Raw genomic sequence first — 72,089 nt, 5'->3', positions numbered from 1 at the left:
CCAGCCCCTGATATTTATGGGAACTTTAGATGGAGATAACCATGTGTTCCTGATGGCTCTGATAAGCCAGTCCCCCTGGGAATGATTCCCTGACACTAAGTTGTGCAGCCTTCAACTTCAGGAGGATGGGAAGTTAAATCACTCACTTTTCCTGTCTCTACAGAAGTCAGACTGATCCTATCCACTCCCATGACCCACACCCTCACAAGCTATGACAGGCTCTTCCGTTGCTTGTTTAAAAGTCTCCAACTCCAGCAGTTCAGAGATGAGTATTTTCTAATAAAGAAAAAAATAAAAAACCCTAGCTTCTTGTATTAGATCATCGGTGAAGCCCCAACTGTACCCTGAACCACAGATTTTCCCTTTCTCTGTTAATGGTCGAGTGTGAGTGGAATCTTCTACAGCTTTTTACCAACTCTGCCTTATCCTCTTGTTTATCCAATCCACTTTCTGCCCTAGGCAGAGTTTCTATTGCTGTGAAGAGACGCCACGGCCACGGCAACTCTTATAAAGGAAAACATTTCATTGAGGTGGTAGCTTCCAGTTCCAAGGTTTAGTTCGTTATCCTCAGGGCAGGGAGTATGGTGGCTTGCAGGCAGACAGGGTGCTAGAGAATTCTACATCTTGACCCAAAGGCAACAGGAAGTAAACTGATTCACTGAGCAAAGCTTGAGCATAGGAGACCTCAAAGCCCGCCCCCCACAGTGACACACTTCTTCCAACAAGGCCATGCCTACCCCAACAAGGCCACACCTCCCAATAGCGCCACTTTCAAGTCACAGAAGGTGTTTGCTTCCTTTCTTGTTTCAACTGTACCTTTACATTACACAAGTTCCCGCTTGGCTGCCAGTGTTTGTTTATCAAACACCGATGACTATTAATGAATCTAAAAAAAAAATTCAGCCATACTACTAATAACATCATCTACCAATCTAGGTGCTTTGTAATTGTTTGCCACACTACTAATTACCACAACTTACTGATGTGTGCCGGGTTTACCCACTGCACCAAGCTGCTCCTCCACCTCACTCTATTTAACCTTATGATACGGGTGCTAACATCAGCCTTCAAATTGTGCAGATATTCCCGGAAATGGCAAAGCATTAAGGCGTTGGTGCCTTTTGTCTTCTGAGATCAGCTTCTCATTGAGAGTAGTGACATGTTGGCATGAATATGAGGAATGAAGATTAAGGGCAGATTCTACTGGATAGCAGTTTTGCTGGAGCAAATGCCCGAGCGTCGTTCCCTATTCTCAAGTTGCTTTTTTGCAGACCATACCCTGGCTTTCATTTGTAGTTCCCAGTTCGTCACGAGGCCCTAGCTATGTTCTAGGAAAAGCAGAAGACACATCTGTAGAAAGCAATCAGACACACACACACACACACACACACACACACACACACACACTTCATCTTCTTGGACAGGTTCCACATTGAAAGGTGAATCGTGTGCCCTGCTGAGCCAGCCTGATCTTTGAAAGTTTCTCTTATTACCCCAATAGGGCAATGTGGGGTAGAAGGGAGCCTGTCTCAGGGCAAAAGTTAAGGAGAGCAAAGGAACTCAGTAATTAAAAAAAGGCATCGTGAGGAAGGATTTTGAATTTGTATTTATTCTTGAGAGTTTGTTTGAACGCGCCTGCTCATACGTATGGGAATCGTGTTCATGCCCGATACCTGCTGAGGCCAAAAGGCAGAATCCGATTCCTTGGAACTGGAGTTACAGACAGCTGTGAGCCGCCTAGTGCAGGCGTTGAACAACAGATGTTGAGCCATCTCTCCGTCCCTATTCCATGTTTCCACAGCAAGGGAATTATGGACATTGTTCCCTTTTAAAGGCTGGGAGAGCCTTCGCCAACACTTCTCGCTCAGGAGAGGTGCTCAGGATTTCAATACAGGCACCTTGGCTCCAAAGACCGTGTCTACGACACCAAGACAAGTCTCCGAGAAAAGAACTCAAAAAACATCACTCCTAAATTATAAATAATAAGAGGGGGCGGGCAAGTCTGGGGAAAGGTGGGGGACAATGAACACCTTCACCCCCCGGCAGCCGAGACTAAGCACCGTCCAGAATGCCGTCCTGGACCATGGCGGTTAGCTCTCTCCGAGCCCTGCTTCCTGTCAAGTGGAAAGGTTGATTCAGCCAGCCGAGTCTGCGGCTTCTTTAAGCTCCACGTCGTCGCAATGCTTTATTCTGTGAGTCCTGGTCACTGCGCCTTTCTCTGGCGCTTTGGTAGGCTTCCGGAGTGTTCCTCTTCCTTCTGCCCTCAGCCCCTCTGTGTTTGTCCTCTGCGCTCCCACCCCAAGCCAGCTCCTGGGTGATCTCATCCATTCTCTGGGCTTCTACGTTCACCTCCCCGTGGCTGCCGCCCAAGTCTTTATTTAAGCCTTGTCCTCCCTCTCCAGGTGCAGACCTGCATTCCCAGCTGTCTGCCCCCCCCCTGCTCTGGAAGCTGGATGTCCACACTCAACTCCATCACCTCCCACCATCGTTCCTCACCCAGGGCCCATCCTGCCTACCCCCGATTTCTCTCTCGTCCCACTCATGCGGGCAACTGCAGAGACCTGAGGCCCATCAGCCCCTTGTCTCTTTCTGCCTGGCTTCCTCGCGTCTGCCACAGGCCGGTTACCGGGATGGACTGTCTGGCACAGACCTAGCTTCCCCACCCAAGAATCCCTGCTGGCTTCCGGATGCCTGTGTGGCGTTTCCACGTTTCCAGTCATCTCTTCCGTCTCCCAGCTCCACCCATCCCATACGCCCTGTTTTCTGAATACAGAGTTTTCTTGCCGTTCGGACACTGTCCCCTTGGCTTACTGTCCTCCCCTTCTGCCTGCGCCCGTCTTTAAAGATCCAATTCAGACACCCCTTTCCTTACCCACTCTCCTCAAACTTCCAAGGCAGAGGTCTCCTTCCCCTCTGGCAAACATGTGTAGAACGTCGTATGCGTCTGCAGGACTTAGGCCACCCCTCAGCGTCGTGTATGATACACATTCACTTTTTAACCCTCCCATGTTAGGGCCTCATCTTCCAAAGGGATCGCAGATTTCATCCCTGCAATCCTGTCTCTACCTCCCCAAGGAAAGCCAAGCACTTACACGAATCTATTTTAATCTTAATTCCTGCAAAAATAAAGTAATTGACCTGTACTTCTGAATGAATGCGTTCCTGAAGTTGAGGATCCTTCCTCTCTCAGAGGTGGCTTTCTTTCAGGGACAGCGTGCCCACTCAGCCCAGAGCCCATACCAGCGGCCTCAGAGCATCTCACTTCCCGCTCCTGAGGAATCCAAAGCCCTCCTTCCTTCCAAGAACCTGTTGGCGCTCCTGGGTAACAACTTTCCGTCTTCCCTTTCCCCTAGGCACGATTCAGGTGTCTCTTACAAGGGAGTATTACTCAGATTAAGCAACCATTTCAGACCCTCAGCTCATAAGGAAAGGGATTCTTTTTTAAAAGAAGCGTAACATTTCTATTAACATACAACATATTTTCATCATATTTGCCTCTTATCTCCTCCCAGATCCACCCCATTTTCCTTACCTCCCCCCCCCCCACAAACTTCATGTCTTATTCTCCTTATGACCCATAGAGTCCAATTTCTGCTACCCATATACTCCTGGATAGGGGCATAGCCTATCTACCAGACACCACACATTTAAAGAAAACCGACTCTCCCTTCCCTCAGGGGCCACCGACTACCCATAGCTGCTCACTTAGGGTTAGGGGCTCCTGCAGCCCTGTCCCCTCCATACCAGAACATTGACCGACTTGATCTCGTTCAGCCTTGTGAATAACACAGGACCCTTGAGGCTGAGTGCAGCCACCCTGTCACATCTCTATCCTACTCGGGGTCTCTACCCCTCGAGGCAGAGTATGCTGTGAAAGCAATCCTAGCTGCTCTTAAGATGACTAGCTAAGAACGGTAGTGGTACTTAGAAATGATTAAGCTAACTTCCCATGCTGCACGCATAACTGGGCAAAGTCAAACGCCAGCAATGTGTTACACAGCTGAGCTAGAGGGTCTACTCGGGAAAGGTCATTTCTTCCTGTTCTAATAGCTGAGAGTCAGCTTTTAAAAAATGTACTTCCTGCTCGACTTTGTCCTTGGACAAACAACTGATTACGGGATTTTAATTTAATATTACAGCATATGTTGCCTCTCTGAATTTAAAAATCTATGACCTGCCTCTGAAATCTGTTCTGCAGAAGAACAGTCCCCCAAAAATAAGGTCATCGGCAGCAGTATTTATAACAGACTTGTAATGTCTGAAAAAAAAAAAAAAGAGAGAGAAACCGGAATCGATATACACAATTAATACTGCAGACAATTGTCAGAATGACAAACTTCCGCCATATATAAACGAACCTTGTTTCACACATAAATGTGCTTTGTGGCAAAGGCTCAAAAAAAAAATCTCTTTTCTTCAACGGTGAGCAGATTGAATGAAATAAAAAATGACTTGCCAGGACTCCAAGGTACAAATGGTACAGACTTCTAATTATTGATTGCTGACTGTGCTTACAGACATCAAACAATGCTTTTTTTTTTTTTTTTTTTTTTTTGCATCTGTATTAGTTCACTTCAAACTTCAATAGAGCCGAGATACATCTCAGGGAAATTGAAAATGTGTGGGCTCTTTGACTGGCCGTCATTCTTTTAGATTATTAGGGTCTGGGGTCCTTTATCTTAATGCTATCTACATAAAACAACACAAAGAAAACGAAATCTCATTAACTATTAACTTCAGTTTTTTCTTTCCCAGAACCTTGATTGTAGCTTGAAATGTACCCAGATGTTTAGTCAGAATGCAAGCTCATTTCTAAACTTATGTTGAAGTGCCTGCTTGGGTGGCATCCATAGGGCATGACATTCTTTGATGGAAATCCCAGAAGGGCACGGTCATCAGTCCTGAGGGACTCAGGATGCATTTATGTGTGCCGAGGCTTAGCTTCAGATTTAAGAGTGAGCCATTGGCTTTAATGGAGTCTGAGCACTTACAAGCAGGCTCACCCCTTCCAAATTACTGTTCAGCAGCATCTTCCCACAACTGAGGGCCACCACCAGCTTCAAAACTACATCCGTGGTCTTACACCCGAAATATTTTTCACTCTGACTTGGAAATGGAAAGCACATCCCTGTGTTAGAGAGATCTGTTAGTTGGATTCCTTTCAGTGGTTAGTGACATAAACCAAACTCAAACCAGAGCGAGCCAAAAAGATAATTTATTGTCTTAGATTATTGGAAAGTTCAAGTCAGGCTGGGAACAGGAGTTCAGGTGATGTCACTGGGAATCTGTCTGTTTCTCTCCATCTCTCGGCTGTACATCTTCTGTGATGGATCTGTTCCCAAGCTGTCTGAAAACACATGGATGGCCCCTGATGGCGAAGATGCAGGTCTGGGACCGCCCCCCCTTCTGCCCCCGCCAGGTGTATTCCCACAAAAGATTAACTGGTTAAAACATCCTTGCAACTGTTCGGTTTTTTTGTTTTTACTGATGCCTATGCTCAGACCCAAAGCAGTCTTTGTGACCCTGTCGTGCCCACAGGATGGTCACAGGTGCTACCTACCTGCTTTGGTGTCCTCTAGACTTATTCTCAATTTTGTTCCTCCATTAGCCAGGCTCATGAACCTTCATGGCTCTGCATTTAGGATGTCTTAAGGTAGCAGTCCATCTCTCTCTGTTTCTCGGGCTTGTCTCTCTCCACCCGCTACCCCCAACCAATCAAATTCAAAACTGAAGACTCATCGATCCAGGCTTGGCCCATCATAGTACCCAGTGAGATGGAATTTTCTGATGTGCCCGGGGCACGTCCAGTATCATGGGAACTGGGTCGCCTCTTGCTTAGCAGTGTGAGCACAATAGGGTTAAGGAAGCGTAGCCCAAAGTAGATGTTCTGCTACACACAAACAAGAAACAGGCATCACACAACCACAGAAACTCCATGGGAGATCGGGATTGGTCGATTCCTGCCATTTTCTGGGAGACCGAGCTAAGAGGCACAAAGCCAACCGAGGTCCATAGAATCTGAAACTCTTGCTGGGAACTAACAGGAAGGAAAAGCGGGTTTGTTTTCTTTTCATCCAGTGACACGAAGTTCCCCTTCGCCAAGGACTCATTACCACCATGGGGTTCGCTTGCTGGGGATGGAGAGCCACAGCCTGGGCAGTATTCTGGAAAGTGATCGGTTGGGGGCAGAGGTCATCAGTACGGGTTTCTCCTGGGATGGAATCTGACCTGAAATGGGGTGGGGAAGAAGTACCAGAAGAATAGCACTTCAGGCAGAGGAGACTGTGAAGAGGAGGGTTAGGAGGAGGAGGGAGAGGAGGAGTCAACACAACTGTCTAAGGCTCGCCAGCCAAGCTTCCAAGGCCAGCACAAGAGGGAGGATTGAAGCAATTATTGAGAGAATTATCTCAAACTTTCCTCTTCTCCTGGCTGTGGAAATTTGGCCTTCACTACATTTTTGTGAGAGAAGAGGATCTTGATTCCAGAGACCACACAAGGTTAAGTGATGGAAACTTTATTATTTATTTAGTTTTTGAGACAGGACAGAGAAAAACCACAGCACCTGAATTCAACTGGGAGAAAGCAGATTTTTATAAGAAAGGAAATAGAAAATGTTGTTTCTTCTCTTGACTTCTGTCCTTGCCTCACACGCAGAACACTTCCCTGTGCTGGCTCTCCCTGTTTCTTGAAATTTTATTTGAGCCGATCTATTGACCACGGACTGTAAGTGCAGATGCATTCAGTGCTTTGTGAGGGCTTCGTAAAAGCTTCTAGTAAGGCATGGGGATTATTCAAATTTTTATTTTTGGGGAATTTACTAATACCACATCGGAATCAAGCACAGTTCCAGGAATCGACTGTCTTGCCCTTTTTCCATTAAAGCCATCTCCCCAAATGTGTGCATAGATCCTTAGCATTCGACACTTCGTTTTCAGATCGACTAGCATCAAAAACTTTGCCTTGCAAGGGACGGAATCGTGAGCTTAAGTGAAAATAAGATTGCAGAAATCTGAAGCCCATCAAACTGTGCCACAAATGAACAGAAATTAGATGGGCCTCAGTTTGCGTTTCAGCACCATCGTTTACAAACGGTTCACTTCTGGGAATGTTCCTTCGTGTCCTTAACTCTCGGTTTTAAAATCAAGGGAGAGTCAGTGTAGGTTGTGGGCGTACGGGTGTGTTTGGTGTGCGTGCGTGCGTGTGTGTGTGTGTGAAAGGATTAACTAAAAACAGTGATGGACAGTGCCCAGCACATCATTATTACGTTGAATCCAAAAGGAAAACCCTCAGTGGTGGCGCCGGGCACACGAAGCAGACACTTTTCACAACCTGTCCGAGCTGCTGTAACTGCTCCTCTCTGCCACTGTGATAAACAGTTTGACCAGGGACAAGCTTCTATTCCAGCTTACGGTTTCACAGCCACAAAATCCACCGTGGTGCAGGGCTCACAGCAGGGCAGAAGGGGTAGGAGGCTGAGAGAGCGAGGGAAAGTATAGCGTGAAATCACCGTGGAGCCCAGGGCAGGGGCCACCATTGCCTGTTCAGGGTAGACTCCGCGGTCTCCCCTCCCCCTTTCCAGGCATTGGAGCCCAGGGCTCACATCTGATCTACAAGATGGAGGCCGGCTACACTGGACCTGCCAAGGGCTTTTGAAAGGCGGCCCTCCCAACAACGCCGCCCCTCTTAATCCCTCCTAAACAATCTACCCACTAGGAACCAAGCATTCAAGTAGCTGAGCCTGTGGGAGCCATTCTCAGTCAAACTACATCATTCCACTCCCAGGTGTCTCCCCATCCCACCCCCAACCCCCATCCTCTCCCCCCACCCCCATCCCCTTCCCCCACCCCCATCCCCTTCCCTCACCCCCCACTGCAAGAGCTGGACAAAATACAGGCCTTCCATTTATTGCGTTCTGAACAACAGGTACAGAAAAAGAGCAGTATTGAGCCAGAATAACAGACCATACCATAATTTCTACCGTCATGAAAATCGAGAGAATAGTATAAAACAAACAACCCCAAAACAACAACAACCAGAGATCCGTACTAGATATTAGAATCTGTTAGATCAAGCAAACAGGCCTAAACACAGTAAGCAAAAATCCATTCCTCTTACACACTTATTCCATAATTAAATGCTGATTTCTTGAGTCAAATGTGCCTATCTTTGTCTCTTCATACCCTGAGTTTTCATATAACTTTTTTCCCAATGATCAAAGAAACTGTATGCTTCTTAGATTAAGTGTGTGTGTGTGTGTGTGTGTGTGTGTGTGTGTGTGTATCAAAAGCAGGGACTTTTGAGCCTAAGACCAGCTTTGTTACTCTAAGACCAGCTTTGTCACTCTGTGCAACAAGGACTCAGTTTCTTGATCTATAAACAGGACACCCATACCCTGTCCCCCAGAGTGACCCTCGGTTTAGCAGAATGCTAACCTAGACCAGAATCACGCCTCCTTCAGTGCTCTTGGCTAGAGGACCAAGATCTCCTTAGCTGCCTAAACAGAAGCTAAAGTTAAAGCCACAAATTGTATTTTGCTGAACATTGGTGACACTAACATAGTTAAATACACTTCATAAGTGGAAAGGGCTTCTTGGCCTAATAAACTGGGGAACATCACATTAAATTAAAAGAGCCAGATGTCATTGCTGCTCCAACATTTCAGAACTTTTCACAAACCAGTGCACATCGCTCGTCTCCCAGAGTTGCTGAGATGATGGGATTCTCCTACCTGATTTCTGCATAACATTATCTTTGTGTTTTTCACAGAACGTACCGGGAAACCTTGAAGATGAATGAGGGTTCCTTAGGCCACAACCAGAAAAACACTTCTTTAAAGACATAATCCCTTAGGCTGACACACTCCCTCATGCCTTGTCTCGGGGAGGCTTCCTGGAATTCTGCATCCTCTACAGGAAGGTCTTGGGTTGTCTTCATTGTAATGAGTTAATTGTAGCTTGTCAGTGATTTCTAAGAGCACATTTCCTAAGCTCCGGAGACTTGAGGTAGGACATACACCAAACATGCAATGTTAAAACTAGACAAGAGTGTGAACTTTTTGGAGCCCTTCTTGCATAATTTAGAGATGATGAGAACTTTTTTTTCTGTATGGAATAAAAGGAAATTGTTAAGTGCAGAGCAAAAGTCGGGTCAGGCAGATCTATGGCTCTGGAGGGCGTGCTGATTGTGATTTGTGTTTTATGCTAGCTGAAGAGTTTGAGCTGCTTGCTAATGAGACCAAGCGCCGTTACATACATTACTGACATCTTTAGAAACTGCACATTCATTTGGAAATATCTTTATGCTACATTTGTTCAAAGTATTGTCTCTCTGTTGAAGGAATTCACCTGCACATTACATTTCCCTCGTAATATACTGCTGATCGCGGATTGCGTGAAGAACTATTTCTAGGTGTCTCTTTGTCTGAATTTGGAAGCCGTGCATTCTGAGTTCCATTTTCTCCTGAAAACGAGTTGTTGACAAATAAGACTGTCACAGTGATCACAGGACTGAATGGCTCTCCTGATTTCCTAATCCGTTGCTTGAATTGTAATGTCTCAAAATAAGTGCAGTCTCTCTAAAATATTTTGTCATCTCACACTGTTTGAAAGATAAACGGTCTTTAGCGCAATGGTTGCTGAAATTCGGTTGGAATGGAAGTCTTAACATCAGGTTCTATGCCTAAAAGGATACAGGGACGTCTGTGTTACAGGGGAGGCTTTTCTAACACAAAGTAGAATTCTGGAGTTGAGTCCTAAGTGAAAGAGAGAGATGGAAGAGGGGTTTCCAAGTTAAAGAGCAGGATCGTGCGTCTAGAAGAGTACAAGGGGAAAGGCGGTCTGTTAACGGGAACGCTTCCCTTTGGGTATTCTAGAAGTGGCTGAACACCCGCACCCACATTTTTAATTTCTTGAGGAATGGCCACACTGCTTCCCACAGTGGCTACATCAGTCTTCAATGTGCTCATTGAAACATTATTCACAGTAATTAACATAGGGACATGGGGCCCAAGGGAGCTATCTCTGCTGATAAGGTCCTTGCCAAGCAAGCGTGAGAATCCAGGTTCAACCGCCAGAACCACGTGGTAACGTTGGGCACGGTGGCACACTTTAAATCTTAGAACGGAGGAGATGCAGAGGCAGGAGGGCCACTGGGGCCCAGGGGCCAGCCAGCCCAGCCTTATCTGTGAGCCCCGGTTCACAGTGAGAGGGAAATGAATTACCACCGTGTCAATATACGGGAGCCTGGAGATATGGATGAAATAAGGCTGGCACAGAAAGACAAACACACTTACACGCAGACTCCAAAACACTCAGAAAACACAGAGCAGAATGTGGGTGGAGGGTGGGCGAGTGTGAAAACCAGAGATGCTTTATCCAGGACATACACGTCCTCGGCATCTGACTGTAGATGATACGGTTACTCCTTACACTTCCACGCTGAGCGGGTAGTTTCAAGTCTTCTTAGCACGTGAGAAGGGAAAAGAAAATTGGCACAATAGCTGTATTCTGTGGTATTCGTTCCATAGCGTGTGTACACATACGCCATTGTGTTGGTCCCATTACACATGCACTGTTTTTATTTGTCAAATACACATTAGGAAGGCTAGGGTTATGGACTATGGGATTTGGATTCACGTCTGTGGAGAAGCCTTTGATAAGTCAGTTGTTAATAGTAAGAGGCCCCAATAACTCATAAGAAAACCTGTTTTCATTATTAATTGGATATGAAAGAAGAGGAGAGACATGGAGCTCCGCCGCTAGCTGTTGGAGTCTTCCCACATATGTGTGTCCGTTGTTGCATGTTCGTGTATGATGTGTGACTTCAGCGTGTGTTTCTCAGGTGCTGCACACTTTTTTTTTTTTTTTGACACATTTCTCTTACTGTCCTGGAACTCATCAAGTAGACCAGGCTAGCCAGTGAACCCCAGGAACCTACCTGTGTCTGCTTCTTTAGGGCAGGGTTTGCAGGCACAAGCCGTTATTCCCCGGGGCGCTTTTTAGAACACCAGTTCTAGGGACTCGACTGGGATCATTATGTCTGCAAGGCATGCACTTGGCCAACAGAGCCACCTTCCCCGGAGCCGCTCTCTGCATTTTTAAGCGCAGAGAAGTCATACTGTTTATAATCAAGTTTTTTTTTCTTTTCCTTCTGCATTCTTTGGCTACTGCCCCATGTGTAGATTAGCAATGGTTACTGCTTCGTGGAAAAGCAGAATCTGCAGATGAATTTAATTTTGTGCCTAGAATTTTGTATTTTATTGTTGTGTGCTTACATTTTTCCCCCCCTTTTGGTTACTTCTCATTTGAAAGGCTTTCACTCACTGTGTCTACAAGGGATGCTATCAAGGCTCGATGCTGGTAAAGTTTCAGGGAAAAAGTGAGAAAATTATTTAAAGGACTGCTTTTTGATAATGGCAGTGTTTTGACAGTTTTTGACAGGCAATTTGGAATAATGCAACCTCCTGGATTACCGCCAACCTCTGAAATGGGCTGTAATTTAGAATGATGGCAGCTTCTATGACCTCTATATTGAAGAGTCACTGGAATTAAAACAGAAAAAAATAAAAAAATAAAAAAGACCTCCAAACAATTTAGGTCTATATCTGAAAACCTAGTTAAAATGTTCTGGTATGGAACCATTTTATTTATTGGAAAGGTTTTCTCATTCAGTGCATAATAACAAATACTTATCCTAAACTGGGGGAGATTTTTCCCTGCATTTTTGTGTGTGGTAAAAGTCAGATTCTACTCCCAACCAGATTCTGGTATTCTTATGAGCTTGCTCTGTGGGCGTGTCTGTCCCTGTTGTGGGCGTGTCTGCCCTGCTGTGGGCGTGTCTGTCCCTACTGTGGGCGTGTCTGTCCCTGCAGTGGGCGTGTCTGCCCTGCTGTGGGCGTGTCTGCCCTGCTGTGGGCATATCTGTCCCTGCAGTGGGCGTGTCTGTCCCTGCAGTGGGCGTGTCTGCCTCTGCTGTGGGCGTGTCTGCCCTGCTGTGGGCGTGTCTGCCCTGCTGTGGGCATATCTGTCCCTGCTGTGGGCATGTCTGCCTCTGCTGTGGGCGTGTCTGCCTCTGCTGTGGGCGTGTCTGCCCTGCTGTGGGCGTGTCTGCCCTGCTGTGGGCGTGTCTGCCCTGCTGTGGGCGTATCTGTCCCTGCAGTGGGCGTGTCTTCCCTGCTGTGGGCGTGTCTGCCATGTGAGTGTTGCTAACTATATCATGCTGTCATCCTTCTGAAGATCTGTGCTGTTACAGCCTCCTAAACTTTCTCTTCACACACAAATGTGCTGTCTCAGGCCTTGAATTTGGTCCTCAAGGCCATTTTGAAAAAGTAGATTCAATTACTCCCTTAATTCTGAGAGTTAAATGCCTTTTAAAGACTTGTGTAACTTAAATATGAGCTGGGTGTACAGGGTAGGGTTTTTAGCCGAACCACAATTCTCCAAACAAACCAATATATTCCAAAATTGCCAGTTGCAGGCCATAAAATATTTACATTACACGGTTAATAATGTATGTTTAGTAAGAAACGATGAAATATTTACAATTTTTCTAAAGATACAGTATGGGTTTTTCCCCTCTGCCACAGCCATTTTTCCAGAGCTGCGGGGAAGTATCTGCAGACAGTGCCTGCGGGATGGACACAGAAGCAGACGCCTGGGGAGGGATTAGCTTTATCATTAACCAGAGGCACCAACAGCCTCTGTCGCTGTGTTTTGGCAAAGGTCTTCTGGTGGCATCGTTGGCGTGATCTGGCCGTGGTGCAACCCTCCGTGCGTGCTTCTGGACAAATACTTTAAGGACCTCCCACTCCCATGTAAACCTTGACCTTGACCACGCCACCAGATCTTTACTATACAAGCTTAGGGGTTTTCAATAGATTCACAAACAGGGAACCTCAGGACTGGTAAGTTAAATCCCGTGCAATGCTTGGTCACCCTCATTTTTGCAAAGAGTTACATACAGATCGTTAAGAATCCAGGGTTTGGAAGTAGCGCAGGATTAAAAATGACTTCCAGTAACACCCTGGAATCCGTGGGCAGCCCACCGCCTTATACAGCAAAAAGGAAGCTATAGGTGTGATTAAGGATTCTGGTTATTGCGAGCTGTTTGTTTACACTGGGTGAAAATGTGCCCTTGTGAATGGTTTAATAAAAAGCTGAACGGCCAATAGGTATGCAGGAGAGGTTAGGCGGGACTTCTGGACAGAGATGGGAACTCAGAGGATGAACTTAGGGTTTGGATTTTGCCAGCAAGTCATGGGAACAAGTCGGATAAACGGTTCCGAGGTGAGGTAAAGAGCCGTGTGGCGAAAAGTAGATGGATAGAAACAGGATAATTTAAGTTATAAGAGCAGTTGGAAACAAGCCTAAGCGAAGGCCAAGATTTCATAAGTAATAATAAGTCTCCATGTCATTATTTGGAGGCTGGCAGTTCAAAGAAAGTCCTGCTGCATTCTGGGATGGCTATATTGTTCTGAAACACTGTAGAGGACCCTAAATGTGAGCAAAGTGTCCTCATAAGAAGGAGATGGGGAAGAAAACATAAAGTAAGAGTGAAAGCAAACATACCATCCTATTGACTGGAAATGTGGCGCCAGGGAACATAGACGGAGCTGTGAAGTGGGAAAGACAGATTCTGTTCCACAAGGAGCAAGCAGACCTGAATGCCTGCCCTCCCTCCCTCCCTCCTCCCTCCCTCCCTCCTCCTCTTCCTCCCCATCTCTCTCTCTCTCTCTCTCTCTCTCTCTCTCTGTGTCCCCTGCATTCTCTTTCTCTCTCCCTTTCTCCATCTCCCTTTATTTCTTCCTGTACTGGAGATTAAATCCAGGACCTCACACTTGCCAAGCAAGCACTTTACCCAAGGGCTGCACCCTCAGCCCCTAGGCTGTCTGACCAACCCAGTGACACTGACCTTGGATTTCTGACCTCTTCAGCTACAAGAGGGTTTGGGTATGTTGCTAGAAGTCAAAATGCATTGTAGAGGCAGGAACCGCTGCCCCCAACGCTTCGCCTCTGAGACCCCTTCATTGCTGAACACAACTATTTAAGCCATGTCGTCAAGGCATGGAGACCTATACGAATCCCAGTGGTTTATAGATACCATGGCCGCCTCTTTCCATCTGCCTTGAGGACCTCTGCAGTCATACTCCCCTGAGGATCCCATAGCTGCCACAAGAAGCAAGGGCTTTTGGCCAACGCATCCTTCAAACCTGGACCTCGAGTCACCTTCCTCCCGATTGCTCAGCATTCTGCTACTCCCGAGGGGACCTGAGGGGCGGAGGGGGGGGTGACTCCCCACTCTTCAGAGAGGCAGAGTCACTGCAGTGATTACATACTGTTACTTTGCACTTACAGGAACCTCAAAGCTGAGGCTGGCCTGCAACAATGGATTGTCTGACTCAGGGACAGGACAGATGCATCATTGCCGTTTAAGGGAAGAGATGATGTTGAAGCACGGGCTCGCTACTCATGCTCTGATTAGTGGGGCTGGAAATCAACTCATCTCCCCATTGCTTTTGGAACCTGGGAGTACTGGGTGTATTCCAGGGTCGGTGTGTGAGGGTGAGTGTGTATTGGGGGTGGCGGAGAATCTGTGTGCTTTATCAGGACTTGTTTCTACCAGAGCACCTCAGTGAAAGGACAGGGGAGAAGAAAAAAGAAAAAAAGAAAAAAAAGATGGCAGCTGCATGGAGCTCGGATAGCATCTCATTTCTATGGCAACGGGTCTGCTTTGTTCCCAAGCACCATCTGGTATTTTTGGGCCCACCAGGCAGGTAGCATGTAAATGCCTGTTGGAGGGGGGTGGAGACATCAGGCACAAATGAACCTAGAGCAACGCCATGCATCTTCTAAGTCTGTGAGTCAGGTAGCAGGGAAATGACACCCTTGTGGACTTCACTGACTGTCCCCTATTGATGCCAGCTGGTTTTGGCTCCACAGAGAGCATAAGGACACACACACACTGCACTCTTCTCTGTGGGCCCTGGGACCCAGAAAGAAAACTGTCCTTGATGAAGCCTGTACAACACCGCTGCTCTATACCGTTCCCTGGCTACACTGAGAGCTTATTTATCTCTTGTTTTCCTAAGTAACTCCATCTATAAGGACAGGGTACCTTTACAAAGTCGTGATTTTCCTAAAGTGCATTGCGACTTTAAAGATTTATTGCCATGCTGTATTTGGAAGACATGCGGAGAAATTATTTGTTGTTTGTCAGACATTCGAGCTTAATGGAACATGGTATATTTTTATTTTACATATCTTGAAATTCTATTTATAGATCCGGATACGGGCCTTTAAAGTCATTCTGTTACTTAGGCTCTGATGGGGGTGTATCAAGATGCCAGTATACTGGAGAGTATTGATTTCCAGCCTTTTCTTGTGGTTAAAAACAAATATTCAAATGTTTGTTGCTTTCAGTAAAAGTTGTCGTCTCTACAAATGTGTACATACATCCGTTTCTCCCTACTTGTGCAACACCAAATTGTTGACGTTGAACCCCTGCTGCTCGCCTTGACCCTTCTAAGATCCACGGGTCCAGCCTAACACTGGACTGCAGACCCTGGCTATATTTCAGGACATTGACTCCCGCTGTGTACAAGTCACCACCGTCTGAGATACAAAGATCTGGTAGATATGGCCCCTGCCTCCCAGGAGAAGATAACGCACCAGATTAGCTATCCCTTACATATCTAACATTTCCCAATCACCTTCAGCTGGCCCCATGGGCACTGAATTGCTGCATGCATTTGGCCCGCCTTTGTCTCCTGAAGCCCATCTCCTTACTCTAGTTCTTCAGTAAGTTATGCCAGAAGAAGAGGCTCTTCTTTTCCTCGTGGGGGTCTTCCAATCTCCTCCATCCTGTTCCTCTTCTGAGCCCTAGCAAGAGATTAGTGAGATAGACAATCTTCCCCTGTTTTCCCTCTGCTCTTTCCCGCCCCCCTTATTGTTTTGAATTGGTATCAACCAACTAAGAGGAGATAATGCAAGTCTTCAGTGCTCCAGAAAGCTCTTGGGGGTCTACTTTTAGGCTTCTCTATGTAGCTCATAGTCTTTTATTTCATCTTTCCCCTTGTGACATGTTTTCGTGAGTACCCCGAGTACCTGGCTGCATAAAGTGTGCTGGTTAAATATATAACCACCATGGGAAGAGAGCGATGGCCCCAAAGATCTGTAACTCAACCCCCAAACAGTAGGTCTGCCACTCTGCGTGGCCAACAGGATTTTGAGGATGTGGAGATTGTGCTGAGTTATAGGAGGCATGCAAGGGAGCCATGAGGTGTGGGATAAAAGAGAACTTTAAGGACATTATGTCCCCAAAGAAACCAACGTGTATGGGTAGCTTTTAACAAACTGGACACAGCAAGAAAACACTGCGTGTCCCAAAGTCCCTAGAAGCACTGTAACCAATTTTGCTCACGAGGACAGACCTCCTGTCAGACTTTGGGGACTGTAGCGTCACGCAGCACAGTTGTCTTGGTAAGGACACTTAAGTCTGGGATGATTTGTTATAACCCCTATCAAATGTCAACGCCTCGAAGCAGGTGCTGAGCCCTTAGAAGCGACACAGCGAAGGGTCTCGGTGGGTTTTGCTAAGCGTGGTGTTAATTGGTTACAGGATCAGATGTGGGTAGATCTGCATGTCTCTGGAGGTGGGATGGTAAAAGTGGTAGTGTGGATATTTCAACAGGTTTGCAGTCAGAACAAGCATACCAACGGGTTTCTATGATATACAGGCTTGAATACAACTAAATTTAAGGGATATAAAGAGAACTCTGGCTTGGCTCTTGTATTCCCCCCCCCCCCCGCCAATGAGGTCTTGACATTAACCTTTAACTAAGGTGGTCAAGGCAATGGTTTTCCTAAGTTATACAGTTCCCGTCTCTCTCTGTCCATCACAATCTGAATTTTTCCAGTTATAAAGTACTGAGTTTCTATTTCTTTTTCCTCTCACCTTTCATTTACTCTGCATCTCTGATTCCCATCTGAAAACAGGTGACTGGAGTGGAGTTTCTTCAGTGCCCATCATCTTCTCTCGAGTAGATTGGTGGGGCCAGGAGCAGATGTGTCTCACTGTCATAAAAAAAAAAAAAAGACCTGTATGTCATTAAAACATCTTGATTGCCACATTATGTAGATCTCTGAAGGGTTTGAAGACTACCTGCCTTTCTAAGATACATCGTTGTTTGACCTCAAAAACAGTCAGTGGCTGTCCGCTCTGCTTCTCTGATCCTTCAGCTTTCACGCCCTGATGGCTGACTCAGAGTTTTTATTACCATCACCAAAGACAATTCAAGCTACAGGCTAGAAAGAGTCAATGACTTTCTCAGGGCGACACAGCTGGCTTTCAGCCAAAGAGAACCCCGGACCTAGGTCAATGTGTGTCAACCATGGCAAACTGTGACTCCACCTAGGAATCAGAAGGTTTTTGTTATTTTTTTTCATCCTAAAATGCAACAGTTTCTCCATATAAGCCCTTAGAATCTGCCACCAAAATTTAAATAACATCCAAAACCCTTGCATTCCCTTTTGAGGCCCTGTATAATTGTAGTACGTATTTACCGCTTAATGTTGCTCTTGCTGGTAGTAGGTCTTAATTTGTGTGTGTTTTAAACCTCCCTTCTCCAGGACTAATCTTGATATTTGTTGTCATTGAACATAGTTTCTGTATCAGCCTTAAAATCCTCTTACTTAGACAAAAGGGGAATTGTAGTGGCATCTTTGCTAGCCAGTGAACATATGGTGGTGGCCACACCCTTTGGGTACAGTCTCAGGTTCAGACGCGACCCATTTTAAGGTAGAGGGATGGGGTGGCTGGCTTGCGCTCTCTTGGGTTGTGGAGAGCAGATCTGAAGGGCACAGATTGCATCTTCTGGAGCAGAAAGATAGAGGTGGTTATTTACTCGCATCTTTCTAAGTGCTCCCCTAATAAATAACCCAATTATCATTTATCTTGGGTCTGGTGGGTTCATTTAAACTCCCCCTTCATTTCACCCAGTGCCTTTGGCCAAGTCCTTCTGTGAAAACCCACTGACCTTTTCTCCATTCTGCAGCCTGCCCAGCCTGAGGAACTGGTGGAGGTTAAATGTGTTATCCCCATGTTAATATGCTGGGCACTTACTGCGCTTGCATTGGATGCATGCGTGTGGGCATTCTCTAGTTGTCCCCGTAGAATCGGTTAGTGTAGAAAGGCCATTGCTTTTGCTCACTGTTGTGCCTGCCACGGCGTTTATCACGCTGGGTCCCTGGTAAATGTTTGCCGGAGGCACCTGCAGTTCTGTTCTCACGGATGCACCCAAAGGCTGTAGTACCACTTCCCAAGGCACACAAAAGCTAGCCCATTTCGCAAACCTTCCACATAGTCTGCCAACCAAGTTCTGGAACGGACTATGTAACAGAAACAAGGGTGCTTGGTCAGTTACATAACCCGTCACAGCAGCACTTAAGGGGAGTGGAGACCCGTTTTGTGACCTCCAGAGCTCCGTGGTAATCAGCTTACACTGAAGCAGGGGATTAAAATCTTATCAGTGCCTACATGAATATTGTCCGATTGCTTTACAGTTACAGCAGCGTGGACAGGATGTCGTATTTCGTGAGTAATAGCATCTCTAAGCAAGATAAAAAGACATCTCAAAAGGAAATGAAAGCGTTTAAAACACAACAATTACCAAAATAAAATCAATCGTCCTGAGGACTTTTTTTTTTCCTGACAAGTTTTCTCTGGCTTTATTAATTTCTCCTAAGATTATCACCCATGAATCTCTTTTGTGAATGTTTGGGTCCTGTGGGCACAGTCCTTGGATGTGGTCACTGAGGGTAAAGCTTGAAGCTGAGTGAAGTCTGCTCTACTGTGGAGACTGCCCGGAAATGGTGACGTTAAACATCGGATTAGCAAACAGCTTTGGAAACACACTTGCACACACATTTTATAAGCAGAACTGTAAGCTTGTAAGCACCAAATGAAGATGATCTAGGTCTCGTCTGTCATTCTCAAATTCTGCAATGTTTCCATGTATGTCATGTATGTATTTCCATGCATTACATTCCCTTCATTTATGTTTCTTTTTTCCACCCCACTCAATTAACTGTGAGATACTTGTGATAGTCTTAGATTTAGATAGGCTGTGTGTGTGTGTGTGTGTGTGTGTGTGTGTGTGTATGCTCATTTATTTAAATGTGAACTAATTATTTCCTTTAGCTCTCTCCGAGAAATTTTGATATTCTATTATCAACAGCCTGCAATGTCAAATAAAAGATAAGGTTTATGAGCCATGTACACTATGATAAAACATTCTGAGCTGTCTATAGCATCGTAGAAGGAAAATAATGGCAGTGTCTGGGTTATATAATATAACACCATTGTGCTAAGGCCAATAAGGTCATTTTAAGCATTGAAAGCATAAAGTAATTTTATCCTGATAAATGAACAACTTAGCAAAGTGTTTAAGAATAAATAGAATTTAGAGCTCATCCCATATATTCTTGTATAGGTAAACAGGTACACTGAATACTTTTTTAAAAATGATTCAGTGTCATTTTGAAACATTCAGAGAAAGTAATAGCCATATTAAAATTTGTCCCAGCTTCCCAAATAGTCAACATTTACTTAAATTAATAAAAAATAATCATTCATAGAAATTGCAATAACTATGTAGATAGGAGTATAACATGTGTTTTAATTTTTTATTAAAATAAATTTAAATTATTTACATGTCCAACCCAGTTCCCTCTCCCTCCCTCTTACCCTCTCTGCCCCCTCACATGCACCCTGACCACCCTCCCCTCCCATCCCCCCACCCCAATTCCACACATGTAGGGTGATGCTCTCCAGGAGGGGTCATCTAAATCTGTTAAGTCATTTAGAGTAGGGACTAGGGCTTCTCTCCTGTTTCTAGGTTAAGGGTGTATCCCTCCATGGGGGATGTGTCTGCAAGGTCCTTTTGTGCACCAGGGATACATCCTGGCTCCACTGTCTGAGGTCCCTTAGACTGCTCAGTCCTTCTGGCTGAGACCCATATTCAGGAGGGCCTGAGTCAGTCCCATGCTGGATTCCCAGCTATCAGTCTGGGGGCCCGTTATCTCCTCTTTGTTCAGGTCAGCTGTCTCTATGTGTTTCTGCAACCTGGTCTTGTCCTCTCTCTCTGCATCTGGATTCTAGTTGGACTCAGTGTTTAGTTGTGGGTGTCTGCTTCTGTTTCCAACAGGTACTAGATGAAGCTTCATGATGGTGGATAAGTTAGTTGTTGATCTTACTATCTGGGAAGGACATTTATGGTAGCCTTTCCACTGTTGCTCAAATTGTTAGTTGGTGGCAGTCTTGTAGGTCTCTAGACCTTTCTTTAGGTTCAGTTTTCTCTTCAAACCAATAATGGCTCCATCTTTTATGTTCTCTCTCTCTCTCTCTCTCTCTCTCTCTCTCTCTCTCTCTCTCTCCTGTCTTCTATTCCTACCCTGACTCAATCAGGGTCAGGGAATGAAGAGAGAAGTAGGAGAAAGAGAAGGGGAGGAGAGGAAAGCATGTGTGACTGGGAAGATGTGTTTTATATTTAGACTCAATAAGTAAGATTCAATTGTTTAGAACCAGGGATATGGCTCAGCAATTCGGGGCACTTTCTGCCAAGTATGATGACCTGAGTTTTATCTGTGGGACCCAGATATGCTGAAGGAGAGAACCATTGCCCAGAGTTGTCCTCTGGCATTCCCAAGTGGGCAGTGGCAGACCATCCCCCAGTAAGATAAAAACAGCATAACACAACTTAAAAAAATAGTCATTCTTTGGTGAGGATGTATTACATACACAAAGGCTAATTTAATAAGGTTTTAAACCGTGTGTGTGTATTTGTGCATGTGTGTGTGCGTGTGTGGGTGCATATTTGTGCGTGTGTGTGTGCATATGTGTGTGTGTGCACGCGCACGTGCGTGCACACCCACATGGAGGCCACAGCCGGAGTGTGAAGGTCAGATGGCAGCTTGCAGGAGTCAGTTCCCTCCTATCATGTGAGTTCTGGGAATGGAGCTCAGGTCTTTCTTCAGGCTTGGAGGCAAATGCCTTTTCCCTCTGAGCAACCCCCACGTCCTATATTAATAATTTAAACAAGGAATCAGTAAGTAATATGGAAAAATATTTAAATTTTCTTTTATCTATTTATGCAGCCCCAAACCACTAAATTTTGTTGTCATAGAAACTATAACTTGATACATTCTTATTGCAAACTCCTTGTCCTATCCAACTCCTCACCTTATGTATGGTACCTACCCAATAAGTACTCGTTTAAAGAAGCAAATGAACTACATTTGGTGGAGGATATGATTTCCAAGTGTCATTTTGTCTATAATTTCTGGGCATGACAGGTCGCCCTTGTGGCACCAGGCATCGCTTCTGTGATCTCTGTGCTGGGTGGGGTCTGTGCTCTGATGATATAAAATTCCCTTTCTCCAGTCACACTACAGATTTATTTTCCCCAGATTTATTTATGACCCTTAAAGTGCAGGTGGGATTTTTCACATACTCTGATTCAGAGGCAGTAAGAAAGTTTTCTGTCAATGAAACGGTTAATCAGCGGTTAAGAACGGACTGTTTGGCTCTGGTGGTGGGCATGCACACATTTAACCCATGCCCCCATGTCCCCATGTCCCCGCACGACCTTCTCATCTGCAGCCCCCTGAGCTGCAGTAGAACACAGTTCCCTTCCGATCCTTCAGTGTGGTGCGGTTCCTGAACGCACAGGAAGCTGATAGAAACACCAAGGAGCGTTCGCAGCCCTTCCCAGGGATTTCTAGCCCAGCTTCACATCCACAGATACTCAGCTGGCTAAATTCTAAGGAAAGGCTGGTTACCAACTTCTTCTTTTGTCCGAGACAGAGTGTTACTGTGTAACCATGGCTGACCTCAAACCCACAGAGATCTGCCTGACTCTGCTTCCTCGGAGCTGGGATTACAGGTGCGCACCACCAACTTCAGCTCCCGGCTGTATTTCCTCCATCACTTTTTATTTTAGTTCATATTAAAATGTAGGATGCATCTCTGGAGTCGTCCTCGTCGGAGACGTCTACCTTTGAATGAAACAGATGCTGAGGACACCTTCTCTCTTGAGCTTTCAGAGATGGAAGAAGGTCACAGCCGACTCTGCTACTTCCCCTCTGCTCCTGGACTATGGCAGGAGAGCTACCCAGCTCTCTCTCTCCCCGCCCAGTGGCCCACACAACACAGAACCGTCCCCGGGGTTAACGGGCTGATTCCGATGACTCTCACAGGAAGTGCTGTGCTGTGGATGTTTGTGTTTCCCTCCAAGTCTGCTCCTAACTCCCAAGCTGTGCCGCGTTGATGAACCAATCAGATGGCCAGGGCAGGCAGGGCTAACCCGATTGGAATTTGAGCTCCTATGGGAAAGGCTGCCCGGTGCTGCCTAGTCCTGCCTACTCTGCCACAGTGAAGACAGTAGGCACCTGAGAACTAGGAAAACGGCCCACACTGAAACCTCAATGCTGAATTTCACTGCTTCAAAAAATGAAATAAATTCCGAAGTGGAAATACGTTTCCAGTGTTTTTAAGCTCCCCATTCCATGCAGCTTTGCGATAGTGGCCCACATGGACTAAGCATGCTACTCAATATTCAGCTTGCAAAATGGCAGTCTTGTTCTCTTAGTGTTTCTAACCCAGTGAGGTCAATTTACTCGGCAGACCAGCGTGGACATTCCATTCACTTCCTGGAAGCATGAAATGATTCTATAACCTACACATGAAAGTGCAAAATACTTAATATTGGCCCCATATGACTTTCTGCTGCTTTTCCTTTTTAATGGAAGTCTACCTAGATACTCTACATCAGACAAGTTCTCTCTCTTCTACAAAATGTTAAAAGCACAGGTATGAAAATATTACATAGTGCTTATTCTGAAGTTACCTTGTGTAACCTCTGCCTCTCTGGATAAACTGTGACCTCCAGGAAGGCAGGGCTGTTACTTGGGCTGGTATCTTTCCAACTTTGTAACCTTCTTAATGCCCAGGAGAGAATTCCAAACTTAGTAGATACTCTATAAATGGTTGTTAAACTTGGTTGAACCCACAATATTATTTTCTTTATGGTAGGTGCCCTAAGAAAAACATAAAATAAATGAATTACATTTCCTCCTTTCATGGCAATATATATGCTCTGGGCTAGTGAATATTTGCAAGCCTGGGTTAGAACTTAAAGGAAAGTCATCAGTCTCCGGAAGGAGAAATGCATTTTAAATCACAGGAGCAATAGAGCCTTATACGAGGGCCTCCTAGCAAAACTATTATTGATGCCTGCATGGCCCAGGTGCTCAGCGAGCACGAGCGAGTGCTGAGGGTGAGGTACAATGAGCGATCTTCACTAGTGTTCCATAGGTAGGCAATTCGGTGAAGTGCACAGATGGGAAGTTTGGGTCTGGGAATCGTATGTGGGTGTCATAATGCAAATAATTGACTTTCTTCCTGGAGAACATCTGCTAAAGCATCTGAAAGCAGTTGTTTATCCTGCTGCCAAGGCTCTGAGAAATATAATAATTCTCCAATGAGGTTAGAATTATCCGGGGGAAGAAAAACGGTTTTCTTATGTGGCTCTGTTTTTATTAAATCTTGTGGTTGTTTCTCTCTAACATGGCACATAGGAGATGTTCGATAATATTTGTTGAATGAATGTTGAATGAAAAGCAGAAACTCATTGAACAGTTGTTGAATGAATCATTTCCCATTTTTAGACTCAGAAGATACATTTTCAGAAAACAGTACACCCACAAAGTTTTATCCTGTCATATACCATTTTTATTTGGCATAAATTTAAATAATGTCAACCTTGCTCTGTACATTATGGGATGTAATCAGCATACATTGCTATAAGAGAAAATAGTCTCAACACTATACAAAATGTATGAAGTTAGGGTTTACTTTCTTAATATGGTGTTACTTCAATTCATTATTATGAAAATGGTGAGATTTGAATTGCGGGCTTACATAATTATGCTTGCTTCAATAAACAAAATTAAAATTTAAAACCCAGCTAAATGCATATAGTTTTAATGCATCTAAAAGATTCTACTGAGATTTAAAAGTGCTAGAATGTTCTGGGGGGTGTAAACATGACAGCAGAGCTTAACGGTGGAATTTCTCTGCATTATCCTTTTCTTGAGTTTCGGGTGGCTCTTTTTTGCATTCAGGTGTGAGAGAGAGACAGGCTTCCAAAGGCTTCCCAGGATTCACTCTGCCGAGTTTCAGTACAGAGAGAGAATGTTAAATAGCAGATGGAGTTTGAGCACAACTAAAAAAAAAAAATATTGCCATGTTAAAAAAGCATCATGTTGTTGAAAACCAGCCTTTCTGTGCGGATGGCTCCTCACAGACCACAAGAGAGAATCTGAATGAGCCGTGTGAATGAGTGAGGTACTAACTCAGGAGCTCTCCCCTTGCTGGCCACCGTGACATGGTTTAGGAACTCCACGCAGGTGCTCAAAGAAAATGGTTCAGACCATAATCGGTGTCATCTTGCATCCTTGGATAGATGGGGTAGTTCCCTCCTGTATGTAAATTATACACACGCGCACATATAACAGGGGATCACGAGCAGCAAAATACATTCGTGGAGAGTTATAAATAAAGTGCTAAGCTCATGGCTCTCAATCCCCGATTTCTTGGCTTCTGTTTGTGTCTGTCTCCTTGGCTTTATTAGAAGAGGAACGGCAAAAGCCATCTGACATAGACTCAGGCAGCCCAGAAACAGAGTGCCTGGCAGGTAAATACTATTTATTATTACACGACTATATTACTATTATGTAATAAAAACAACACGGTTACTCCTTGTTCATGAGGTTTCAAGGTTGTAAATGAAGCAAGCTTGGCAAGAGGGGTTACCCAAAGACTGGGGTGTTTTTCATTAGCATTTGCTTCTCAATAGCTCTGAGTAATTATTTCCCCCTTCACTATAGTTTCAGCGTGCACTCCGTTAGTTTAAACGTTACATTTTATGCAGACAGGACTTAGTGAGAATTAAGGCAGAAATTTAGGATAGGTTAAAATGTATAACTGATTATATTCAGCCATTAATGGGCTATTAATTAAGCCTATTGTATGTGACAAAATCCGCCTTTACCTTATTTTGTTTAATTTATTAGCACTGTCCAACAAGAAGCCACTGTTAAAAAGTCTAGCCAGAGCCAATTCTACGTTCAGAATAACGTTGTCAATATTTTCACCTACCACAACTGAAAATATATGCATTTAATTAACGGCATGCGCAGCCGCAAAAAGCCTTTCGCGTTCAAGCAGTGATTGCAACCAGCAAGCTTCGCCCGCGCCAGGCGCTGTGCAGACTCGGGTTCCGCAAAGGGCGCGGACGGCGCAGACTGGCCCCACCCGGCCCCCGTCGTCAAGCACGAGGCCAGCACGAGGCCATCGTGAGCTCTCGCGAGGCCTCCTGCCCCGGCCCGCACAGCGCCCGCCCCGCCCGCCATGAGCCTGGAGTCGCTGTTCCAGCAAATCCTGTTCACCGAGCAGCAGGCGGAGGAGAGCCGCAGGGCGCTGCGGGGAGGTGGGGGAGGGGAGGGGGAGGGGGAGGGGATGGAGGGGGGAGGGGAGGGGAGGGGGAGGGGGGAGGGGGGGGGGGGGGAGGGGGGAGGGGGAGGGGAGGGAGGGGGAGGGGAGGGGGAGGGGAAGGAGGGAGGGGGAGGGGAGGGGGAGGGGATGGAGATGGAGGGGGAGGGGAGGGGGAGGGGATGGAGATGGAGGGGAGGGGAGGGGAGGGTCTGGAGTCTGCAGTCGCACCCTCCCCCTCCCCTCCCCCCTCCCTCCCCTCCCCCCCTCCCCCTCCCCTCCCTCCCCTCCCTCCCCCTTGCACTGAGGCCCGGCGGGCGGGCGGGCGGCTGAGTGGGCCCGGCCTGTGTTCCAGTGCGGTCCGACCTTAGCCGATGCCGGGAGAGAATGACGGAGGCGGCGGAGAAGCTGCGCCGGGAGAAAATGAAGTTGGAGGCCAAGGTGGGCCTGCGGGGCGGGGGCGCCCGGGCTCTGTGTGCGGATGGAGGGGGGCGGCCCCCAGGCCTGCGGGTGCATGGGGTGGGCGGGGTGGGAGGGGAGGGGGAGGGGGAGGGGGAGGGAGGGGGAGGGGGAGGGAGGGGGAGGGAGGGGGAGGGAGACGGGAGGGGAGGGAGGGCGCAGCGCCATCGGGGCCGTGGCCGTGACTGCCGCACATGCCAGCCGCTCGCTAGGGAGCTCAATGCCCCAAATAACACACGGAGACTCTGTATTTGATATTACGCTGTTGGCCGGGTACTTGTTTCTTATCGGTTAGCTCTGTCTTGAGTATTAGCCCGTTTCTATGTATTTCCACGTGGTCTTACCGAGAGCGGAGGAATGGCGGTTCTGCTCTCTCCCATCTCTCCATGCTGACTCCTCCTCCCTACTTCCTCTCTCCTCCTTGTCTCCTAGTCCCGCCTATCTTGCTTTCCTATTGGCCAACAGTGCTTTATTCATTAACCATTTACAGAATGACATCTCCCATCATCCTTCTGTGGGTAAAATAATTCTGGAGCCTTCAGCACCCGCTGAGCGCCCATTCTTTCCCCTATCCCCAAGCCCTCCCTTTACTAAGTGCCAGCACGTACTGGTGCTTGCAGCCCCTGGCACTTTGAGAGGGTCATACTTAGATTTCTTTATCCACCTTTATTCTCCTTATATTGTTACTTAGCAAACATTGCGTGTGAGAACGTTCACTACGCAGAGTGTGATAGATAACAAGGAACGAGCCGTCCTAATTTGTCAAGTAGGACCTGTACATGTTTATGGGTTCCATGTGTTTCTTATACATTTTATAATGTTCAAGTCCAGGTTCATGCATCTGTGGCAACAGTCATTCTGTTTTTGAGTGTTTTCGTTTATGTTACTAACCTCAGTCACCTGCGATGCAGTGGGCTACCAGCATTTATTCTTCGTAACTATGAGTACATGCCAACCAAACTTTCCCTTCCTTTTCCCTTCCACCTAAAAGACACTGGCGGTCTTTGAAAGCATGAGTTGGGGTTATTATTCATGGAGCCGCTGAGCCCTTGTTTCCCTATATGAAAGAGGAAGCAGCCCCTGATGCCAGTGCCGAACGGTGAGGCTGGGCACACTGGCAAGAGTCGTCATGTAGCTGGCTTCTCCTCCAGGAAGAATTAGGATTCTTTGAAAGCTGGCAAATGGAACCCAGCAGAAGAAAAGGTCCGGAGAGAAAGAGAGACAGACGGACAGACACAGACATATCCGTCTTGGCAGCTAACAGTGTTCATGTGCCAGGCACTATTCAAAGGCGGCATTCATTCACTCCTCTGGTTCTAACAGGAGCTCCGAGGGGAACCGCCAACATTCCCATTTTGCAGGTGAAGAAGTTGAGAGTTTAAATGACTGTCATGATATATAATATAAAACCAAATAACTACCATAATAAAAGTAACCACTAAGGAAAACATAACTCTATTAAAACAGACACTTGAGCTCATCTTGAATATTCTTTCATGACATATAATAATGTGTCTGAAGCTTTGCATCTGGGGCAATATTTTTTAAAGGTCACTTAGTAAGCTTTTGTATAAACTGCATTTTTTTTTCCTGGGATTGGTGACAGCAGATAGTATATGATTTATTTTAAATGAAATCTTTTTTCTTTGTAATGTTTCCTTTGTAAGACAAATTATTATTCTTTGTAATACTTTCGTTGTTAGCAGCCTATTTTACCTGAGACTAGAAATGTGGTTTGGTATCTACACATACTTAAAGAAAATGATTTAATTGTTTGTGCTAGAGAAAACACAGCAAATCTCTAATATTGTTTAAAAATCATTCATTGAAATTACTAATTAATATAGGCTCATAAGTGTCCATTGCTTTTTAATCAGCTCATATACATGGGCAATGATATAATTGTATCTTACTAATAAAACTAGCATGTGAGGGTCACAGTTCATACACCATTAACTTGTAGTTGAGGTAATTTGATTTATAATTAGAGTCAAGATGTTGTGTATATATAAAGATTTTAAAGTGGAATTAAGATTATAATGTAAATGAGTAATGGGAAGAGCTAAAGAAGTAATCATAAATTGATTCTTTTTTTCTCAGAGTTAATTATATGTCTGCTAATAACAATGAAAATATATTGACTTGAGTATTTGACTTGGTGTTTATTGACCCATTTATCAAACAGATGAAGCAAAGCTGGAACAGACCTTGAATAGGGCAATCCTGGAGCTGTTGTATATTCTTGCACTCAGAAACTATTTGGGCATTTATTCAGGAAATGGCTTGCAGTCAAAAGTATTTTTAGGAAGTATAGTCTTCTCTTTTCTCTTCTTCTGTAGAACCTAGGTAGCATGTAATTAGAACTTGAATGATAGCATTTGCCTTTCAGGAGTGGATGAGTCCTTTAGATTGTGTGAGTGCTGCTCTGTGACTCAGGCAGCTGCAGGACACCTGGTTAACATGACTGGCAGCTATAGTGAGCCTGGCTAAGCTTGGTAATGTGAAAGCCAGAGGCTGGGAGCATGCTGTGGTCACCTTAATTCTTCCTTGTGTACCTAAAGCACCCAGCTGTTGATGGAAGATGTAGTGTGGAAGTCAGAGAAGCTAAAATTAAGCAACCTATTGAGTTTCATATATGTAAATATGGCATGTAATTATACTTTGGGTAGTTTTTTATAAATATCTTGAATAAAACCTAATACTGTGCCATACTCCTATGAGAGGGATAAATGGAGGGAAAGACTAGGCTATTAGTATATTTTACATATTTTCCCATTTAACTTGTGATTATAATATAATTACAACATTTCCCTCTTTCCTGTCTCCCTCCAAACCATCCCATAAACCTCTCTGCTCTCTTTCAAACTTTTTATTATATTTTACTATATATAATATATGATATATAGAAAAATATAAACTGCTTGGTCTGAATAATATTACTCGTATGGACAGAGAAATATCTTAAGAACATGAAATAATGCTTTATGAATTTTAAACACAATATGTTGGAATGAAGTAACAATGGCTCCAATTACATTTTTATTTATAAATGTAGACATTCTACCATCTTATTGAACTTGAGAAGTAGTTTTTTCGTACTGAAATATTAAGCCAAAGAAAGAATAAAACCATAAATTATTATTATTTATAATATTACAATGGAAGATTTTAGTTGAGGTGGTTTGTTTTCTTTTAAAATTTGTGTATTAAACAAAATGTATTCTATCCTTATAATTTTATGAATGGTTTAAATTTACTTAAAAATGTGGATGAAAGACGACTCTTGTCAGCTTATGGCACAATAGAAATTCTGCTTACAGAACACCGGGATGTTGCTGACTTGTGTAACTGGAGACCCAATATTTGATTCATGGCATCCCCATTGTCACTGATAACGAGAACCTTCCCTTTGTGGGTCACTGAAGAATAGTTGTTTTTTCTCTCACATAATACAGGTCTGAAAGGTGTTACCAGGCCATTTACTAAAGCTGCTTGAGGGACTCCTAAAGTATTAGCTTGTTCTGCGTCTGTTCGTTGCACCGTGCATCCTTCCTGAGCACTGTTCTGATCCCAGGCAGCGTCCCTGAAGCTTGGGGGAAAGTGTTTTAGGAGGAAAGTCCTCAAACATTTCAACCTGCAGTTCAAGGGTTAGAATTTAGCAGTCATCATTGGCAGGTGAGTCTAAGATGCTGATGTTTGATTTTGGAGACAGGATCTCAGTCTGTAGCTGGGCCTGCCCTTTAAGTCTGCATCTCTCCTAGGCTGTCCTTGAGCCTTGATGATCCACCTGAATTATCGGCACCAGACACTTGGGATTGTATTAGTCCAGTGACGTGTGGCTGTCCTGTGTCCTCACCCTCACATAGGTATTAGCACCTGCTAAAGTCATGAACTTCTCAGTTCAAAATCAGAGACAGGCAGGGGTATTCCCATTCTCCATCATGTAGATAAGCTTTTCCTTCCAGGATCTGTGATGATCTTGAGTCTTCAAGTTCAGTGAGGATGCCCCATGTTTTAGAACATTAACTGGTTAGCAAGGAAATGAGGAATGTGTGTCAGAGAGGCAACCATAGTGTTTGTGGAAAAGGTTTTAGTGGTAAAATCAGAATGACCATGTAGAAACTTTGCTGCTGTCTGAAATGGTCCAGGTTAATTATGGATAATCTCTATTATTCATTCTTTGTATCACATGCTACAGAACATTCTACAAGATTCTCCCTTGCACTGTGTTACCTCTCAGCCAAGGATGAATTACTCTATACACACCCTTTAAGGGCCTTTCAGGGTATAGAATGGACTTTTGTTTTAAAATATTATTAGTGGAAGTTTGGGATACCTGGAGGAAGCCTCCAAATGAACTGATAAAAAGGGGGCCAGAGACCAACTAGGTTTCTGTTACAAGGAATATGGCTTCAGAATCTCACGGGTCAGGTGGTACTGTTTAAAAATCATGACTTGAAAATAATTCATCTTCAAAACATAAGTTGCTAAAAAGCAACCTGTAGAAGGTATGTGAGTGCAGAAGTACCAAATATACAGAGCAAAAATCTGTCTTGTGAGTGTATGTAAATATAGTCAAGTATAATGACATTCATGGGATGTAAATAGCACATCAAGATAGTGATTGACCCTGTTAGGGGTGGCATATAACTGTAATCAGGGAAGGGTATACAGGACACATAAGCTTATGTAATGCTTTTTTTTCTTTTTCCAAGACAGGAACAAAGCTCCTGGGTCACTTTACAAAAAATACATTCTTTAAAGTTAGGAAACAGTGATTGGTAACTTTTCACAAGGTTGTTCTGTGATCATTGACTTAAGAAGATTTTCATTGCCCTCAAAAGAAACACTACATCAGCTAGCAACCACCCCATAGCGCCCTAAGACACCACCCCCACATCCTAGGCAATCCATTTCTTTTGCCTCTGGACATGTTGTATAGATGTAGGTACACAGTAACATTTTGTGACACATCTCTCTCTCTTACAGTGTTTCCAAGCTCATCCATACTATAGCATGGCAAATGGCATTCCATTCCCTTTTGGGGGTGAACAATGTTCCTTGCATCCACACACTATTTTGTGTGTTCATCAGTGACCATTCAGATTATTTAGTTATAATGTTTCCATGGATACATGTGTACAAATGTATGAGTAACCATATATTTTCAAACCTGTTGAGTACTCCATCTAGGAGTAGAATTGGGGTTATTGTCTGTTCGCTATCCTCCCCCCCCCCCAGCTTGAGGAATGTGAAATGAATTTCACAATAACTAAAAACTTTCGTGTTTGTATCAGTATGTGTGAAGCCTCTGTGCCTCTGTCCTTGCCAACATTTGCTATGTACTATTTCAGTGGCTTTTTAAAAGCTGTATTCATGACTATGTAGAGGTATTTTATTTTGGCTTGTACATCTTATTTACTTAGTGACACTTACTGAAAACCTTTCTAGGTGCTTGTTGACCACTTGGCACTTCATTCTTAGTATGGGCTCCTGATAAAAACCTTGCTTGTGACTCGTTCTTCAGTGAGAAGGCTTGGCCTCTCTGAAGCCACACCCCTTTTCATGGTCACAGAGATAGAATGATTACTTACAAATTAAATATTACATATAGCATTTATTGGTCTCTCCTTCATTAGTGCTGCCTTTATAACAATTGAAAAATTCAAAGAATATTTAGAATAATAATTTAGATCAGACTATGACAACATGGATATTAGACATTCTGATTCAGGGGATTATACACCATCCAAGTGGCATGCTTATAATGGCTTGTATTCACAAAGTTGAAAATCCATTTAACTGTTCTTAATTGTAAAATCAACGATTCTACTTCCATTCCTCTTTTCAAAATTGTATAATATGAAACCTCAGAAATGCTTTGAAAAGAAAAAAAAAAAAAAAAAAAAAAAAAAAAAAAGAAAAGATCTCCTGGAGCCAAGAGGAAAATAGAGCACAGAATACCCTTTCAGATTTACTTTATGTTTTTTTGATTTATTAGAAAATCAGTTAATTGTGATTTTCTCCTAAGCATGTGCAGTCATTCAATAAACATTGACCTGTACAGTCTATAAGTCATACTATGTTGACTAAACTAAATATCATTGTTTATTTATTTATGCATATGTATGCCTCTGTGTAGACGGGTGCACATGTGGGTATGTGCTGTGGAGACCAGAAAAAAGAACCTGGAAATGAGCTGGAGTTGTAAATGGACATGAGCAGCCTTACGTGGGTGCTGGGAATGGAACTGTGGTCCTCTGCAAGGGCAGCAGGTGCTCTTGCCAACTGAGTCATCTCTCCAGCACTGTGAAGCCTTTCTTAACAGGGGAATTGGTTTCAAAAAACCTCAGTTATATAATGAAAATTATCTTAGAATTAGCTTTTTTTTTTCCTGTAATTCTTCAGAGAAAGCCTTATCATGCTTGTGGAGAGAATGACTGACACCTTGGAGATAGGCGAGAGGAGTATGTGCTCTGGGAAATGAAGTCAGGCCTAAGGTATTGTAAACAGGATGTTCCTAGAAACAATGCATTTTCTAAGCATAATGCAAACGGAATGCCCCTACCTTCTGGATTATGCAGGAAGTATGGCAAAGGCAGGCGATGAACAAATGAATGTAGGTCAACAATGCTTTGCTGTTGGTAAACTACTTGAGGGGTTTCTTGAAGGCCCCCATGCCTAATCTGGCTCAGTCATTTTCTGTCGCCATGGAAACTCCTTCCCAGAGCAATTAAAGAACCTACTAACTATTGTAAGAGACCATAATGTTCTGAATGATAGAAGGGCTATGAAAGAGAACAAAAAATTTCAGAAAAAAAATATGAAGCAAGTATATTGACAAACTTCCATAACTGAGCAGAGACCAAACTTAAAAATTCAAATAAATGATGTTATTATTAAAGTTCTGGTAGGCACAGCTATGGACATAACTATAATTTCACCAGAATCTTGGCATCCAAATTGGCCACTTCAGGAGGTAAATGTTCAAACTTTAGGGATTGGGACTTTATCTCAGGTAAAGCAGAGCACAAGATAGTGAAACATATAGGGCCAGGAAGACAGGAAACTTAAAGCCATATGTTGGTGATACTGCAGTGAGTTGGTGGGGATGTGATTTGTTACAGCAATGGAGCACGCATAATATTTACCCAATCTTAGAAACAAACAAGTTCACATATGGTTCTGTAAAAACATTAGAAAGCAGTATAAAGAACAATCACTGACAATTCAGGTTGTACAAGAACAGGACACACAGCTGCTGATCTTCCAAAGGTACCACCAGCTCTACCTTTAAAATGGTTGACAGACAAACTTCTATGGGTTGTGCATTATTGGGCTTTAACAACAGAGAAACTATAGGGTTTTGAAGAGCTGGTACAGGAGCAACTAACTGCTTAGCATATTAAGGAATCAACCAGCCCTTAGAATTCTTCTGTATTTGTTTTAAAAAGAAGTCAGGAAAATGGAGAACGGTAACAAACCTAAGAACTGTTAATAAGGCATTTCAACCAATGTCTGGAATTTTTTTTGACTTCTCTGTTGCCTAAAGGATGGCCTCTCATAGTTATTGATTTAAAAGATTGTTTTTTCAGTATACCTTTACAAGAAAAAGATGAAAAAAAATTACCTTCACAGTTTTTTAACTTAATAATTCTCAGCCTGCTAAGAGATATCAATGGAAGGTTCTCCCACAGGGTATGATACATAGCCCCGCCTTATGCCAATATTTTGTAAGGTAGCTATTGGAAGTAATATGTAAGAAATTTCCTCAGTCTGTAGTTTACCATTGCATGGATGGCATTTTACTATCAGATTAAAATGTTGATGCTTTAGAAAGAATGTTTGAAGAAAATTTTGTCTTGTTGGGGATTACAAATTGCTCCTTAAACACACACACACACGCACACACACACACACAGAGAGAGAGAGAGAGAGAGAGAGAGAGAGAGAGAGAGAGAGAGAGAGGAGATTGTATTAATTATTTAGGCTACAAAATAGTACAAAAATTAGATCCCAAGAGGCCCGAATGAGGAGAGATTGATGGCAGACACTTAATGACTTTCATAGCTTGCTAGGAGACATTTCTGATCTATGGCACATTATGGGATAGTACCTGTTTGACTGATAACCTTAGATGGAGACAAGAACTTAAATAGTCCTTGGGAATCAACAGCAAAGCTGAGAGAGATTTCTCTTTGGTGGAAGAGAAATTACACATTGCTCATGTGGATTCTGTGGACCTGAAGCTTAACTGAATTCTAGACATATCATCCTCTAAGCATTTTTCTACAGGATTTTAATGCAGAGGGAAGATATATTATAGAATGGACCTGTTTACCACATAAGACAAATGGAGAATTAAAAACTCATGTGGAAATGATCTCTGAGTTGATTCTAAAGAGAAAATTGTGACTTTGTTAATTAGCAAGAGTAGATCCAGCAGAAAAAAATAGTACCTTTTACTAATGATGAAATTGTCAAATTATGGGTAGAAAGTGAACCCTGGTAAAGACCTTGTAGTAATTTTTGGGGAGAAGTTAAAAACAGTTATCCCCAAAGAGGATTCAACTTGCAAAGAGAACTGACTGGATCCTTCCTCACATTGTTCGGGAAACACCAATTTCTGGAGCCTCTACATTCTATACTAATGCAAATAAATCATGAAAGGCAAGTTACAAGTCAGAAAATTTAAGCCTTTATGAATCTGTCCAAAAGCCAAACTTACATGCTGTTCTCATGGTTAATGGATTTTATATAATCTCTCAACATAGTTACTGATTCACAATATGCAGAGAGTTGTTTTGTATATTTACACTGCTGAATTTACACAAGATGATATAGAATTCACTTTATTATTTATAAAGTTACAAGAAATAAGCCAGGCACTAGGGAGGCAGAGACAGAACTCTGTGAGTTCCAGGCCAGCCTGACCTACAGAACAAGTACCAGGATAGGCTCCAAAGTAATGCATTGAAACCCTGTCTCAAAAAAAAAAAAAAAAAAAAAAAAAAAAAGTTACAAGAAATAACCAGGAGTGGGAATTATCAGATTCCACATGGGTCTGACAGGCTCTCTAGCACAAAGCAATGAAGAAATTGATCAATTATCGATGGTAAATGTGCTAAAGGCCCCAGAATTTTATAAAGAACACCATGTCAATAGCAAAGGTTAAAAAAAAAAAAAAAAGACTTCCACATGGTCGCATGGTAACAAGGCAAGGAAATTATAAGGAAATGCCCTGCTTGTTCTTTATACAGCCAAATTCCACTACCTTTAGGAAGTAACCCAAAGGATACTCAAAGGAATGGAATCTGGCAGGTGAATGTGTTCCTATTCGTGGTATTTAGAAAAGAGGAATATGTACACCACACCATTGATACCTATTCAGGATTTTAATGGACAACTGCTGTGAGTTTGGAAAAGGCTGATTCAGTACTCACACCTTTGCTAGAAGTTATGGCCATCATAGGTATATCTGCACACATAAAGACAGACCCAGCATATGTCTCTAAGAAAATGAAACAGTTGCTTATTATACTATAAAGCATATTACATGCATACTACACAATCCTACAGGGCAGGCAGTTATAGAAAGATCAGATTGAACTCTAAAGAATATGCTAAATAAACAGAAAGGGATGAAAAAAGAATCAAATAGATTTCATAGTGCTTGATTAACTTTGAATTTTCTAAATGCTAATGAGAAAGGAACACAGCTGCCAGGAAACATTGAATAATACAAAACAAAACTAAACCAGATACACTTTAAAGATATGTTGCCCTCAGAATGAAAACCAGGATACGTGAGAAGGGGTTTTGTTTCCACAAGAGAAGAAAATCTATGGATACCATCAAAATTGACAAAGATTAGTTCTGAACAAGAAACACTTCTTAATTAGAAGAAAGAGAGGATACTTCATCAAGCAGCATGGCCATTTCATCTAAATTAACCTATAATGTTAACAAATGTTTTTTTTTTAATTGATCAGATATAATTTGCCAAAAAGGAAACTCCCCAAAATTAAGGTTAGGGAAGGGTATTTTTTCCCTGACTTTTCAAGAGAATAAAGGCATCCAGGTAAGTAATCCAAAGACCACTAGACAAATGAAACAGAAAAAACAAATCATGCAATGAAATTGTTCCAAGAAATAAATTGGCCTAATGCTATATATCACATTTCCAACAGGATACAATTTCATAAATCTTCCCAAATGTTTGTTTCTGATCTTTTCTACTTTCATGTAATAAAAATAATCTTTTTGTAGTCCCAGTCCATTTAAAGATTAAAAGTGGCTTTGGAGTTGGACTGTGGCTCTCTCCTTCTCTAAACCCAAGCATGCTTGTTAAAGGAAAATCCAAACTCTCCCTCTTTTATCAGAAGAGCCACTTGATATGGGACAGAAGAAAAACAAATACTTCAGAACTATTGTGTTGCCACTAATCTCTTAATCCTCTGGTTTTGTTTTGACTCATTGAAGCTTTTCTTGAGGTCTATAAATTTAAAAGTGTTGTCATGATATTAATGGTCATACAGAGTACTAATTCTGGAAAAGGTTTCATGTGCCTTCCTGTACATGGTTTCAGTTTTACTTTCTTTCAGTTTTCTGCAGTGATCCATGACCATGTCTAACAGCGACCTTTGATAGCACCATTAAGTTGAACAGCACCAACTAAAGAGCAGCTTTGTACTATGAACAGCTCATAAAAATTTTGAGGTGACTTGCTGAGAAGATCCAGCCTCACAGGCACTGCTCAGATCAGTTTCAAGGTGGCCAGCTGAGATGATCCAGCCGCTCAGACTACTCTAGCCAGAATTGAGACAAAGCTGTACTTTCCCATTATGCAGAGACTGAACAAAAATGATACAGTTTGACAGTTGACCCAAAGGTTTTCTCTTTAGGATCTCCTAAAGATGCCAGCACCCACAGACAGTAGGAAGTAACTTTAAGAACACTTTCCCAAGAGGTGGGGTGGGGGCTTTTGGTTGCTCATTGGGTTATAGATGTTTGTCATTGTTTAGTGGGATTGGTTACAAGTTGTTATTTGCAATGGTTAAGAAAAAACTAAAAGAGAATACATTCAAGGCTCTTGTTTTTAAAAGAAAAAAGGGGGATGTAGGTATGGTAGAATAAAAGGGTCAATCATTGAATATACTCTAAAAAAATAGAGCAAGGATATAAATAGGATGATATTTTTTAAAAAGGTAGATTATTGAATATACTTTTAAAAGGCAACTTCTAGTTCTAAATACTTTACATTGGATTGCCCTTTTTATGTTGTATACAAATGTTGTATATTGACATATATATAGCTCATTTAACACTGTAATTCAAATTTCTAGTCTGTGTAAGTTGTTATTACCAACTATGGGGTATAATAAGGAAATACAGGTTAGTAATTAGTCACGTATTACATTTGAACTTTCAGTGACATTAGGTATGTTTGCAAAGTCAAACAGAAACATGTTTTAAATAGGTCATCTTCCAACACTTTGGAGATCTACAGAATATGGCATTCAAGATAGTATAATAATATAGTTTCTTTCTTTTTTTTATGACAATGACAGATGTCTGCTCCTGGCAGCACCAATGTACTCAAGGTGATGGGCACCAAAGAATCTCAACGTGGAGTTTAATTTCTTTGTGGCAAAAGTACCCACTGGGCAAGAAAGTGCCCTTGCCTTGACTTCTGACAGTATGCTGTCCAAATTGGACAAACAGGACACAAAAGAGAGTGACTGCAAACCTTGCTAAGATAAAGTAGACAGTCCTTCAAATATCCGGTTTCACAGAGAAGTCTGTCAGATATGCTAAGTCTGTAGGCCAGGGATGGATGCCCCAATGTTGTAGAGCAACCTTGAGTAACTGTCCAGGCAGACAGCTGTTGATGTCATTTCACAAATTTTTTGGAAGTCGCTTTCTTGCACTCCCTGCCTTCTCAGTTAATAATTCCTTCTTGGGTCTCTGAGAGAGTTGAAGACTAGGTAGGATATTTATAGTTTTCCTTGTTTACCAGACTCAGAAAAGAAAGTCACCAAAGAAATGTATATAATGTTGACAGACATTAAAATATAATTTGCTACTGCAAATTAGAATAAGAAAGGAATTAGGTGCAACCTTTTGGACTCACCAAGATAGGCATTGTTGATGGCTTGTCTATATATTGTATATTGTTATTGTACTTATTGTACATGGCTTTTCTTATATTAGTTATAGCCTTCTTTTTTATATTAGGTTAAAAATAGGAATCGTGATATATTGTTTATGATCTAATAAAGCCACTGGAGATCAGAATGCAAAGTCAACTACGTTAGTTAGCCATAGACGAAAGGTAGTGACTGTACACTGCACACCTTAATCCCAGGATTCAGGAGACAAAGGCAGATGGATCTCCGTGAATCTAAGACCACCCTGGGCTATGTGAGAGTGAATCAGTCTAAAAGAGAAACAGAGATCATGACTTTAATCCCATTATTAGGAGTATATAAGAGCTCAGTACAGTCTCAGAGAGCAATCTAGGATTCTGAGGCTTGGTGGAGATCAGTGCAGTCTGGAGATGCAATCAGAGGACAAGATTGCCCCTTTGTTCTGAGCATTGTTAGAGGTGAGAACTTTCTAGTGGCTGGCTGCTTTGCTTCTCTGATCTTGACTTTGAACCCCAATATGTGTCTCTTGGTTTTTATTATTGATGCTACACTGTATATGTATATGTATATGTGGATATATGTGTATATTATATGTTATAATTTAGTAAGCTGTATAGCAAAAGAATATTGTCTCCTTTATAGTTTCAATTTAAATGTTTTTGACTTAATAGAGTTTTAAATTTCTTATAGGTTCTAGCTCTTTATACCATACTTATTACTCTTTGTCATTTAAATCTTGGCTTGTGGTGTTGTTTTTTTTCTCATGAGAGTTTTTAATTTTTATGTTGTTAGAATCTTTGATACTACTTATTTCAATATGTACGTATTTCTTTAAATCCTTATTTATGTATTTGCCTCTGAACTCTTTTCAGTTGAGAAAGCCTGTTCCTATACAAGATTTTAAACACTATATTTTTTTGGTACTCTGAAAGATCTTGAGCATGAGACTTCCAGGATGAATGAATGATGACTCTGTGCAAAAGGTGTAGAGGAAATGGTTCTGGTGTGTTTTGAGGAACAGGCAGGAAAAGCAATGGGTCAGAGAAGGAAGAATGAGGAAGAGATTGTCGGAGGTTGGAGCATGGTGGATGTTTCCTGTATTGAACCTTTTTTTGCTTGCCATATCAGAGTTAATATGGAGGCAGAGGCAGGTGGATGTCAAGAAGTTTGAGGCCAGCCTGGTCTACATAGGGATCTCCTGGTAAGCCAAGGTTACATAGTGAAATCTTGTTTCACAAGAAAAAGAAAGAAAGAAAGAAAGAAAGAAAGAAAGAAAGAAAGAAAGAAAGAAAGAAAATAAAAAACCTAAAGTGAATGGGAAGGTTGCATTTTGTTCTTAAATCACTTCCTGTTGTCTGGGGCTGACAGTGTCTTCAGCAGAACTTGAGAAGAAAAAGAAATGGGGTGATTTTCAAGTCCTGGGAGAGCTAGCTGTGCCTTTGTTGTCCAGTCTCTGTGTAACAGGAAAATGCAGGGCTTATCTTATCTTATCTTGTCTTATCTTATCTTATCTTACGTCCTGTCTGCAGTCTGTGAGGCTGCCATCTCAGCTAGGCACCCTGAAATTGTGTAAGCAGTTTGTAGTCCAAACCTGATCTTTTTGGGTGGCGTTTGTCAGGTTAGTGGCATTGCTGTGGTCCTGGTGGAAGTGTCATTGTAGGACACCATCATCCTTTTAGGAACTTCAAAGGTCCCTGTTAGGCATGGTCATGGTTTACTACAGAAACACTTTTTAAATGCCACATGCAGCAGATCTCAAGAAGGTTAAAGGACCATCATTTGTTCTGTCCACCCAGATAATTGTATCATGTAATAGTGAGATTGGCACTCAAACACAAGCTATTGGGTCCATGTAGTGAACATATCTGTGTATGAATATGTGTGTATATATACAATCTATGGGTTAATTTATGTTCCTGTATTGTATACATGTTCAGTGCTGATCACTGACATTGGAGACCTATCAGGACTCACCCTAGTGAACACTGATTTTCCCTGTCATGGCAGGCATTAATTGTCTTTACCTCTTTGTCTATGTCTGGTGGTTTGTGAGATTTCCCCATCTTCATTGGCATATTGGCTGGAGGTATAATATTAATGCTATTATTAAAAAGGTAGTAATTGGGATAAGGAAGAGAGCGGGAAGACTAACTCTCTGCTTCCTGGGAGAGGCTACCAGAGCTGTGCCTTTGAAAACAAAACTCACCCAAGAATGGAGACAGGACACTCAATCTTAAGTGTCATCTACCATCTGCAACCTTAACCGAGGAACTTAGTACTGTGAGGCAGCTTGTTGGAAGCTGGAAACACATAGTTTCCCTTCATGGCAGTGTGTGTGTGTGTGTGTGTGTGTGTGAGAGAGAGAGAGAGAGAGAGAGAGAGAGAGAGAGAGAGAGAGAGAGAGAGAGAGAGACAATGGGGTAAGAGTAGGATTGTGGTGGGTGTGTGGAGATCAGAGGACAACTTTATGCAATTGATTCTCTCCTTCCCTGTGGGTTTTGGTAATCAATGTCAGAACAGAATTAGAAGTCAAAAATCTCGATTCTGAAGGACATACTATTTGAAGTGCCTTAATGCATTACAGCAGAGCTTGTCAGCCCATGGCCTGTAGGGTGCATGCATATCACTCCAGAGTACTTAGTGAAAACATGAGATTTATTTGCAATTGTTATTTATTTGTTTTGATAACTCAATCACACAGTTTTCAAACATGATCTCTGTGTGGGATACTGTTGTGTCACATTGTCACATGGCTGGACATACTGATCACTCACCTGTGTGTCTGAAGCAATTCTCAATAACCCTGCCTACTAACCACAATGAGGTTCTGTGTCCGGACATAGGGGACTCGGCGTTTGGTGGTTTTCCTAATTCTCTGTAGAACTTAAGTGCTTTAACTTTTAGTGCTGGGGTGCTAAAGTTCTTCTTACTGCCATAATTACTTTAAAAATAGTGTAAGCATTTCCATTTTAATGTCATGATTTAATAGGAGGGATTTTGGAAGCTCTGGATTTTATTCCCACACTTACCCTTAATTAATTACATGTCCTTTATAAATCTTAAACTTGTACACTTACTTTATTGTCATCTGTATAATAATCATGAAGTAGCTCTGAAGTGTCAGGTTCTTACCCTTGTCTTCTCTGTTGGCATGTTTGCGACCCTGAAGTCTGGCAAACACATTTTCTGTTCTGCATTACAGACACAAGACAGCATCTCATTGTTACCCTCATATCTCTAGTCGTGCAGATTGAACATCTCCATCTTTCTCTGTTGGTTTCTTACTATACGGTTGATGGGAACTGCACCAGTGACTGTAGGCTGGGGCAGCTGTGCTACGACCTTATATAAATGCAAGATCATGCTCCTATTCCACTTCAGCTATTTTTTTCTAAATGCCACTATGCCTAGGACTTAGAAGCTGTAATATTTCAAAATGTCTTTGAAGCCAACCCTTTGCCTCTGGAATAGACTGTTCCAGGCTCTTTACTATTCAATATCTTCTGGGACAGAGATTTCACAACCTGTCTCTCACCTTGAGGAAGTTCTTATAACTAATATAAATCTTGCTTTCTGCAATTTCAGTTGTATTTATATCATTTTTCTTTTCTCTGTAGAGATGAGAACAGCCCTAAACCAGAGGTGATACATTCTCACGAGGGCCAGTACTGAACACTGTAGAAAAATTGTTTTCAGTCCAGAATCCATTTCTCTATCGTTCTGGCATTTGATTCATGTTTCAGAAGGTGCCATTTTCAAAGTCCAAATGAAGTAATAGTTTCTATCTACTATCAGTACTTATGAAATCATTTTCTCTTTAAAATAAAATGGGGTATGAAAATTTAAAATTGAGTTCTTGTGGGGGAAAGGGGGGAAATGTTGGTCTCTGATCCTGTTTGGTGGTGGCACACACCTTTAATCCTAGCCTTTGGAAGGCAGAGGCACGTGAATTTCTGTGAGTTCCAGGCCAACTTGGTGTACGAAACAAGTTCCAGTATAGCCAGAGCTATACACGAAGAACTGAAGAAAGAAAAAGGAAGGAAGGAAGGAAGGAAGGAAGGAAGGAAGGAAGGAAGGAAGGAAGGAAGGAAGGAAGATCGGTTGGCTGAGTGCCTAGAAGGGGCTGGGGTGTTTCACTCTGTTGGCCTTCAGCAACCTGCCGGTGCTAACACCGCTGTCCAGCTTCTGAAGACTAGACCCCCCAGAGTAAACAAATAAAGTCAGAAGACCGTTCTCAGAATGAATTTGAGATAGTTAATGAAACTTATTATTTCTTATAGCTATAGTCACAATACTGGGTTTGGGCTGTGGTTTTCATCCCATTTTTTTCTTAGTAATCATAGAAATTGTGAGAAAAGAAATCTGTTCCTTGGAGCAAGTTCTCCAGAGGTGGATTTCAGTGTGTATGGTCAGATGACTTCAGTCCTCAGATGGAATCATCCTGACTGTGGTGAGGAAAAATAAACTAACCGTGCCCACGAGGAGCCCACGCTTGTCCAGAAGACGGCACTGGAAACTAACTGCTGTGTGTCACTTTCAACAGTGCACACAGAAAGACATTGAATGGAAATTTAATTTTGCATCTTAAAGATTTTACAGGGAAAGTCTCATATATACAATTGCATACATGTTAAATTAACCAAGCTCCTAAAATTTGTATTCATTTGCTTCATTCTGGTTTCTTTATTTTCCTTTTGAAGGTTCAGCAGTTTTCTGAAAAATCATTCCTTTTAAAGCTTTTGAAAACCCACGAAAATGCACTAGAGAGACAGTGCAGTGAAATTATGAACCAAAGGGACACACTGCTGCAAGCCTTCGTAAGTCTCTAGCCATGTCAGTAACTGTGTCAAACACACACACACACACACATATATATATACAGCTTTACTTTGAGACAATTATATGTATGAATATCAGCTGACAATACTGTTCAAATAAAAAATATTAAGGGCTGATTAAAACTGATTGACAGCAATACAGTTTGAGAGAGTTGTTCTGGCAAGGATATACTACAGTTTCAATGAGCCTAAGAGAAACAATATGCCATTGTTTTCAATGACTTTGGTGTTGAGACCCTGTTTTAATGCTCCCCAAAACCAGAGAAGTTTATACTTTTAGGCATATTTATGAGCATGGGTGAAAATATATTGTTTATCTTTTCATCTTAAAGCCAACAAACTGAGCAGTAGTTATGATTACATGACAATTTTGAGATGTGACTAGTCATAAGCTGTCATTTCAAAGAGATACATTTGGGCCATCAAGAGGGCTCAGTGGGTAAAGGCACTTTCCACCGAGTCTGATGACTCTTCAACCCCTGGAACCAACATGGTGGGAAGAACTGACTCCTGCAAGTTGTCCAATCTTCACATGTATGTGATAGCATGTGCATACCCACACTCATACACACACAATGAATAAATAAATGAAACAAGTATGTAAGATGTATGTAAGAATGAAAAATACAGCTCATGACATGACCAGCTTCTAAAAGTGATTCCTCATAATAATCATGCCAGCTGAAAAATAAAAATGCAGAAGACTGATGTTTCTAGTTCTGTCAGGAAATTAGATTTTTGTCCTGTCCAAAGATTTAAATTCATATTTTCATGCACTCTGGATGTTTGATTCATAACATTAAACCTATTTAGATCTAACTGAAATGATTGCATAATTTGCCTTCAGATAACAGTTTTCTTTTTCCTATAAAGCAGCCATCGTCCCTTTGAGTAAAAGTTGTAATTTTCACATTTCTTTATTACTCTTCCACCTAATTGTGCATTATATTGACAAAGTAGCATATGTGATTGTAAAGTAACTTCACAGACACACATATAGTGATTAATGTAACAGTTTCTACTTCACTGATTCTCCAGAATCTGTAAGGATAAAACTTGTTGTCTGACAGCCTCCATCCATAAGCACATTGGCTTGGTCAGCACAGGGTGTTTGTGGCGAAGCAAACACAGCTGATGAGACTTTGGCCGCTGAAGAATATTGTAACCAGTGTGGAGATTTAGTCATTTTTTTCTGCTTTTTAGGAGGCCACAAAGAAAAGAGTGACAGCAGAAGAGGAGAAATTTATTAAGGAAATTACAGACTTCAATGATGAGTATGAAATCGCCAAGAAAAGGGACATTCTGATGAAAGAAGACATGAAGATGGAAATTGCTGACTTGGAAAAGCAGGCAAACGTTTTGAGAGGAGGTACTGACACAGGTCTCCTTTGATTGTTTGATTGAGGGTTCACATGTAGCAGAAGCTGGCTTGGACCAGTGTATCCTAGGCTGGCCTCAGACTTGGTATGGCCCTCCTGTCTCCGTTCTCAGCCCTGAGGTATAAAAGTGTGCCTGCACCATGTCTGTTACAGTGAGTCACTTAGAATGAATGTGTTTTCTGGAAGGTGAGCTCTGTATAATGGCAAATTCCATCATTACACAGCTAACTCTTTTACTTAGTGAATGCATATTGCCATGGTGACTGTGTATTTCACACTCTTCAGAAGTATGTTGGGAACTGAGCAGTTGATCATCTGTCTGGTGTGAATATCAGTTTACTGTCATGTGACTGTAAGGTACTGTTCTAGGTTCCAGGAATATGAAATTTAAAGGTGTAAGGAACAAATGTATAAGCCATGTGATGAGTTAGAACTTGTGCTGTGAATTGCTCATCAAGCTTGTATAAAGTATGAATATCTGTATGCATGTTAATGGAATCCAATAAGATGATAAAACAATTGCTAAAGAGAGGGGCGTGAAGGAGCTGTTAGGAAAATAAGAGTACTTTAGCACTCACAGGCAGGGAATGTCCGGGACACCTGTCCCCAGAGGCTCTCTTCTACCTGAGGTTTGTTTCTCTGCCTCCGGATCAGGCTGAGCTGCAGCTGATTGCCACTGCCCAATAATTCCTTGAGTATATTTCCTCTTAACCGGAAAACTCACAGTGAAGCGAATAATAATTCCTTAGATGGTCAGTGTGCTGTGATGAGATCAGACCTAAGGGGAACCCAAGGATGCCATCGCCCATGGCCGCTCAGAAGTGCGGGTGCAGGGACGCTGGGCACTCCCCGCCTAGCATAGGACGCAGGGTCCTCCCCGAGCTCCGCTGCCCCGTTCTGATGAGTCCCTTTCCCTTTGCCTTCTTCTGTGAGGTGTCTTGTGCCTGCAGCCTCCTGTGTGCAGCGTGCTTCTGCTCTGCAGCACTGGAAGATGGAAATGGTTCTCTTAAAGACTGTGTGACTCTTAGATGAACCAACTGAGGGCAGTTCCACTAGAAAAAAGCTGTAACTACAGTTTTTTTCTGAGATCAGACTTTGTTCTGATAAAACACTAACAACCAATATCAAGTGTTTTTTAAATTTTTTCTCTCTTATGGAGGATAGATTATTTTCTCATACAATATATCTTGATTACAATTTCCCCTCCCGCTAGTCCTGGCCCTCAAGCTTAACTGATTTTCTGAGACATCATGGTAGATTTCTCTGACATCAAAACAGTTTTAAATTTCTATTCTGTGTTTTATATTTAGATCATGATTTCCTAGCATTTCTGTGGGTTTGTCTTCACTGACAGGTGTGTATTTTACTTCCTGAAACAACTAATAAGGAAATGCAAAGATGAAACGCTAGGACACAATGTGAATTCAATGCGATCTTTTTTCTCTCTGTGGCTCTGGACCCTGTCCTGGAACTCGCTCTGTAGACCAGGCTGGCCTCGATCTCACAAAGACCCGCCTGCTCTGCAGCCCAAGCACTAATGGTAATCTTAAAACACTAATGAAGTCTGAATAAAAATGTGAAAGAAGAACAAAACAATAAAACAAATGATTCAGAGTAGACCCAAGTTTGTCTGTATCAGTAGCTGACACCAAATGGTCAGCCAGTCACCAAAGTTAGAGGGAAGAGCTGGGTAGAAGGACACACATACTTTTCCAGGTTATGTGGAGGAAAGAGGGCTCAGTGGTGAAGGGCATGCATTGCTTTTAATGAACACCCAAGATCCATTCCCAGCACCCACATCTAACAGATGATGCCTCCTGTAACTCTAGCTCTGTGGAAAGTGAAATGTCTCTGACACCCTTAAACATAATGCACAGACACAGACATGCATATATATATAAATAGCAATGAAACATTCTAAAAGGAAGCTAATGAATAAAAAGACATACTTTGTATACAATAACCATAGAAAGCTAACATTTTTAGTGATAATCAGATACAATTTAATAAAAAAGTCACTGAAATTAAAGAGAATTTTATATTGAAAAGTTTAATTTCCAGTCAGTTAAGAATATTGGAATAATACATACTGTATTTTTCTAGCATAAATAAATAAGTAAAAAAAAATTCACAAGCAAAAAAGTATCCAACAAAACCTAAACATTTGGAAATTAAATGGCACATTTATAAAAGAAAAAAGTCATTGTCCAAAAGGGAAATAAAAATAATTGAATTATAATATAAATTCGGCATATCAAAATTTTGTGGTTTAGGCAGTGTTTATTTGGAGGCATATAAGTAACTTTAATGCTTATATTACTCTAAATAAAAGAATGGCCTAAGGTTGATATGTTTTACATGAAGAATATCCTAAAAAGTAGTACAGATAAATTCACATGAAGGAGGAAACATGAGTTTGAATATCAAAGCAGATACCAAGGAAAAACTGAAAAAGGAAGGGACAGTGTCTTTCCCCATGTTGTGACACATGTTGTTAGCATGAGGAAAGCATGTGGTCAGCTCAGCAGTCACTCTGCAGAACATGAGCCCAGACTCCAGAGTACACCAGGTAAATGGGTTTTGACAAGATGGAATTTCAGCTCCATAGGTGAAAAGATGACTCCTCAGTAAGTAAGCTAGAGCTGTTGGACATCTACTGTAGTGTGTCACACACCATGTTACCAATTAACTTGAGGGACTGGAGAAGTGTTTCCATACTTAAGGCAATGCTCTGCTTCACAAGACCGGGATGTAGTTCCAGCACCCATTTTGGACAGCTTGCAGCTACCTGTAACTCTGGCTACACAGAATCCAATGCCCTATTCTTTCTCAGCTGATAACTGTACACACATGGCATATACTTATTCAGACATAAACACATACACATAAAGTAAAAGAAAAAAATTTAAATCTACCTCAGAATAAACTTATAGCTATGCATAACTCCTGGCCATACCACCTGCGTTAGAAAGGAAGATGGACATTGAAGAAACTCATTATGGAGTTTGCTTCCAATATGTCAAGACTAGCCATTTGGACAAGATACTGCTCTTGTCTGGACTGTTTGACTTTGTGCTATATAAACTGGACATGCAGGACCCTCATAAAAGTGACTGCTGATTCCAGATGGGCATTGCTACAGAGTTCCTGTTTCATGGAAGAGTCTGCCAGACAGTCTGCAGGACACAGAGAAAAGTGACTGACAAACTGCCAATACAAGAAGACAGTTTAAAGTTTCCTGCTTTTCTGAGGAGTCTGCCAAACACACTATGGCCTATGGGCTGAAGATACATTACAGAACTTTGGGTGACTGACCAGGCGAGTTGTCTCTGTCATTTCTAGAGTTTGTATATTATCCTTCTGTGGTCTTTGAAGGAGTTGAAGACAGATAGTTATGGTTATAGTTTTCCTTAGTTAGGATTAAAGATAAGTTAAATATAGGACTTTAGATTCACAAAAATAGGATAGATAATGAAATATTTTAACTCTTACTAAATGTTAATGGACTGAACATTGTTAACTGTGGTTCTTATTTGATAACTGTTTTGTTATATATTTCACTATGTTAAGGTTCAAACCCATCTTTTTATTTAGAAAAGAAGAGATGATAGGAGAGTCATTCTGGAAATATGTTTCTCTTATTGGTTAATGAATAAAGCACTGTTGGTGAATAGGAAGGAAGATAGGCGGGACTAGGAGACAAGGAGGATTCTGGGAGATGTAGTAAACGAGATTCAAGATGTAGGGACTTGAGAGAGCAAAGGTCCGGACATTCTTTCTGGTAAGATAAGACAATGTGGAAACACTTAGATTAATAGAAATGGGTTAATATTTAAGACAGAGGTAGCCAATAAGAAAGGCTAGTAACCGGCCAACAGCTTTGTATCTGGTACAGCGTCTCTGTGTGTTATTTGGGGCTGATGTGGCAGTGGGACCAGGCTGGTGGGAAAAATATTCGTAACAAACCACATTTAGGAATGTCCTGAGGAAAACAGAAACAGGAAATGCCAGGACTGGCAGGATGGCTCAGCGTTAGGACTGCCGGTTCCTCCTATAGAGAACCTCAGTGTGGTTCTCAGCACCCACATGAGGAGGCTCACAGCTGCCTACCCCTCTGGGTTCATTTGATCTGATGTCTTCTTGCTGTGGGTGCACCTGCATGCACACAGTTCACATCAACTCACATGAGCACGCATATGAACATACATAAATAATAAATAAATTATAAATAAATAATAAATACGTATAAAATAGTTTCACCCTTTTCAAAACTAGAAATGTGAACCATCAGAGGAAAAATACACACTAGAAGTAAAAATAAATTGAAAAAAAAGTTAGGAAAATGAAGACAGACTATGGCTGGAAATAAAACATTTGTGATGTGTGTACATGGGCTGTTACTCAGAAAATAATGAGCTCTCACATCTTCAAACCGAGAAGGCAACAAGGTCAGTTATAGCAGGGGAAGATTTGAACTTAACAGTACAGAACTGATGACCAGTGAACACACTGGAAAGGATTCAACATTTTCAGTCATGACCAAGATATGAATTAAAATACAGTGAGCTGTCATTTTGCATTCATTTAATCAACATTAAATAGACTGACCAAGTCATGTGTTGAGAAAAATGAAGAACATTTGAAACCACATAGTAGTATTAAGATAGAAAATAAATGGTAAAATTCCTTTCAGGAATTGTTTGGCAATTTTTTAAAAGTTAAATATACATTTATCATACACTCCACCACAACTAGATGTGCCAGAAAAATTAACACAAATGTTTTTGGAAATTTAATTCACAGTAGCCAAAGACTGCACATAATTGTATATTCATAGGTGAATAGCTAGACAACAGTTGACAAAACTTGTAATATACACCACGGAGGGATCTCATGTAACCAGAGCTGTACGCATTCCACACTGTGAACCTAAAGGAAATGGATACAGGGGTCACAAGGGATCTTTTGGTGTTGATGTAAAGGTGTGTTCTTATTTCTAGGGCTAGCTTCACAGAGTTGATCACTATCAAACTCATGGAATTGTGCGGAACATTAAAATTGAAATTTAAAAGAGAGAAAAAAAAGTCTGTGGTACCGCAATCCCTGTCAGAGTGCTCCCACTGTGTGTCTTCTCCCAGAAGCACAGGTTTGATAGCCGTGCCTCGATGGTACCTGCTCCTCCTGCTTCTGCTCTCACAAAGTCTTCAGCAAGTGTTTGATGACAGTTTTATGCTGATGACGGTCATCTCCCTAGAGGAGGGGCTTTGTCCCCAGCCTTGCTCTGCCATGCATCCCATCGCGTCTGCCTTTATTGTTCAACTTCAGATTTTACCTATAACTGTGTTTCAGGGTATATGATCACACTGTGAACTCCAAGTTTGCATTAATTAAATAAAATCAACCTTGGGTCAGGAGGTGGAGCCAGCAACTAATTGACAGAAAGTAATCACAGAGTCAGAGGGAGTCTGGAAGATGGATAGTGAGACACACAGGAAGGAGTATGGAGGGACTTCGAGTGTGGCTGTCCTTTTCAGTTTGGAGTGATGGAAGGGACACTCTCTTTCTGAGAGACGCTGGTAAAGAGGGACCTCAACCTCTCTGAGCTAGCAGATATTCACCCCAGCCTCAGACTCCCGAGTAATCATTGGTAAGTGGAACTATAGAGAATTAAACTGGCTCTTCCAATTACTGGCTCTTACATTATCTTCATGTTCATTTTAAAAGTTATAATTACACTTTAGTTAGTGTATGTGTGTGAAGTGTGTCATGCACAAAGCAGGACATGTAGGAGGTCAGAGGACAGGTTGCAGGGTCTGGCTTTCTCTCCACTGTGTGCTCCCCAGATCAATGCCATCCTGCTGGCCCTGTTTCAATTTCACTATCTGTAGTTTCCATCTATACAGAAATTTTCACTGCAACAAGTTAGGAATCCCACTTTAGCCTTTTCCAAATGACTGGCGAGCTGTTTAATACTGTTTTTTACATGGTGTGTCTGTTTCCAGACATTTTAAATGTCTATATTTGTTATATTTTAATATTATGTATATATTTGTGTATGTCTCTTTTCCTGATTGTTTTCTGTTTTAGTTTCATGTCGTAATTTGATAACTGCTTTTTATATGGATTATTATGTATATATTTTCTTTGGTAAAAGTGAAGTTCAAAGGTGTCTTGTATTTTGAGTTACACTAAATTTATTAATGAACTTAGGAAGAACTGATATCTTCTTAACCTTGGGCCTTCCTGTCAGAAAAATGAACGTTGGGCAGGTTGTCCTCTGACCACCACAACATACATGATGTAATGTACATGAACCTTCACACACACACACACACACACACACACACACACACACACACACACACGAGAGAGAGAGAGAGAGAGAGAGAGAGAGAGAGAGAGAGAGAGGAAGGGAGGTGAAAAGTGCTTCAATTGTGTTTGACTGTTGTTGCTACTATTTCTCTAAGCACCACTGTATTTTAAGTGGGTTTCTCACGATTATGGGCTCTCTACAGGTAAAGTGACTTCTTCGACATTTAGATCCCTAAAACTTTCTGCTTCACCTAATGACAACTCTCTTGGTTTTCCAGTATTCATTTTATCTTTGAAATGTAGTGTTATTAGTGTATGCCCAAGAGTGGTATAGCTGTATAGCTGGACCTTGGGGTAGATTTAATCCCAATTTTCTGAGAAACTGCCATATTGTTTTCCAAAGTGGCTGTACAAGTTTGAACTCCCAGGGGCAATGGAGGAGAGTCCCCCTTGTTCCATATCCTTACCGGCATGAGCTGTCTTGTTGATCTCAGCCATTCTAACAGTATAAGAAGGAATCTCAGAATCTCAGAGTGGTTTTTATTTGCATTTTCCTGATGGCTTAGGATGTTGAGTACTTCTTTAAGTGTTACTCTGCCATTTGAGATAATTCCGTTGAGAATTCTCTGTTTAGGATCTGTACTTTTTTTTTTTAAATTGAGTTATTTGGTTTCTTGAGTTCTATATACTTTTTGGAAAGTAGGCCTCTATCAGATGTGGGGATGGTGAAAATATTTTCCAGTTCTGTAGTCTGCCATTACAGAAGCTTTTTAGTTTCATGAGATCCCAATTTTTAACTATCAATCTTAGTGTAAGTACTACTGGTGTTCTGTTCAGGATGTTGTCTCCTGTGTCAACACTATATTCTGCTTTATCTTTTATCAGATTCAGTGGATGTGTATTTATGTTGAGGTCTTTGATGACTTGGACTTGAAGTTTGTATAGGGTGAGAGACAGGGATCTATTTGTGTTGTTCTCCATGTAGGTTTCCAGTTAGACCAGCACCATTTGTTGAAGATGCTTTCTCTATTCCATTGTGTAATGTTGGCTTCTTTCTCAAAAATCAGGTATCCACAGGTGTGTGGATTTATGTCTGGGTCTAAAATTGATTCTGTTATCCGTCTTTCAGTTTTTTTTAAAAATGGCAATACTATATGTATTTTATTACTATGTCCCTGTAGTAGACCTTGGATTCAGGAATAGTGATACCAACAAAAAGGTTATTTATGGAAAAGGATTAATTTTTAGATATCCTGTTTGTTTGTTTGTTCGTTTTTTTCATATGAGTTGAATTTTATTCTTTCAAGATCTGTAAAGAATTGTGTTGAGATTTTGATGGGGATTGTGTTGAATCTGTAGATTGCTTTTGGTAAGAATGACATTTTCATTATGTTCTATCGATCAATGGACATGAGAGATCTTTCCATCTTTTGATATCTTCTCCATTTTCTTTCTTCAAAGACTTGAGGTTCTTGTACATAGGTCTTTCATTTGCTTGGTTGGATCCACTCTAAGATATTTTTTATTATTTGTGGCTGTTGTGAAGGGTGTATAGGAGGGCTACTGATTTTTTGGGGGGTGGGTCATCTTGTATCCAGCAGATACTTTGTTAAAGGTGTTAATCAACTGCAGGAGTTTGCTGGTAGAATTTTTGGGGTCACGTATATATATCATATCATCTGCAAATAAAGATGCTTGACTTCTTCCTTTCCAATTTGTATTCGCTGATCTCATGGTTGCATTTGCTTCTTTTTGTTGTAAGAATTTCCAGGTGTGCTGCTAAGTTGCTAGTATGTGATCTCTCCCAATTTTTTATGAAGGCACTTAGTGCTATGAACTTTCCTCTTAGCACCGCTTTCATTGTGTTCAATAAGTTTTGGTATGTCATGTTTTCATTTTCATTGACTTCTAAGAAGGCTTTAATATCTATTTCTTCCTTGACACGGTAGTCACTTAGTAGAGAGTCATTCAGTTTCCATGGGTGTGCAGACTTTCTCTTGTTTCTGTCGTTGTTGAAGTTCAGTTTACCCCATGGTAGTCTGATAGGACACGGCGGGGGTTATGTCTGTTTGATCTGGTGAGACTTACTGTGTGACCAAGTGTTCTCTTAGGGGCTGAGAAGAAAGCATATTCTCTTTTGTTTGACTGAAATGTTCTATAGCTGTCTGCTAGATCCATTTGGTTCATAACATCTGTTAGCTCCAGTATTTATCTGTTTAGTTTTTGCCTATAGTATTATCTACCCATTGATAAGAGTCTCCTATTACAATGTATGAGGGTCAATGTCTAATTTTATCTTCAGTAATGTTTATTGTATGTACTTGGGTGCCCTTGTGTTTGGGACATAGATGTTCAGAACTGAGACTTCATCTTGGTGATTTTTTTTCTTTGTTGAATATGTAGTGTTCCCAATCTTTTTTGGTTAGCTTTGGTTGGAAGTCTATTTTTGTTAGATATTAAAAATTTGCTATATCAGCTTGCTTATTGCTTCCATTTGCTTGGAAAATATTTTTCTAACCTTTTACTCTGAGATAATGTCTGTCTTTGATGTTGAGGAGAGTTTCTTGTATGCAGCAAAAGAATGGGTCCTGCCTTTTCACCCACTCTGTTAGCTTGTCTCTATTAATTGTGAATTGAATATGTTGATATTGAGAGATATTAATGACCAATGATTGTTAATTCCTGTTATTTTGTTGTTGTTGTTGTTGTTGCTGCTGCTGCTGCTGGTGTGTTTGTACAGCATAATACCCAGAATGTACTCTTACATGGGCACGGTTACTTTCTTCTGATTTTTCTGGTGTGAGATTATTTATTTCCTATGTTTTTGTGGATGTAGTTAATCTCCTTAGGTTGAAATTTTCCTTCTAGCACTTTCTATAGGACTCATTTTGTGGGTAGATAATGCTTGAATTTGATTTTGTTGTGGAATGTCTTGTTTTCTCCATGTATAGTGATGGAAATTTTGCTGAGTATAGTAATCCAGTCTGGCATCTGTGGTCTCTTTAGTCTGCAAGACATCTTACCAGGGCCTTTTCACTTTTTGGATATCCATTGAAAAGTCGGGTATAATTCTAATAGGTCTGCCCTTATATATATTGCTTGGCCTTTTCCCCTTTCAGTTTTTAATATTTTCTTTGTTGTGTATGTTTAATGTTTTCATTATTATGTGACAGGGAAACTTTCTTTTCTGTCCTAATCCATTTGTTGTGTTAACTTCTTGTACCTTTATAGGCATCTCTTTCTTTAGGACGTGTTTGAGACCAGACCAGCACATGCTTACACAGGGTGGCAGATAGTCCATAACTATCTGTTTATGAGGAAGACCTCCCAAGGACCCTTACAACCCCTGTCCATCAAGGATTGACTGGGTTTCAGTCTTCCAAGGCCCCTGCATTGTACAAGATCTTTCTTTCTGTGTGCCTGGTTGTGTGTACTTCCTCACACCTATTTTTAAATTGGGAAATAAAGTAAAACTTTAAATTATTTAGCCTTGTGATTGAGGACTGAAACAGCACATCCTCTGTCTCAGGAACATTTAAATCCAAAATGTCTCCATTATTCGTGTTTAAGTGTTACAAAGCTGTTGTCTGATGATGCTGAAAAGATGCTGGGCTATCATTCGTCAGTCATAAGAGTTACATGGTGTCCCGGAGTCATCATGTAGCCATTAGTATTTTCCTTTGTGTTTTTCATTATGAATGAAGCAGAGGGATAGAAATTCTGCTTAATTAATGAATAGAAACACATTTTAAACAGCGTGGGTTCTCTCTCTCTCTCTCTCTCTCTCTCTCTCTCTCTGTGTGTGTGTGTGTGTGTGTGTGTGTTTGTCCCTGTTTATGTGCCACATGCATTCAGGAGCCAGAAGAGGTCAGAAGTGGAGTCAGATCCCTGGAACTGGAGTTATAGATGGTCATGAGCTGCCATGTTGATGCTGGGAACCAAACCTGGGTTCTCTGAAACAACAAATGTTCTTAACCTCTGAGACATCTACCCTGTAGAAACAAATAGTTAAAGACAATTATTACTTTAGGTTGCATATGCTTTCTTGTGGACTGTTATGTGCTGTGATATAATATGCCAGAAACAAGAACTGAGGTTTGATGGGAGATGTCATTTTGTAAATAAATTTCTCTTATTGGTTAATGAATAAAGCACTGTTGGCAAATAGGAAGGCAAGACAGGCGGGACTAGGAGACAAGGAGGATTCTGGGAGATGTAGTGGAGGAGATTCAAGATGTAGAGCCTTCAGAGAAGAGGTCTGGAATCTCTCTCCTGGTAAGATAAGACCACATGGAAATGCTTAGATTAATAGAAATGGGCTACTATTTAAGGCAGAGCTAGCCAATAAGAAACACTAGTAACTGGCCAACAGCTTTATATCTAATACAGAGTCCCAGTGTGTTATTTGGGGCTGACACTGCTGTGGGACCAAGCTGGTGGAAAACTACTCCTAACAGAGACATAAGGGTGGCTGAGGCTCAGGTCATGTTTTGAGGAACTTGCAATGTCTAGAAGAGACCCGTGAACGGTTGATAGGAATGCTGTGTAGATAGATAGCTTCCACTGGTGATCACAAAAGAGCAATTTCTTAGAATCTCCATCTAACCACAAAAAACTGGATGACTAGAAAAATAATGTGAAAACATGATTTTAGATATTCATAAGAAGAAATGTGCTGGCTTGTGATCCTGCAGAGATCACAACAGAGTGTAGAAACATATAGCACAGCTGAGATCATGGAGTCTCGCAGACTGCTACAGCCAGGATTTGCCCTTGGTTCTGGGTTTTCTCAGGATCCCCTTGGGATTGATTGTGTCCCCAAACATCAAAAAGCAGTTTGGAGAGAACTATGACCAAATTCCCAAATAATGTTTATAAATGTTAGTTTTCATTTTGACAGGGTTAGTTATAAATGATTAATGATCATAGTCAATCTCTTTCTAAAGAGAAAAATATAATATGATATAGAAATGAATGTTTTGCATTGATACAAATTCAAGGTCAATTTTGTTATATGTATATTTCTACTCTTGTTTATGTATAGTGTTTATACAGCTCTTTTAAAAATGCAATGTATAATTAAGTAGTCACCTATAATAGTCAAAACTTATAGTTATGTTAGTTAGGTTTTCTAGATATACAGAGATATATTTCAAATAGATATTCTTCAAAACCTTTCAAAGACCTACAAAATATAGCATTTAAAATGGCTTATAAGGGTTTTTATGACAATGAGACACAACACCAATTACATCAGAGAGGAAGATGGGTAACGAAGAAACTCAGTATGACTGAGTTTGCCTTGAATATGGCAAGACTGGACTTTTGGACAAAGAGCTGCCCTCAACTGCTGGCAGTAAGTACGCTGTCCAAGCTGGACAAGCAAGTTACAAAGGAAAGTGACTGCTGAACTTGCCAAGGGACAGGATGGTCCTTCAAGTTTCCTGCTTCACAGAAAAGTCTGCAAGACATTCTGGCCCTATGAGCTGACGATGGATGCCCCAACATTACAGAGGAATTTTGGGTCACTGTCCAGGCAGCAAAATGCCTCTGTCACGTCTACATTTTATATATTATCCTTCTGGGATCTTTGATGGCATTGAAGACAGATAGTTATGTTGTGGTTTTCCATACTTATGATAAAAGATAAACTGCATATAAAACTTCAGACTCAAAGATAGGATAGACAAAATATTTTCTTTAAGTTTTGCCAAATGTAAATGAACTAAATATTGTTAACTATAGTTCTAGCTTGGCAGCTGTTTTGTTATATATAGTTTTACTTTGTTAAAGTTAAAGCCTTCCTTTGTATTTATAAAAGAGAAGATGATGAGGGATGTTCTTCAGCATTTGTTAGTTAGTGAATGAAGCTGTTTCAGCCACAGGCAGGAAGTAAATGCGGGACTTCCAGACTAGGAGAAGGCTGGGGAGAGGACACAGGGAGTGAGTCTTGAGGGAGACGCCATGTAGCTGCCGAGAAAGCAAGATGTTTGGGCATCACCAGTAAGCCAAGACCATGTGGAGATACACAGATTAATAGAAATTGGTAAATAATTAAGAGAGAGCTAGTCGATAAGAAGCCCGAGCCATTGGCGAAACAGTTTATAATTAATATAGGCTTCTGCATGTGTATTTGGGACTAAATGTCTGCAGGACCAAGCGGCACAGAAGCTTCCATCTACACTGCATCCCCTTTGGTGAGCCTAACTTACCTATCATACTGGTGATTAATGCATGCTGGTTAGTTTACTAAAGAGAGCTCCTTAGGTGATCAAGGGAATGCAGTTGGGACTTTAAATTGACCACATGCTGTCTCGATTTTTATTGAGTAACAAAATGTTAGTCATTGATGCTATATTTAAAAACTCCAAAGCCTGAATGCTTTCCCTTATTTATCTCTGTATATTTTCAATTTTATATTTTATGTTTCTGTGAATAATGCTGTTAGAGATTTTATGGGGATGGCACGGCATGTGTATACTGCTCTGGGGAATTTGGGTAGTGTAAAAGCTTTGATTCTGATTCAGGGATGGGGTTGTTTCTGTTTAGTCCTGTCTTTGTTGTCTCTTATCCGTGATGGTTTTCGGTGCACATGTTGTTAATGTTTTTGAATAAGTTCATTCTTTGCTACCTTTTAATGATAAACTATTTGTTCCTAGAAATGAAGTCAATGGAATGTGACAACGGCCACTTACAGGAACTACAAAGACAAAAAAGTCAACTGTTACAAGAATTATTTACTCTCCAGAAAAAGCTTAAAGGTATTCTAAAAGTATTCGAGTCATGAGTCTTTTTATCCTGCTAGCCAAGGCAGTGGTATGCATATGACTGCATTGGGTTTTTATTTAATGACACAATACCCTGTATCCTGGTAGGTGGTATTTCTGCTGTTCTGTACAAGTAATGGATAGAATACACAACTGAATTCTTTGTTGTTAAAGGTTTTTTTTGTTTGTTTGTTTTTTTTTTTTTTTTTTTTTTTTTTGTCTATTTTGTTTTGTTTTTCCAGTTGTAGGGATTGAGTTTAGGGCCTACACAAACTACTAGGAGAACTCTACCACTGAGCTGTAACCTCAACTCTTTCTACTATTTTTTGTTTGAAGAAAGGGCTTACATTGCCCATCCTGGTCTTGAACTAGCATCTCTCCTGCTGTAGCCTCCTAAATAGCTGGGATTTTAGGCCTGCACCACCAGGCCTGGCTAGAGGTGATGTTTGTTACATCCAAATTCTGTGAAGATCTTTTGTGCCCATAATTGCTATATTAAATTAGAAAATAAAAATAATTCTCATGTATGTTTGACATGCAAAACAGAAAGCAAGAGTTTTCATAAGAGACTAAAGATATCTTCTTTGTTCAATTCTTAAATGACTATAAAACTTTTCTTAATTGTTTAGTTCTTAAAGATGAAGAGACTGAAGCCATCTGTAACACCAAATATCTAGAGGCAGAAAAAATAAAAGTCAAGGAAAAGCCTCAACATGATGCTGAATGCTTGAGGTGAGCATTTGCTTCTATGTCTGCACGTAAGAGCCAATAGTGCTTTAAAATGTGAAATGGTTTCAGTTCAAAGCTGAGAGCAGGCTTTTGAAGCCCCAGCAAAGACTGCATTTGCAATTGTGTGTGTCCTGAAACTTGCTGACAGGCAAACCCTTCCCTGGCCAGAACACGCTACATGTCAGTGCACAGTGCACAGGGCATGGGGGGGTGTGTGGGGAATTCAAGTTTACTTTCTATCTCATAGACTATTACTCTCATCTCAATAGTTAATGTTTCTACAGTCACAACCTACTGTCTCTTAAGATTTTTAAAAACCTTTTTGATGATTATTGACATTTTTGTGATCACCTTGGCTGGTGTTGTTTTAAAGAAGGTCCTGGGATTCATAGAAAAGTCAACCCCATTACTCAGCCTATAGAGAAGTCAATGGAGCTTGCTTCCACATAAATCACATAGGAAATATGTCCACCAGAGCTAAACAAATGCTTCATATTAACGGTGTATTGCCCCTGGTCACCATTGTAGGAGACTTGAGAAAATATTTTCAATTTAATTTTGTGTTAAGCTTTAGGAGCCTCAAATATCAGGCTCTTGGGCAATGTGTGGATGAGAGTTAGTCTCTGTGATGACCTCTGCTCATTGGCTTCTTACACTTGTTAAATGGCAGAGCCCATGATGTCCCGTCCCCTGAGGGAAGGTGAAACTCCCAAAGCTGTGAGAAAATGTAAAGACACATGGCGACAGAAACATCAGTGTGTGTGTCTGCTACATTCCTCATTTTAGTACTTACTAATGAGATGCCAACATTTATCAGTTTACATCTTAAATCTTTGTATGTATGCTTTTTCCTGTAGAAGAGCATTTTATTAAAAATCCCTAGTTGTAAAGAAAATGAAAGTGTTGAAAATTAGGACTTTTGGAAAAAAAGATCAACTTCTCATTAGTGGAATAGCAAGAAATTAAAGATGAAAATGATATTAGATTTATTGATCATCAAAAGGTAGAAAATTAAGCTGATTATATCTTAATATTGGATTATAACTATAACTATAACTGCATATAAAGCTATATACACACATACATAGATATGTATGTATACACACACACAACACACACACACACACACACACACATATATATATGTATGTAGAGAGAGAGAGAGAGAGAGACAGAGCATTTATTGCAGCATCTGGGTTGAGCACCTGCACAAATGTTGACAGTCCTGAGAGGGGTGTGGAGTGTGCAGGGGTTTCAGGGACAGTTAGATTATCTCATGCATAATTGATTAACAAGCAGCACTTACATCAGTATACTTTTAATCGGCCGAGGTTCAATCCTATCATGTTTGGACATACTTACACAAGTTTGGGCAAGTCCAGACATGACTCAGAAAGTGTGGGGTGTGGGAGTATCGGGGGTGTGGGGGAGTAGGGGTGGGGGCGGCTGCAGGATTTGTACTTGAGACACTGTGGGGCTGATTCAGGCTTTGGATGTGCTCTCCCCTTCATCCCTGAATGTAAGGGTTTTGCCCTTCTCAGAGAACTGAACCGTAAATTCAGTTGTAAATGTGGGAAAGTTTAAATGTTCATATGTTTAAACATATATTGCATTCCCTACTAGCATTTTTCTTAAATTTTCAGATATTATCTTTTTCAGGGTAGATATTACTTTTATAGCAGAATTTCCACGACTTGGCACTACTTTAAATTTAGGCCAGATTATCCTTGTTCTAGGTGTTGGTCCTGTGCATTCTACGGTATTTAGTAGCTGCTATGTACCCAGAGTTAAAGCCCTCATAGTTGATTTGTGATTCTCAAGAGCACAGCATAGGCCTTCCTTCATGCCTCCCTGTCTCCTCCTTTCCTCTCCAGTAGTTAACCTCGAGTTAGGTTTCAAGAGACAGCCTCAGAGCCCACTCTGCAGGCTCTGGTCTCCAGCTCTGAACCCACTCTGCAGGCTCTGGTCTCCAGCTCTGAGCCCACTCTGCAGGCTCTGGTCTCCAGCTCTGAGCCCACTCTGTAGGCTCTGGTCTCCAGCTCTGAACCCACTCTGTAGGCTCTGGTCTCCAGCTCTGAGCCCACTCTGCAGGCTCTGGTCTCCAGCTCTGAGCCCACTCTGTAGGCTCTGGTCTCCAGCTCTGAGCCCACTCTGCAGGCTCTGGTCTCCAGCTCTGAGCCCACTCTGCAGGCTCTGGTCTCCAGCTCTGAGCCCACTCTGTAGGCTCTGGTCTCCAGCTCTGAGCCCACTCTGTAGGCTCTGGTCTCCAGCTCTGAACCCACTCTGCAGGCTCTGGTCTCCAGCTCTGAACCCACTCTGTAGGCTCTGGTCTCCAGCCTCTGAACCCACTCTGTAGGCTCTGGTCTCCAGCTCTGAGCCCACTCTGTAGGCTCTGGTCTCCAGCTCTGAGCCCACTCTGTAGGCTCTGGTCTCCAGCTCTGAACCCACTCTGCAGGCTCTGGTCTCCAGCTCTGAGCCCACTCTGTAGGCTCTGGTCTCCAGCTCTGAACCCACTCTCTAGGCTCTGGTTTCCAGCTCTGAGCCCACTCTGTAGGCTCTGGTCTCCAGCTCTGAGCCCACTCTGTAGGCTCTGGTCTCCAGCTCTGAACCCACTCTGTAGGCTCTGGTCCCCAGCCTCTGAACCCACTCTGTAGGCTCTGGTCTCCAGCTCTGAACCCACTCTGTAGGCTCTGGTCCCCAGCCTCTGAACCCACTCTGTAGGCTCTGGTCTCCAGCTCTGAACCCACTCTGTAGGCTCTGGTCTCCAGCTCTGAACCCACTCTGTAGGCTTTGGTCTGGCCTCCCCACCCCACTCCACCTCCACAGTTTGCTTCTTCTCGCTATCGGAGGTTTCTTGAGCTTCTCCACTTCTGTTTCCATCGCTCTTACCCACATTCAAGCTACCACTCCGTCTCTCTCACCAGATCTCAGTCACAACCCCTTTTCTGCTTTTCTGCTTGCCTTGCCGCACTCTGGTAGCCTCCAATCTGTGGTAAATTGAATCCCATCATTCCTTTTACCGAAGTTAATGAACATAATAAAGCCTAAAGTCCTTGTGACCTAAATGACCTCAATATGGCCCCTTCTTGCTGTGCTACCACAAACCTGCTAATCTTTCATCCACCTAAAGACCTTTGTAACCACTGTTTTCCTTCCCCTCCAAGCTGTCAGTTCCCTGCCCTACCTGCCTGCTTACCTATGCTTGGTGAGCAGTGACCCTTCCTAGGTATCAGCTAAAATATTTCTTTAGACAATCCTCTGTCCTGTTTCAAAATCATGTCACCTGTTATTTTTCCCAGGAGCATCCTGCAGTTTCCTTTTATAGTTCATTCTGTGACTTAGAATCATAAACATCATTTTGTCAGTGTCCATTTAAACTTTGTGCCAAGTAAGAAGAATCTTGTTTACTCTGGGCACCGGTGTTACTTACAGTTTAAAGCTGTGGTAGATGTTAGCGTTCAATAAATAGAGGGAAATGGATGAATTATGAATTCCGAAAGCTTTCTGCTACTCTCCAGTTCTCAGTGCTTATAGTTGTGTTATATTCGTGTGCTGTAGTGTTTGTCCATCTGTTTCACCAGTCTGGGAACTCCTCGTGTTTCTTCATAGCACAGTCCAGGTGTGCGGTGCCCAACACACGTTTGCCCCAGTGATAGAGCCTGGATATTATTGAATTTTCACTGCAAAAAATGTGAAAACACTTCATGTGTTGTCGGGCTGATACACAGACATTGTGTGTTGTGACTGCTAGACTAAGATCATTTGAAATGGATTTCTTTGCACTTCTGATTATTGTCTTCAGTGAAAGAATGGTAGCTAGTTTAACCTCACATCTCCCCTCTGTCCAGCTATGTGGCTCACTATGGAGGAATGACTCTGCCAGAGGTGGGCAGTATGAGGGTATCGCCATTCCTAGTCATTTTTCTTTGGATTGTGTCAGAGATGCATTCCTCTGTGCATCTGCACCCTCGGGGTTTAAGTTACAGAACTCCATAGGAGAAACCTGGGGGTCTAGTGGCACCTCTAAGGATGGGAGGGGTTAGATTAGTCCAATTGCAGGGTTCAGGGTTAGAAAGTCTTGCCTTCAGATCAAGCTAGGTTCTTTAGAGCTGGTTCTATCAGCAGTAGAGGAGATGTGTTTGTCCACTCTGCACTTCTTGTTTCTCAGTTAGGCAGAGGGTGGTTTTTGTTCATTTTTTAAAATGTTTTGTTTGCTGCTGCTGCTGCTGCTTCTTCCTTCTTCTTCTCCTCCTCCTCCTCCCTCTCCCTCTCCCTCTCCCCCTCCCTCTCCCCCTCCCTCTCCCTCTCCTTCTCCTCCTACTTCTTCACTCTAAGTAGTACAAATATCAAAACAGGCCACTTTAAGTATTTCAGGCATTTTTAACCAATAAAAATTCTTTTCTGAGTGATTTTATATCTTACATAACCAGTATTTGTATGTGTTATGTACAACAAGAAGCTGTAATAGAAGAAATCTGCAAAATCAACATGAGATTTTCACCCTGAATACTTAAAAGATAATGTGGATTCTGCAATGAAAAATGCACAAAAAATTAATCTGCATCTGCTACTGAGAAACTCTGAGCACATTTCTAGCAGTAGTAAAGCCACTTGGAAGCCCCTTCCATGGTCATCCAGTCCAGCTGGTCAGAGAGGGCACAGTGATGGTTCTGGAATTATAAGATACATCAACAAATTATGGGGTTAAAATCTCTCACCCTCTCCAGCAGATGCACATACATATATACATATCCCAAATATGTATGCACATTGAAATTATGAGAGTAGGATATTTTGATTGAAGAAACATGTAAGCACTACAGTAGTGTAAAGGTCGCCCTGATGCATGAAGCATAACAACTTATTAACATTTTGTGAGCATCCTATTAGGGTTTGTGCATTTTTCTGTCTGTGTCCACGTGTGTAAGCATTTGGATGCATGTGTGTTCACATGTATTTTGAATAGTCAGGTTCACATTCAATGGGACCACATTCAATGCTGATGGTTTGCTTCATTGTCTGTTTAGGTGTTGCAGTCATTTTCCACATTAGTCTGAATTGATGAGCTTCATGTTGTAAATGCCATTGCCTGTTTTATACAGTCATGGCCATGTGTATTTTTATAAACATGTCCTTAGCTGCTCGCAGGATATTTAGAATAAGTAGCAGTATTGAGAGGAATGTTGTCTAGCTGTGCTGGCGAATTTTATGTCAACTTGACACAAGCTAGGATCATCTAAGAGGAGGGAACTCCGATTGAGAAAATGCCTCCATAGAATCAGGCTGTACACATGCCTGTAGATCTTTCCTTGCTCAGTGACTGGTGGTGGAAGGTGCAGGGCATTGTGCATGGTGTCACCACTGAATTGCTCCTGGGTTCTTTAAAGTAAACTGAGCTGGGACATAGTGTGCTGACCACGGTGGTGCATACCTACAGTGTGAAAATTAACAGAGAAACACACTGTTCTATTTTCATCTCTGCTGCTCTGATGAACACTGACCAAACATGGCTTAGGGAGGAGCGGAGTTATCTGGCTCACATTTCCAGTTCCTAGTCCGTCACTGCTGGGGTCAGGGCAGGAATTTGAAACAGGAACCACGGAGGAGCACTGCTTGCTGGCTTGCTCAGGCTCATGCTCAGCTGGCTTTTTAGTACAGCCCAGGACCATCTGCCCTGAACACAGACTGTGCTCAGAATGCAGGTATGGCTGGCCTGGAACTCATATGTAGAGCAGACTAACCTCAAAAGCATAGAAATCTACCTGCCTCTGCCTCTGCCCTCAAGTGCTGGGATTAAAGGTGTGTACCTTTAATGCCCATCCTCCACTCAATTTTTTATTTCATTTATTGAGATTTTCCTTTCCAAGTATTTTTCTTCAGAATCTTTGTCTCTACTGAATTTCTGCTCATTTCTTGAATTAGTTTCCTTGCTTTATTAATCTGGTTTGGTCTTGCTTTTCTTCCCAGGGTTGCTTAGGATAGGAACTGTGGTTTGGCTTGTACTAGGCAAGTGCTCTACACCAAACCACATCACTAGCCTCTAACTCAAGCCTTATTCTATGTCAGGCAGCAATGGTTCTTCCCCTTAGCTATGTTGGCTGAATTTTACCTGATAGATATTGAAATCATCAGGATGATTCAAGAGTTGAAGTAATGTGAAGAGTCAGACAGAAGATTCCCTTCTTTCCATCCATTCCTGCTCCCGTTGCCTATGACCATTTTCATTAGCTCTGGCTTATCCTTCTGTGTTTCCTTTACAGAAATAAATGGACAAGCAAGAACTAACACGGCTTATGTAGTCTTTGCATCGTACTGCCTATCATTTAATAGTTCATGCTAGAATTAACTCATATTGTTGAAAGAGATCATCTTCATTCTTATGGTTGTATAATACTCATCTGTAATGAGTATGTTATGGTTTCTTTAACCAATTCCATATGAATGGATAGGAAGATTGTTTTTAATATTTTGACTTACATATCATGTTTGTGTTTATGTTGTCTTGTACTTTATTTTACTAGATGTGAAAAGGCAGGGCTCAAGGAAACAGGCAAATTTATTGTGTTTTGTTCTTCCCAATTGAGGTTTCACCATTTTGAATCTTATTTGGCTAATGCTTAAGCACATTTATTTCTTCATTGCCTCACCAATAGTATTTGTATTCAAATATGTGATGCTCCATTCACTGGGAGAGAGCCAGCATCCCTGAGTCAGACATTTGCAAGTTTTGTCATGAGTTAAGTAGAACATTTGTGTGTCATTCTTCGAGCTGCCTCTTTAGTACCGTCCCAATTTCTATTGAGTGTTGCTCTTACCTAGTTTGGAAAATGTCTTTATCTGTTAGGAGATTTGGCTGTGTAGGTATTTTCTTCTAGACTGCCATCTCCTGTTAGTCTTTGTACATGTGGTCTCTGCTATAGAAAACTTTAACTCGAATTGAGTTTCTCCTTTAAATGAAATCACATTTGTTTAAGTTTAGTTAAAGCTCTACCCACACCTTCGGCATACAGCAATTTAGCAATACTTCTGTCTTGTCTTGTATGGCTTTTTTTTTTAACATATAAATATTTGATCCAGGTAGAGTGGATATGCTGTGAAATATAGATCCAGTTTTGCCTTTGAGATCCATTTAGTTTTGCATCCATTTGGAGGGTGTTGTCCTGTGTCCCAACATGATTTATTGAAAAGCCGTCTTCTTCCGCCAGGAAACTGAGGTGCCGCCTTCTTCCTCCCTGTCTGTCTCTTCACCTACTACTTTGTATGCAGTGCTGCATGGCTTAGTCATCCTAGGTTAATAGTGGGATTTAGTAGGTAGCTGGCATTTGTTTCTAAACATTAGAGAGGTTTTTGAATGCTTTTGGGTTTTTTTTTATGTGAACCTAAAGATAAATTTGCCTCATACCAAGAGTGATAAAACATGTTTATGTTTTTATTGTGATCATATTTAGTGGGTTTAAGTTGGAATTATTAACATTTTTATGATTTTCTATTTGAGAACAAGGCATCTTCATCATTATTGATGGTAATAAAGTCTATTTATTTGGGTATGCTAATTTTATATTTTGCCAACTTCCAAAATTATTTTCTTTGTGCTTATTTTCATTGATTGCATATACATGATTGTATCGAAAAATTGATGCTTTTTTCCTTTTTTACTTCCAGCTCTTATGCATTTAGTTATTTTTTGTAGAAATTTCTTAATATTTTAGTTCATACCATTAAAATTGCTGTAGACAAAATAAAGATATAAGATCTGGGGGAAAAAAGGAAGAAAAAAAATAAAGTTAATTGACAAGTGTCCCTAACGCTGACCTCAGCCAACAAATAATATTCTTACATGGGGCCAAGCATAAATGTCTGTTGTATAAAAAAATGTATCTTATTAATTTTATTGTTTCAATGTTCTTATCAGGGATAAATTTTTGTATTTCAAAAGTGGTTTTAGCACCATAGAAGATAATCATATTTGTTTCAAATAATTAAGATTGTTTTCAGTTTTGGTAGAGAGATATACTAAGGATTTCACATTAATAACACTGGACAATTGCACTAGAAGGAACTAGCATAGGATATCCAACAACCCAAAGAAATAGGGATTTTCTTACATTGAGACGTTAGAGGGTTAGATGTCTAAGCTCAGTGAGACAGGGTGTCCTTGTCTCTGAGTTAGCAGATTGGTGAATGTATTAGGTAGGATAAGACCTTAATTTTAGAAGCAAATCTATTGACTCACAGAACCTAGATGCTCAGAGAAGGTGGGTGATAGATGGGATTTAAGGTCTATCAAACCAAGCAGAGATGGTTCTGCACTCTGAATGTTCTCTTTGGAAGCATTAGTAAGGTCAGTTCATAGAATTGTAATATTGAGCTGCATCCTCACTCTTTGAATAAATAAACCCTAATGGATGGTAGTGCAGCATCCACTCATCGTGCTGTTGGATTTGCTTTGCATGTTTTGCGCAGTATATTTTATCTTCAGGAGGGTTGGGTAATGTTGGGGCTGCTTTAGAAAGAAGTTGCCATTGTCCTTAGTTTTGTACTCTACACTAAATTACAACATCTGGGATTATCTGACTTCTATTGTTCATAATATAGTTCTTTTAAAACTTTCTAAAAACAAGACAAGATGAAAATGCTTCCCGTTTAACTATGGTTACTCACATGGAAGAGTTTTAAACTTTATAGACAAGAAGGAAGAAATTTTAATTAAGAGCACTAGAGAGACAAATGAAAGTCATTAGCTTAAAACATAAAAAGACCCTTCCATTCAAAATAATATGCAAGCAAGCCATCGGCTTTCAGAGTTTTGTTATACTCTCTGGAGTTAGTCTGTCCGGCTATGAGGCCTGGACCTTGAGTAGTGTTTCTCACAGAGAGGAGTGGGGAAGGCACCTTCATGTCCTGGGGACATTTGACCTGATTTTATCTCCGTCGTCGTCATCTTTCTCGCTTCACACTGGGGCATTCTTCCCAGCTGAGTTTATGTTTTATTACCCTACTTAAATGTGATATTGTTGTGCCCAAACTCTGATCCCCCCAAATCACCAAGAGACCCGATCCAATGTAAACACAGAGAGTCTTTAATGTTACCAGTTAACTCGAGTTCCCCATCCATCCACCACAGTGGTTGAAGCAGGAGGACCCTGAGCAGCCGCAGGGCATGGACTAGTGTAGAGCAAGGGGAGTGTCTGTCTCCCCGCCCCCCAGTTGTATAGCAACAGTCTCATTATTGGTGCACCTCTGGGCTTGGGCAACCTGTCCCGTGTTGATTGGTCAGCTGCTGCAGCAACAGAGTTGCTATGTCTAAAGGCCCTCCCAGAGTGGTTGCTCTCATGGGCATTCCAATGTTACCAGTAAAGCATATCCAGAGCCTGCCAGCTAATGAGTGGTTCCTTGACACACGCAGGGTATCTGGCTTCCTAGTGATTAGGGCAAGGACAGGGGCTCAGCACATGTTTCTGCTGAGTCAGAGACCTATGTCTTGCTGGGTATTTTCTGCAGCCTGTCATGGCTGCCAAAGCAGGGGTCTGGGTGAGGGCCTGGACCCTTTGGACAGAAGAGAAAAGGGAGACGAGAAAAAGTCCTGTCTTCCCCAGGGGAACAGCAGGAAAGAGAGGGAAAGAGAGAGAGAAAGAGATCGTAAGTTGGCAGAGGTCTCCTTTTAGAGGGATTCCTTGCACCTGGACTGACCAGGGTACTGCCTGAATCCATTTTTCCAGGTGGCAGGGCAGGCCAGTATAATGCCTGAACCCTTACAGCCTGGACGCAGGTGGGTCCCTGGGTCTGAATTGTGCTGTGGTTTAAGCTACTGATGAGGAAAGAAGGCAGAGGGGGCTCCTATTTGTTAAGAAGATTTCTTTGGTCAAACTGGCAAATCTCTGAAGGACTCCAGTTGTCCTGTCTTCTTGTATACTTATTGTATAAAGAGCATGACATGCCACACAGCCTCTAAAGTCCTTTTTAAAAAGTAAGCCTAGTACATTTGAGATTTCATCCACAGTGTTGCATATCTGAGAGTCACAGCAGAACATTTTATAGAGAAAACAGAATACTTTTAAACATAATACAAAGACCTCAGACTACACCAAGCAGTGTCTGAAGAAATTCATCTTGTGTACACATACTTACATCTCTGAAAAACAGACATAAAGAGAGAATATGCAGGAAGCAGAGGAGGGCTACAGCAGTTTTCAGGAGGAAGGGTGTGATTCCAAATAGGAAGGTGGAGTTAGTTCCAGAAACAGTTGGACAAAGGCAAATATAAATAAAAGCTCCCTTATGATTGTAAGTCATTTTACAAGATTACGAGATAAAATAAAAGGGCAAAGAAAAATATTAGCACTATATTTTAGATGTATACTATATAGGAAATTTGTGATGATAATAGAATAAAATTGGAGGAAACTGAAATATATGGCTGTAACATTTTTCTTTGTAAATGCAATAGTATTAATAGATACAAATTTTGAGTCTATGTTATAAACAAGTATAAGCTGTATAAAATTTTAAAGTAGGTATAATAAAAAATCTATAGAAGAGATAATAAGCAGCCCCATTATATACAGAAAGAAAGGAAAGGAATGAGGAATCTACAGGATGAACAGAAAACAACTAGAAAATAGCTATATTTTAAATCCCACCATATAAGCAACTACATTAAATGTAAATGGTTGTAACATGACAGATAAAAAAGAAGGGATTTCCACATTACAGAGTAATACAGGTATAAATGCTTCCTACCCCAAACCCCACAAAACCTTAAGTGTAAAGATGTGGATTAAAAGTGAAATAAAAAGCAGGGGGGGGTGACTAGGGCACTGGAATTCCTATTTCTTTCCCCTCTCCCTCCTCTCTTTCCTTCCTTGTGGAACTGGATCTTACCGTGCAGCTCTAGCTGGCCTGGCGCTGAGAGCTCTGCCTGCCTCTGCCTCCTGAGGGCCGTGGCCCAGCTCTTTACTGACTGCTGTGTTTTCCATGGCGTGTCACTAGCTACACAGCTGATGCCATTCCACATCTTTATTAGACACCGGATAGCTTTTATAAACAGCCTGTTAAGACTTAGAGGTTCTGTTAAGCTTATGTTGTGCCCATTTTGTGTGTGTTTCCCAGGTTTTCGGGTATAATCTGCTTTTTGCCTCTGCTGACTTATACTGGATATTCTTACCGGTGTGCTTGGTGATTTTTTGATTGCTATATTGTTATCTATTCTCCATCTGTGGAAGGCAAACGGGTTTAAATATGTTGAGGCTGCCATCAAAGCTTTCTGTGCCTCTTGTTGGCACAGAGCTGATCTAAGCCCCTTCCCTCTGAGCATGTCATCTTGCTGCTGAGTTGCTTAGCTTTGTGAGCACATTCTGGTGCTCCGCCCCTCACACAGTTCAGTGCTTTGGGTGATGTTTTCTTTGGGGGATAAAAATATTACTCATTATACCTGAGATGAAAGAGTGCTTCTTCTCTACGTTCCACACTGAATTCAGACAAAAATAGCCTGTTTACTCAACAAGTTATTCCAGAATTTAAGTACATATTGATAAAAATAAACACTGATACTTCCCAGTCTAATATATTTTATTGTAACATTATTATATTTAATTAATAACTATTACATAAATTTAGAGCAAAAGAAAAATGTCACAAGAAATTTTTAAACTTAATTTTGAGTTAGTATCGGAGAAGCAAATGAGTTCCGTGCATTCAGCTTGCCATGGAAACCTGATTCTGCACCTGTCACACTAACCCACAAGGATGCCTTCCTTATACTAGTACAATTTATTTTCTGGAAAACATTTCCTACATTTCTTTGTTTATGGGAGTTTTCCTCTAATTTTTTTATATATATAGTCCTTATAGAGTCCGAGAGGGTTAAATTTCCTATATATTTCTGGTTTTAACCTGATCTTGATACTTTATGATATTTTTGAGGCTACAAAGCCTGCCATTCTATATATAATAAAATTATTGTGAAAGCTTAATATGAAACTAATGGAGTGATTTTCCTTTAAAATAGACTTAAACAGGAGTTAGAGCTTTATAATGAAGATGAAATGGAAAACACCTGGAAAGTGCTCCAAGCAGAAACACAGTTCCTGGAGTCGGTAAGCCCACACTGCCCCGGTTTGCGCTAATGCAAAGCCCCTGGAGCAAGTGAGTGAAAGTAAAGTTCAGGTATAAACCAGGAGGCTTTGAGCTCCCGGAAGACCAGCTCCATAAGCTTGTCATCAAGGAGCTGCTTCTCGCTGAGTTCTAACACACTGGGACCTTCTGTCCTTTCTCCCAAACAGTCCAGAGGGGACGGCTGTACTGGAGCCTGTCTAGTGCTCACTGTCTCTGCTTCTAAAAGCACAAACCACACTCACTGGATCTAATCCTACACTTTATACTACAGACTCCCATGACCTCAGCACTGCCCGTAACTAACTTAGAAGTGAGCATAGTATTTGCTATGATGCATCTTAACACAGACCTGCATAGGGTGTGCTAAACACAGTTTTAATTTGATGCACTGCCTTTTGTATCATGTTTGTTTTCTACAAACTGTTACAGTTACATTTTGATTCATATTTTCTGTAATAACTTTGGAAAACCTGAAATCCCATGAACTATTGCTGTGTTAAGTTTAGGTAAATTTCATTTGATCATTTTAAGAAATGAGTTTGGGCTGGGTGTGTCGCTGGATTGTTGTATTCACTTTCTTTATAAGTATGCACTGCATGCTTGCCTTTCAGACACTGGCGCAGAAGGGCCTTCAGGAAGAGCAACTTCCCGGAGTTGATGAGCTGCTCCACACCTGAGCATTGCATCCTACAGTCAACCTGAGTGCTAGATCCCGGGTAAACACAAGGCTCAAAATCGTCCCAGAGCTGACACCTAGAGCTGTTTTCTGTTTTCTGTTTCTATCTACCTAATGAGTTTATCTTGTTACTTAAGAGGTCCTTGTGTGCTTTCTAAAGGACAAGAAAGGAGAAGATACCATCGTCCAGGGTCCTTTCTAAACATCCTATGCCCTTCTTTACTGTAGCTTACCTCATGTCAACACACTGAAAGACGTGTTCAGGTTATTGACTTGGTTTGGTTCATGCTGTTTCTGCTAGGCAAAAGTGCTTACTTTGACTTTAGTCTTAATTCCAATCATAAAGTGTCTGTCGACAGTGGTCATCTGGGGCCTTTCATACCTCCGTGTGTCTACAGATCTTTAAGGCCGGGGCATCTCCAGCCATAGGCAGGGGCTCCTGCCTACCTCTTGTCCTCTTAATGACAGTGTTGGTTGAGCGTAAAAGAAGTTCCCCACTTGGGGAGGATAGAATGACCTACATCATATACTCTTCCCAGTTGTCTGTCCTGACTCCTAGAAAGGATGTTTTCACTAGTGTTTGGAAGTGTATCAAAGCTGGGAGGAGGTTGTGTCTGAAAGTGTTGAGTGTAAATCTCGGAGCCATGCTCCTTTGTAGTTACTGTAGAACGTGTGCTGCGCTGCGTGTGGCCTGCTGAGAAACAGTAGAGCGCTGACGTTTTCATTTCAAAGCAACTCTTTCCTTACCACAGGTGTTTTTGTAAGTGTTGTACACTCATGGTTTTGAAAAAGCAGCAAACCCCAAACTTGACTTTGGGGTGCCAGCTTATCAGGAAAAACTGTTTCCTGTGAGCTAGGAGACCTGAGTTCAATCCCTGAGACCTACATAATGGAAGGAGAGAGCTGACTCCTGTGATGTCACCTATTCAGATGACATCAGTTCTGTCAGGGAATGGTAGTCTATAAATTACACAACACAGATACAGAGTAGGGCTAGTTACTGGGATCAGTCACAGCTTCGTTCTCTCTTATTCTAGTCTGTTTGTGTACCCAGATCTTAGGTCTCGAAACTATTATATAACGTTAATGTGCCAAGTGGATTTATGCAGACACCCCTTTCC

The 72,089-nt window shown here is 41.7% G+C and overlaps 1 protein-coding gene across 1 annotated transcript; it reads left to right on the top strand.

The window, feature by feature from the left end:
- The first annotated feature begins 25,464 nt into the window (after positions 1-25,464).
- On the top strand, positions 25,465-70,969 carry Ccdc172 (coiled-coil domain containing 172). Its single transcript, XM_051200021.1, has 8 exons — positions 25,465-25,543; positions 25,901-25,986; positions 42,854-42,970; positions 44,195-44,360; positions 57,342-57,443; positions 58,079-58,181; positions 70,186-70,273; positions 70,904-70,969. The coding sequence occupies exons 1-8, from the start codon at positions 25,465-25,467 to the stop codon at positions 70,967-70,969; spliced, it is 807 nt and encodes a 268-aa protein (XP_051055978.1).
- The last annotated feature ends 1,120 nt before the right edge of the window (positions 70,970-72,089 follow it).

This window comes from Phodopus roborovskii, unplaced genomic scaffold (assembly GCF_943737965.1).
Source record: "Phodopus roborovskii unplaced genomic scaffold, PHOROB, whole genome shotgun sequence".
In the NCBI taxonomy this organism is placed as follows: domain Eukaryota; kingdom Metazoa; phylum Chordata; class Mammalia; order Rodentia; family Cricetidae; genus Phodopus; species Phodopus roborovskii.
The sequence above is the reverse complement of the archived record's forward strand: the minus strand, read 5'-3'. Positions and strand labels throughout refer to the sequence as shown.

Bases quoted from the DNA above. Each gene is read 5' to 3' on its own strand.
- Ccdc172 (XM_051200021.1), top strand. From the start codon at position 25,465: ATGAGCCTGGAGTCGCTGTTCCAGCAAATCCTGTTCACCGAGCAGCAG. The intron at 42,971-44,194 runs GTAAGTCTCTAG...TCTGCTTTTTAG, and splicing joins ACACACTGCTGCAAGCCTTC to GAGGCCACAAAGAAAAGAGT. The intron at 58,182-70,185 runs GTGAGCATTTGC...CCTTTAAAATAG, and splicing joins CATGATGCTGAATGCTTGAG to ACTTAAACAGGAGTTAGAGC.